The 72089-nt window shown below is 43.0% G+C and overlaps 2 protein-coding genes and 1 long non-coding RNA gene across 3 annotated transcripts; all 3 read right to left on the reverse strand.

The window, feature by feature from the left end:
• Positions 1–25185: 25185 nt before the first annotated feature.
• On the reverse strand, positions 25186–27729 carry LOC119357818. Its single transcript, XM_037624638.1, has 4 exons — positions 27609–27729; positions 26904–27503; positions 26743–26805; positions 25186–25730 (listed from the first exon to the last, which is right to left on the reverse strand). The coding sequence occupies exons 1-4, from the start codon at positions 27727–27729 to the stop codon at positions 25717–25719; spliced, it is 798 nt and encodes a 265-aa protein (XP_037480535.1). The 3' UTR covers positions 25186–25716.
• A 2716-nt stretch (positions 27730–30445) lies between these two features.
• LOC119354371 (rRNA-processing protein UTP23 homolog) lies at positions 30446–35288 on the reverse strand. The gene is made up of 7 exons (XM_037621103.1): positions 35159–35288; positions 34413–34548; positions 33695–33803; positions 33560–33621; positions 32051–32171; positions 31604–31831; positions 30446–30495 (listed from the first exon to the last, which is right to left on the reverse strand). The coding sequence occupies exons 2-6, from the start codon at positions 34442–34444 to the stop codon at positions 31694–31696; spliced, it is 462 nt and encodes a 153-aa protein (XP_037477000.1). The 5' UTR covers positions 34445–34548; positions 35159–35288; the 3' UTR covers positions 30446–30495; positions 31604–31693.
• A 3280-nt stretch (positions 35289–38568) lies between these two features.
• Positions 38569–43082, reverse strand: LOC119354372. Its single transcript, XR_005170823.1, has 3 exons — positions 40446–43082; positions 39351–39407; positions 38569–38990 (listed from the first exon to the last, which is right to left on the reverse strand). It is a non-coding gene; the product is annotated as an uncharacterized LOC119354372 (long non-coding RNA).
• Positions 43083–72089: the final 29007 nt, after the last annotated feature.

The raw sequence follows: 72089 nt of genomic DNA on the forward strand, positions 1-72089 counted from the left end.
AACATGGGCTCGAAACGGCCCAACGGAATAATGGGCTGTTAATGGGTATAAAGTGATACACTGTTCATTACGGGCCAGTTTCACCAAGGGCCGTTAATGGGTATAAAGTGATACACTGTTCATTACGAGCCAGTTTCACCACAGGCCGTTAATAGGCCAAGAGTTACATAGGGCCTCATATGGGCCGAAAGACGTCATGGGCCATACATGCGCCAGAAGTGAAAACGGGCTGGAATCATATTGGATGGCCCAGATGACGCTACTGGGCCTAATTTGGATAGGGCGTAACGGGCCTTGGGTTAGGGGGCTGTAAATGGGCTATATGCGAACAGGCCGATAACAGGCTTTCCATGGGCCGGCCCGCCACCTTTTGACCAAGTCAAACGGGCCGGCCTTTTCACAGGAATGGGCCTCTGTTGGACCGTGCCACGTGTCGATGTATCATAGGCGCCTTCCGTCCAATGAGTGGATGACATCCATCCCAACGATGAGCCGACACGTGTTTCCTCCAGCCAATGATGATTTTACACGTGGAAAATCCCCATTGGTCTGGGCTGTTAACGGGTTATCGGATCCAAAACCCGACCCGATAGCTTAACGGCGTTCCGTTACGGTGGATGCCACGTGTCGATCACCCTTGACGAAAGCACTTCTGTGACGCGCGATTTATCGTCATGGAAGTGGACACTTCCGTGATGATAATTTTGGTAATGTTATGGAACACTTCTACGACAGCACAGGTATGACTATCTTGATTCAGTCATAAAATCATCATGGATGTACATGCATGACAAAAAACGGGACCTACTGTGACAAACATGTATCATCATGGAAGTGTATTTTTTTGTAGTGTGAACTCACTCCTCTTTGAACCTTCACTTTCCACATATGAGACATGGATACTACCTCATGCATGGACCTTGTGTATACTCAGGCACATACGAGATGACCATGGAGAATCAAGGGACAAAGGCCACGCATGGAAGAGGAGAAGGAAGAAGAAGAACATACAAGACAAAGCTTTCCCGGATGATCCGGACCCCTAGCCGGACGATTCGGATCAAGCCCGGATGATCCTGACCCCCACCCGGACGATCCAGGTAATGTGCCCCAAGACACCCGAAGCTTGCGGAATCCACCCGGCGGAGCCGGATCATCCAGACGAGGACCCGGATCATCCGAATGATGCCCGGATCATCCGGACCCCCATCCGGATCAACCGGCCTTTGCCTGCGCGCATGATTTGGGCCGAGGCCCGTGTACCCCTCCGCCTCTCACTTACCCCTTCGTGGCTTAGCACTATATATAGACCCCCTCCTCCTCCTAGTTAGGGTTAGCATAGGTTTAGCTCATTTGAGATAGAGCTTTTCTCATCCATGCGGATCTAATCTACGAGAGAGACCGCGGCCTCTACGGAGAAGATCCATCTTGGATTCAAGACCCCTCACGGGAAGACCCATCGTGGACTTAAGACCTCCTCACGAAGAAGAACTGGTTACCTATGTATCGTCCTTTGTTGGATTTGCATCGTGTACCTCTTTGTGTTTCGAGGATCTATCACATGTGTGATTGTTTCTTGTTGACTTGAGGGATTCCTCTCTTTCCCCTCGTGTTGTTCGTGTTCTTCGTGGGATCCCCTCCATTTCATAAAAGATTGGGCCCTAGGGTTCTACCCTACATCATCTTGGTATCATGAGCCACGTTTATCATGAATTTGGACTCCCCCCCCACCGTTTTCTAGCCTCGTTTTGTGTGATTTCATCCTAAATTCGAAAATCCCCACCAAAAATAGCCCCAATTTTTTGTGATTTGTTGGTTTGATGATGTTTTGTTGATTTTGATCCATGGATTTGCTTGGTTTCGAGTGGATCTAGCATCTCCACAAGTTTCCCCACCTTCCATCCACAAAATCTCCTCAATTTTTGCCCCGAAATCATCCAATTTCTGCCCAAAAGTTTGTCCCCGAGAGGAAATCCCGAGCAGTTTAACCTGCCGGATCATCCGGACCAGCCCGGATCAGCTGGACCCTCTCTCAGACGTCCGGACACCCCACGCGCCAGAAATCCGGTTGACGAACCCGGATCATCCGGGCCTACTCCGGATGTCCGGGTAACCCTGAAACTGACTATGCTGAATTCTTGTTTCGGCCATAACTAATTCATCTGGAGTCCGTTTTTGACGTTCTTTAGCTCCTTTTGAAGATATTGATATCCCCCTTTCCATAAAAATACCACCCACATCATTTGACTCCATCAAAATTCTGTAACTTTGGCATCTTTGCCCAGGGCTTCCACCATAACTTCCGCCAAACCACCATAGCCTTTCACAACCTAACCCATTTTGTTCGCCATTGCATAGGTGGTTGTTTGAGTTGTGACTTGAGTCTCCTAAGGTGTTTCGACTACTTAGGGATGGTTCCTTATTCACCAACCACCACCACCATTTCCGCATAGGCTTGCCCACCATACACTTCCACCACCCCCAACATAACCCAATTTTGTTTGTGTTGTGAGTTGTGTCTCCTAAGGTGTTTCGACTACTTAGGGACCGTGATTTCAAATCTGACACCGTGTATAGCCCGTCATACCCTTCCGCTACATTAACCCATTTTGACTGGGTTCCCACTGATACTTCCGCAACCACCACTGCATTCCGCTACCACCATTTGACATTTGCCTTTGGAAATTTTGAGTTCGTGGTTTTTCCGTTTCCTAAGGTGTTTAGGCTAATTAGGGACGGTTCTACATCAAGAACACCGCCACTCATCATCTCCAAGGACGGTAACCTCGACAACACCATTGTATATTCCCCTTGCAATTGCATTGTTAACCCCTAGCCCATTTTGCGTCACATGCATATCGAGACTAGCCATTTGAGTATTGCCGGCAACGTTACTTGTGCACATTAGTGATCAATGACTCAACCATCCATTGCATACATACCATATCATATTGGTATCATATCATCCCTTGTGTCACAAGATTGTTCCCGTATATACCCAATTGCTATCTTGGTTTTTGCATTTCGCATTGTGGCCATATCAAAAAAAAGAATAAGATTTTAGGCAAAGAAAAAGAGAGAGAAAAGAAGCTCGTAAGCAAGTGCCATAGCATCGACACATTATATATCATACTACCATATTGATCATCTTGGATCATCGTGTGAGAAACACCGGGAACATCATATATACATAGCATACTTGGGATAGAAGTCAGCTGCATTTTTGTCTCCTATAGTTTGTGCACAAGTGTCGTATCCGCCTATTGAGCAATCATGCTAGCGTCTCTCTAGAGTTGTGCAACAAGAGCATTTTCTATGGATTCCACATTTTGTGTTCATCCTTGGTTGCACGACCCCATTTATCTATCCGTGTGCGAATTTTCGTGTGCCACCCATATTGCTATTGGTCTACTTGTTTTACTTGTGAATTTGTGAATCTCTTTCAACATTTTTGACTCTTGCTAACATTTTGCATTAAAAAATTTGTGCCAATATCCTCACCGAGCTCCACCATAATCCTTACATGTGTAGGTGTGAGAATTGATGAGATCAGTACCAATTGTGCTATTTCCTTGTTACCTTATTGAGTGATCATTGATCCATCTTCAACTTCGGTCAAGGTACATTTGGTATGAGTTCTTCTCTTTCTCCCACTCATATTTGCTTGAGTCTTGTGATGGATAGACAAGGCATTTCATCTCCGGTCTTGCACAACAAGGATGGCGCATACAACTACAACAACAAAACTCCCCGCTTCGGACTACAACAAGCAATGCAAGTCATCGACAACATCACCACCAACTTATGACATTCTGAAGCTAGGAGAAGGGACTACTTCGACAACAAGTTTTCCGCACAAAAAGAGGAGCAAGATGCAAAGATGGAGGAGATTCGGACCTTGTTGATCAACCGTTATTCCCCTTCGTCATCCTCAAGGCGGCGACATTCAAGTCACAAATCTTCGGAGCGCAAAAATGATGCAAGCGCAAGTCGTTCACGTCCACATCTCCATGGCGACCACCATCATGTTCGTGATCCACATCGTCATGAAGGGCGAGTCACCTCCAAGCATCATCTGCATGATGACGACGAACGACATCTACTACAAGCTCAAGCAGGACAACGACATCATCAACATGAAGATGCTCGCCAAGCGCAAATACACAAGTCCCAACAAGCCCTACTACACGCCAAGTCCAAGCTTCATGAGCAAAAGATAAGACCGCGAGACAAGCACCACCAAGAGGAAGCTACGGCTACTACCACCACCACTTCGGCATCTTCACCAAGTGCTATCAAGGCATCTTCGCCTTTGGACATACGGCATCTTCGCCTACTTCGCACGAGTTCGCCTACATCGACATCTTCAACAACGAGGCGACCACCTACAAGCGAGGGTGACACTTCCATCTTTGGAAGCCTGTCAAGGAAGATGGCCGACCATGGGACATTCCCTTCGGTCATGGAGATGAGCTATGAGGTGCCACATCATATGGGCCTCAAACAACAAGACGGTGACAAGAAGGTCGACCAAGGGCCATCCCCTTCGACCACGGCGACGAGCGCTAACCTCTTCAACAACATGAACACAGCGCCCCAACGGTACTCATACTCTGAGTCAATCTACGAGACCGCACATGAGACCTTATCTTTGGTCTTAGAGGAGAGTGATGATGTGCCATCTTCGGCCTTCATCCACGGCGACGACTACGACATGATTGAGCATGGAGACATGTGCACCTACATCTCTTCGACACCCACATATGACGAGATGCCCCAATTTCCATGTGAGGAGAGCCACTACCACATGAGTGGCATGAGTGATTCCACCATACATGACGTTGAGATCATTTCCTATGAGAGGATGAGTGTGACCACTACTATCCCCACACATGAGAGCATGCCACACATCCTATGTGAGGTTGAGAGCCATTTGAGTGACTCCACCAACCATATGAGTGAGAGCATCTTACTGGGAGTGAGTGAGCCACAACACTTAGTGAGTGAGTTAGTTGATAGTGCATGTGAGGCCACTATGCTTTCTAACGACTTAACCTCTACTCTGAGTATGTTTTCTTGTTTGGTGCTATGTCACCTACATGATGACATGCCTATCCTCGACGAGTTCATACCTCCAATGGAGACGATGATGGCCATGGTGGACGATGATGCACCCCCACATGGTTCCATCAAGATGAAGATGACCACGACTTGGTCTTCGACACCTCACCTACAACACATGAGCGATGCTCCAAAGGTAACATAGGTGATGGTGCTTCTCTTGTCCCACTAGTGGACTATATTACCAATGATTTCTTGCATGATGTTGACACACCTATGACCATGCTTCATGCTAGTGCGACTTCCTCATGTCATGACTTACCAATTTATGATGAATATGATGATGAGCATGTTGAATTTCCTGGTTGTGATGCTATGCTCCATAGGTTATCATGTGAAAATTCTATTGGTGATGTCATGTTTGACAATCCTTTAAACATATCATAGTCTATGAGTGAGATCTCCCATATTGCATCATTTCAGTCTCAACATAGTAACTATGCATGCCCCATTAAAATAAATCCCATTTGCACTTATGGCATAGATGACGAGATGCTGGTCATTGGATTTTGTTTTTCATGAGATGATATTGCCATGCTTCCTTTACATGATTTGCGCAATTCATCTACTATACCATGCCATGATCACATTATTCCAAATATGCATTGTTTTGGATGTTGTCAATATTATCTGTGTGATGTTTCCATTAATGCTCATGAGGAGACCCCCATAGTTTCCTCATACATATTAGGAGATTTTGATGCATTCCATACTTTGCATGATTCCCATAATTGCTTGCACCATATGCATTCCATGAATAACAATGTTCTACATATTTCCCATGATGCATTACACAATTTGGGTCTCCATTATGCTATACATAACAACAAACCTATCATGATGGATGACATGTTTCTCTATCATGCATCTCATTTATCTGAGCATTGTATATTTTGTGCTAACCAACACAAGCATGTGCGCATCATAACGGATGATGTGTACATATACCACACACACACACACACACACACAATTTTCCCTTTGTCTTTGTTTTGTGTAGGTACTTATGTATACTCGTCAACTTCTCAATCCCAAGAGTTGGCAAAACGAGCTCTTGCGAGCAAAGATGACTTGGGATCTCGTGGACTATCCTTACCACCATTCCCTTCACGCAAGGACTACACGCATCTCTTTTACTTGGCTCTCACATGGCTATGGGCTATATATCACTTTTTACCTTATGCCCATACTATCATGTTCACTTTGCATGCTATGCCTCTTTACATGATTTTGCCATGCAATTGTGACCCTTGCGTGCATACATCCACGATTCACCATTATGTTACTCCTATGTGTATTTGCATGCTTCGTAGAGATCCTTGTAGCTATTGCCATGATTTCTTTGTGCCCCATGCTATTGATACTTATTGTGTTGGGAGAGTCATGATGTCCCATTGCTATTTACATATGGCCTCTCACCAATACATTGATGATATTTTGCTCATATCTTGCCTTCATGCTTGTGATATGTCTTGTGCATTATTCATGCCCACTATTTGCACACACGACATGATTGCCATGATTCCTTCTAGTATGTTGCATCTTCGCACTACTAGCTTGCTTGACTTGATCACTATGATTGTTTGCCTTGTCGCATCACCCATGTTCCACTCTTACTCGCTTTCTTGGGTTGATGACATATATGTTCATGCCTCTCACGTGACATATCTTGATCATTGTCTCTTATCTCCATTAGTTGCCTCTCTCATATCTACTTGTAGTGAGTGCAACCATACTATTGATCTTGGAGACTTTGACACCTTACTTGTGATGCATGCTTGTTTGATTGAGCCTATTGTATTTGGTTGTTCTCGCATCATATGCCTCCATACTATGAAATGCTCCCTTGTCCTTTCTTATGATGAGCATGATGCATACACTTGTTGGGTATCTTACCACATGAATGATTGGTTCTGCACTTCCGCTAACCTCATTTATTTTTTCGAGTGTTTGTCATGTTGTTTCATTTTCAAGGAATCACAAGGCACCACTATCATGAGACATATTGGTTATGTGAAGGCCTACATGACGTGCAACTTCAACATCTTTGGGAACACTCATAAGGTGAACTCCTTCCATTTGACACATCCTCACATACGCATATTGGATGAGTCATTCTTTCATTATTGTTTCCTTCTTCTTGTCTACATGATACAGATATTGGACGGAGGACCGACATTGGAGATGGACCCTATGGACCTTCAAGTCGAGTAGTGCCACAACATCGAGCTTTGGTACAACACCACACATAACAAATTTGCGTCTTATGCATGGATTGACTCACATTATGATTGCCTTGTTGCATCTTGTATTACCATGTCATCCATGATATATGAGCTTGTGCACTTTCTTAGCAAATTTGTTGTGATCTTTCTTGATGACATATTCATACATCATGATCATATTGCATACCATCAATTGCATGATAACTTATTCATATTGAGCATCCATTGCCATATTCATGCTATTGATATACCATCTCACTATGACATCATTTTGCACTGTGGTTGCATTGATCATATTCACAACATATTTGTGTGGATAATGAATGTGTTTGCTCCCATGAACGCTTTGCATATCATTCTATATCATCTTGATAAGCTTCATGTGCTTTGTCATGAACAACCTTGCCGCACGGACTCACTCTTACATGATGGACACTTTGTGTGCGCTAACCATTGTATTTCCGAGTGTCGTTTGTGTTTGCTCTTTTTGCATGTATACCACTCCAGCGACACCTTGGAGTACTTGGATTGTGCAATTTCTTCAACTCTGTCTAACTACAAGTCCGTCCACAACAAATGTTTCCATGGTGATGAGGATCACGATCCGAGGTCGGATCTTTCCCAAGAGGGGGGGTGGGTGAGATGATGTGGAGCATCCTATGATCATCCCCATGTACACTTCGACTACTCCTGTGACGCCCCGAGACCGATGTGTCAGGTGTCCTCCAGTTATTCGTTGTGTTGCTTTGTCATTCGCTTGCGTGTTGCATCTTGTCATGTCATCATTACATCATCTCATAAATCTTTTGCAACTCAACTAAATAAATTGCATGGATCTTGGGTCCATTTAAATCGAGGGAATTCACGTGGTGATTCTCTTTATAACATATCCTCCCAATAGTAGGGAGCTATATTAAACATTTCATTAATTTGGAATTATCTTGACACACTTGCAAAATGTTTCCCCATGCCTTTGTCCCATGCATCATCTCCTTCTCCTTTCCTTCTAGTTCTTTCTTCTGTAAGTGCCACTTTCCCCTTATCTATTAATGTTCATTATTATCCAGATCCTTTGGAGTTGTTTTGGTTAGGTTCAAAAATGCCTCAAGTTTGAATCATATTTAAACTTGTTTTATTTTTCTACCTCTAAATATATCCAAGGCAATTCTATCAAATAGAGTATAGTTCCAGGAGATTGAGGATATTTTTATATCTGAAAAACTCCTCTTCTAGTCCCTGGCCTTTTCCTTTCATTGAAACTGTTTATTTATATAAACAGAGAGTGTAGAGAGGAGAGAACGCAGCCCACCAATTTGGCCTAAGGCCCAGCCGCCGGCCTCCCTAGGCGCGGCCTCCCTCTCCTCTAGGCCATTTTTTCCCGCTGCCCACCTGGGCCTCCCATCTCCAGCGTCGGCCCTTTTGACCCTTAGGCCCAGCCGGCCCTTGCCTACCTAACCCTAGCCGATAGGGAGCCCGATCCCCATCTCCTCACGATCTCCTCTCCCCTCGCGCCGCCAGAGAGAGACCCGCACGCCCGAACCACCATCTCCCTCGATCCCATCTTCCTCCCGCAGCCTCTCCTTCTCGATCCCTCTCCACCTCCTCGCCTCCCCGCCGCATGGCTCGGCGCCAGCACCGCTGCTGCTTCGTCGCCCGTGTCGCCATGGTCCTCCTTGTGCCTCTGCTTCTTCACCTGCGACTCCGCCGCCCCATGTCCACATCGCCGGCCACCAGCAGGACGCCGCCGCAGCGCTGACCAGCGCCGGCCTCGACCGCCTCCTCTGCTCCGCCTCCATCGCCGGCGACCATGACCAGCTCCCACCTCTGGGAGCTCGACGCCCCTGCCTCGTCCTCTTCTGTGGCTGCAGAAGCCTGCCGCGAGCGTGCCGCCGTGCTGCTTCGCCGTCCATGGCCCTGGCCACCTGCCACGGAGCTGCCGCTGCTGGTGTCCACCTCCTCGCCCATGCCTCCCCATCGCTCTTCCTTCACGTGAACTGTTGCAGGAGCGCCAACGCCACCAGGCCGCCGTCCCGCGCTCAAGCTCCTCCGCCCCTGGGCTCCGTTCGCGCCACCGTTTGCCCGGATCCGACGCCGGCCGACCAGGATCAACTCGTCTTCGCCGTTACCAGCACTGCAGGAACCATGCTTCAAGTCCCCGTCGCCAATCTGGTCTGGCACATCTTGTTTGACCCAAGGAGACCCACACCGCTGGCAAGACCAAGGATGCCCGAACGAGTGCTGAACGAAACACCTAAGTACCACTACTTCCACGATGACCGTTCTTCGCCAAGTACACCTTCGGACGCCAAGTTCCTCTTCAAAACGTACGACTACTCGGCGTTGTGTCAAGTACCCGATGGCTGGAGCCCTCGGATCCATCAAGTTCGTGTATGAACCGAGAACAACTACCGTCTCCGAAGAACCATGTAACGGAACCGTCAAGTTCGACTATGACTCGTGTATGACTACGCGGGATTCCTCGGACGCCAAGTTCAACGATGCATCAAGTTCCTCACCGTGACCCTGCACATCTATAGGAAAACATGTACCATTACCGCCGTCGAGATTGCGAGAACCTCTACCATCGATCCTAGAGCATGCGAGAACGACTATTTCCACTACAAACGTCCCGAGAGCGTCTACTTCCCCTACACCGCATCAAACTTGATCCGTTCCGAAAAGGCACGCTTCAAAGGTATAACCTCGAGACGACCACTCATGGACCGTATGCATGAGTTGTATGAGATGCATGTTGGTTGTTGTAATTCGCCCGTGAACGTTAGTTGTTCCCTCGTTTGACACTGTCATCAACTCTTGGGACACCCGGTATCCGGGAGCGCCCCACCATCTTTTGCACGCTCCCGCCACACTTTCTTTTGCACCGACGTCTCAATGAGTTGCCGGAACTGGAACATTGCGTGGCACCGTTTCATTATCGTTGTCGTGGCACCCCTTTTCCTTTCCACCACGGTGACAAATGCTTCATATTGCTCTTGTCAACTTTAATAAAAATTGCATAAACTTGTCCATGTCATCCGCATCATGATAACAACAATTAAAATGTTTAAATTGTTGTTGCATTAAACTGCTAAATGCACATGAGGATTTACCGGAATTGTTGTTTGATGTTTCCGGCCTCATTTAAAATGCCTAACTGTGTATTTTACTCATGTTTCACCTCTTGCCATGTTTAACAACATTTAATATTGTTGGGTACATAAACGAGAGAGAACTAAATAATTGATGTGGTGTTCCATCAATATGCAACTCGTTGCATATTGAGCTCCACTTAACTTGTAGTTTTGTTTGTGCCCTTTGCCATGCCATGCATTTTTAAACCGGGCATGCATCATATTTGTTTGCGCATCGTGCCATGCTTATGTGATAATTGTTTACTATGTTGTTTGCCTTCTTTCTGGTGTACTTCTCGGTAATCCGGTAACGTCATGTTTGTGAGGATCCGCTCGACTATGTCCGTTTGTCTTCTTCATGGACTCGTTCTTCTTCCTTGCGGGATCTCAGGCAAGATGACCATACCCTCGAATTCACTTCTATCTTTGCTTGCTAGTTGCTCGCTCTTTTGCTATGTCTATGCTGCGACACCTACCACTTGCTATATCATGCCTCCCATATTGTTAAGCCAAGCCTCTAACCACCTTGTCCTAGCAAACCGTTGTTTGGCTATGTTACCGCTTTGCTCAGCCCCTCTTATAGCGTTGTTAGTTGCAGGTGAAGATTGGAGTTTGTTCCATGTTGGAACATGGATATTTTGTTGGGATATCACAATATCTCTTATTTAATTAATGCATCTATATACTTGGTAAAGGGTGGAAGGCTCGGCCTTATGCCTTGTGTTTTGTTCCACTCTTGCCGCCCTAGTTTCCGTCATATCGGTGTTATGTTTCCGGATTTTGCGTTCCTTACGCGGTTGGGTTATAATGGGAACCCCTTGACAATTCGCTTTGAATAAAACTCCTCCAGCAAGGCCCAACCTTGGTTTTACCATTCGCCACCTAGCCTTTTCCCTTGGGAGTCGCGCATCCCGAGGGTCATCTTTATTTTTAAACCCCCGGGCCAGGGCTTGTCTAAGTGTTGGTCCAACCCAGAGCACCGTGCGGGGCCGTCCCTTGGCAACTTGGGTTACGTTGGCTCCCGTACGCTTAGCTTATCTGGTGTGCCCTGAGAACGAGATATGTGCAGATCCTATCGGGATGTCGGTGCATCGGGTGGTCTTGCTGGACTTGTTTTACCATTGTCGAGGATGTCTTGTAACCGGGATTCCGAGCCTGATCGGGTCTTCCCACTAGAAGGTTTATCCTTCGTTGACCGTGAGAGCTTGTGATGGGCTAAGTTGGGACACCCCTGCAGGGTTTTGAACTTTCGAAAGCCGTGCCCGCGGTTATGGGCAGATGGGAATTTGTTAATGTCCAGTTGTAGAAAACCTGAAGTTGATCTTAATTAAAATGCACCAACCACGTGTGTAACCGTGATGGTCTCTTCTCGGCGGAGTCCGGGAAGTGAACACGGTGTTGGAGTTATGCTTGACGTAGGTTGTTCTAGGATCGACCGTGCTTTTGCCTTCTCTTCTCGCTCTCTTTTGCGAATAAGTTAGCCACCATATATGCTAGTCGCTTGCTGCAGCTCCACCTCATACCTTTTACCCTTCCCATAAGCTTAAATGGTCTTGATCGCGAGGGTGTGAGATTACTGAGTCCCCGTGACTCACAGATACTTCCAAAACCAGCTTGTAGGTGTCGTTGAACCGTGCAGTTGACGCAACCAAGCTCAAGGAGGAGCTCGATGGAGATATTGCCCTTTGTGTTGTTTCGTTCTAGTTGATCAGTAGTGGAGCCCAGTTGGGGTCGATCGGGGATCTGTGTAGCATTTGGGGTAGTCTTCTTTTATTTTGGCTCCGTAGTCGGGCCCTGATTGTATTTGGATGATGTAATGCTTTATTCATGTATTTGTGTGAAGTGGCGATTGTAAGCCAACTATGTATCTTTTCCCTTATTGTATTACATGGGTTGTTTGCGAAGATTACCTCACTTGCAACATTGCTTTCAATGCAGTTATGCCTCTAAGTCGTGCTTCGACACGTGGGAGATATAGCCGCATTGAGGGTGTTACAAGTTGGTAATCAGAGCCTTCCCCGACCTTAGGAGCCCCCTGCTTGATCGAATAGCTGGCGTTGTTGAGTCTAGAAAAATGTTTTGAGTCATTTAGGAAATATATATATCGGAGAGTTGGGACTTCTTTTTACACCTCAGTCCCTTCATCGCTCTGGTGAGGCATCCTGACGTAGAGTTTTGACTCTTCTCTTCTTAAATTTCACTAAAAAAAATTTAGGATCACGCGGGTATCTTGGAATCGTTCCGATGGTTTTGTGACAAGAACATTGTTCTTGGTGCCTCCTATCATTTAGGGGTTGTGGCAGTGTCCCGGGGAGTTGAGCTCTGAGGTGTTGTCGTCACAATTTTATCGTTGCAGTTCTGGAATACCTGAGTTTAGTTTCGCCGACATCGAAAATCTCTTTTATGCAGTTGTTGGTGAGATAACCTCGACGCCACCCAGTACTGGGGCGGGAGTTCGGGAGTATTGCCATAACTCGTATAACGGATGCTTTTCGAAGGTTGAGGTAAACGATTTCTGAAGGTTTCTTGGTTATGTGTTGAAGGATGGATACAGCTGGATGTAGGATTTGTTAGTTTTGGGTGAGATATTATGCTTCCCCTGTATCCCCAACACCTGATTGCATAACCGGGAAAATTTCAGGAGTTTATAAGTGGGAATTCAAGTAGCTCTTAGGATATCTTTCCGACGGATATATGATATGAAATTGGGGTTCGACGTCTAGTGGTCCGCCTATTCACGGTTGGTTTTACAGTGGTCTCGTTGTGTCTTAAAGAGTCCTTGGCTATGCCGACTCGGGGACGCTTCGTATGTCATGTGCACTACCTTGTACATGATGGTGCTGTACGATCGAGCCCGTGTAGGCCCCACCACAAAAACTTCGGACGAAATCTCTATCATATGTTTGTTCCGGCTTATTCTGCAAGCCAATCCTTTGTTTTTGTTTGGAGTTGTGGTATTCGAGTTGCTTCAATGTCAAGTGTTGATTCCATACCTTCCCCAAATGGTGTTCTCATACTCCGATGTGAATAATAATCCTTCTCGATAATCGAGATTGTTATGCCAATCTTGTTCTACCGGTGTACCTCTCTTCAAGTGGATCCGATCACTTCAACATTCGCAAAATCAATTATCAGTTCTTCTCAATGTTGTTTGTTTCATCCATCTCCAAGTTGCCTTTGTTTTCCCGCCCTCCCTCCCTTGTTTTTCTTCAAGGACTCAGATTTCTTAATCGAGTATCCATCTTATTGATGTGAAGCCTCTCCATTCTTTTCCTTCAATGTTCTTATCTGGTGATTCTCATGAAGATACTAACGGAGCTTCTAGTTCATCATTCTTCATTTCTTTTATCTTCTCCGGTGGTTTCAAGTCAAGCTTTGTTGATCTTACCCTTTCCTCATTTCAATGCCTTCTCATACCGGTGCACCTCATAATAATTCACTTCTCACTATTCATTTGTTCCGGCGTGCTCAAGCTTTCTCAAAAGGCTCGTCTTGTCATTCAAGATCCGTTCAACCTATTTCGAGGTTGTTATCTCATTCTAGCAATTTAATTCAACTGGTGCATTCTCTCTTTTAAATTGTTCTACGGTGTATTTTTTGAGTGGGCCCTAACCCATAGGTCTTTTCCCCAGGATCTTACCTGACTCTTCTAATTTCCGGAGTTATTCTCATATTCATCTCAAAGTTTGATGTAAGAATGATTTATCATCAGTCAAATGCCTTTATCCAAGATCGGTTAAATTCTTTTCATCGTTGGCTCAACCTTTTCCATTCTTCATTCCGTAGTGCCTGAACAAGTCTTGGTAGTGTTTCTCGTCGTCATTCTCGGATTTTGAAGACCGAATAAGAGTTTTTCCTCCATATCTTATCTGTTCTCTCAGAGATTCGTGATTCTAGTTTGAGGCCATCCTCTCGTAATTGTTTTTGATTGTGGAAATTCTTTTCATCCTTCCGGAGCAATTCAAGAGTCTTTTCTGTTTGATTCTCCGAAGCCCATCATTTCAGAAGATTTATTCATTCTCAGCTTTCAGCTATCATTCTCCAAATCTTACTGGTGCATCATTCAATTATTCTCTTATCAGCTTGTGATCGCTTCGTTCTCATGTATCTAAATTCTCTCAAGCTTCTTCGTTCATTTGCTAATTCTTCCCGGTGTTGTCCTTATCTTTTCCTCGGTCATTTTAATTCTTACGGTGGTTCATCCAATATTCCTTTTCTCTTGGTATCATATTGATTTATTCGTTGTTTCAATCCTACCAGTGGATTTGTCGAAGACCTTCCCAAGTTTATGTTATATCTTCTTAATCCCTTCTACGAGAATGAGTAGTATGCCAAATCCATTGTTTGTCATCAATTTAATTGGTGAAGGATGAGCATAAGGTAATTCTTATTCTTGTTTTATCCAAGTGATTAATTCCTTACTCCGGAGTTTAGTGATAATGGAATCTTATCTTCGTATGCTAAGGGTGTTTACAATTACTATGATGTTCAACAAATTGAAGAATTTGTTGCTTTTGAGGGTGCTTATGAAATTGCTTCTTTGATTGAAAAGTATGATGCTACTTTTCACAAATCTGAAAATTTTGCTATACTTAAATATTGCTATGGTAATTATGCTTCTAATACCTATGTTAAACAATATATTAAGGAATACTCTGCTGTCCAAGAAGAGACTAATATTTTGCAGGAGTCCATGGAAGAAGAAATTGATGAAACTGTGAGCTCATTGGATGAAAAAGATGATGAGGAGAGCGAAGAACAAAAGGAGGAAGAGCGGATTGATCACCCGTGCCCACCTTCTAATGAGAGTAACTCTTCAACTCATACATTGTTTAATTCCCCTTCGTGCTTACCGAAGGATGAATGCTATGATAATTGCTATGATCCCGTCGATTCTTTTGAAATATCCCTTTTTGATGATGCTTGCTATGCTTGTGGCCAAGATGCCAATATGAATTATGCTTATGGAGATGAACTTGCTATAGTTCCTTATGTTAAACATGAAATTGTTGCTATTGCACCCATGCATGATAGTCCTATTATCTTTTTGAATTCTCCCAACTACAGTATATCGGAGAAGTTTGCACTTATTAAGGATTATATTGATGGGTTGCCTTTTACCGTTGCACATGATGATTTTGATAGATATAATATGCATGTGCTTGCTGTTCCTACTTGCAATTATTATGAGAGAGGAACTATATCTCCACCTCTCTATGTTTCCAACATGATAAAATTGCAAGAAACTGTTTATACTATGCATTGGCCTTTACTAGGTGTGCATGAATTGTTCTTTTATGACATGCCGATGCATAGGAAGAGAGTTATACTTCGTCATTGCTTGATATATGTTGCTTTGTGCTCACTACTAAATTACAAATCATTGTTAATTAAAATTGGCTTTGATATACCTTGGGATCCGGGTGGATTCACTACTTGAGCACTATATGCCTAGCTTAATGGCTTTAAAGAAAGCGCTGCCAGGGAGACAACCCGGAAGTTTTAGAGAGTTATTTATTTCTGTTGAGTGCTTTCATATAGTTTAAAAACAACAAAAATAAAGAGGGGAACCCAAAACTTTTCAAAAAGGAAAGTGAAAGTGAGAAAGACAAGCACTGTTGAAGTGGGAGAGCTCCTTGAACTTTGTTCATGCTCACGGCAACTTTGTGAATCTTGATTACATAAACTTTTCAATAAAAATAATTATCCCCTTGTACAATTCCATTGTATTATAAAAATAATGTGCCAAGGTTTGCCTTTAGGATGTTTACATTTGCTTGATGGTTTGTGCGGTGCAGGACAGAAACTTTGGCTGTAGTGCGCGATTTTACATTTTTAGCTGGAACGTCAAATAGTTATGATTCTTTTTGCACTGTCTTGATGTACAAATTTTTTATTGTTCCTAATTTTGGCAGAATTTTTCAAGTATCAGAAGTATGGTGAATGTTCAGATTGCTACAGACTGTTCTGTTTTAGACAGATTCTGTTTTTGATGCATAGTTTGCTTGTTTTGATGAAACTATCAATTTATATCAGTGGATTAAGCCATGAAAAAGTTATACTACAGTAGATACAATGCAAAAACAAAATATGAATTGGTTTGCAACAGTACTTAGAGTAGTGATTTGCTTTATTATACTAACGGATCTTACCGAGTTTTCTATTGAAGTTTTGTGTGGATGAAGTGTTCGATGATCGAGAAGGTCTCGATGTGAGAAGAAGGAAGAGAGGCAAGAGCTCAAGCTTGGGGATTACCGAGGCACCCCAAGTAAATATTCAAGGAGACTCAAGCGTCTAAGCTTGGGGATGCTGGGGAGGCATCCCCTCTTTCTTCAACAAGTATCGGTATGTTTTCGGATTCGTTTCGTTCATGCGATATGTGCAAGTCTTGGAGCGTATTTTGCATTTAGGTTTTTCTTTTTCTTTTTTGCACCATGCTGGTATGAGTTAGTCCTTGGTTGATTTATATAATGCTATTTGCACTTCACTTATATTCTTTGAGTATGGCTTTATAGAAAGCTTCATGTGCTTCACTTATATCATTTGAAGCTAGGATTGCCTGTTTCTCTTTACATATACAACTGCCATTTGTATAATGCTCTTTTGCTTCACTTATATTTGTTACAGAGTGGGCATATCTTTTGTAGAAAGAACTAAACTCTCTTGCTTCACTTATACCTATTTAGAGAGATGACAGGAATTGGCCATTCACATGGTTAGTCATAAAATCCTACATAGAACTTGTAGATCACTGAATATGATATGTTTGATTCCTTGCAATAGTTTTGCGATATAAAGATGGTGATATTAGAGTCATGCTAGTGGGTAGTTGTGGATTGTAGAAATACTTGTGTTGAGGTTTGTGATTCCCGTAGCATGCACGTATGGTGAACCGTTATGTAACGAAGTCGGAGCATGATTTATTTATTGATTGTCTTCCTTATGAGTGGCGGTCAGGGACGAGCGATGGTCTTTTCCTACCAATCTATCCCCCTAGGAGCATGCGCATAGTACTTTGTTTCGATGACTAATAGATTTTTGCAATAAGTATGTGAGTTCTTTATGACTAATGTTGAGTCCATGGATTATACGCACTCTCACCCTTCCACCGTTGCTAGCCTCTCTAGTACCGCGCAACTTTCGCCGGTACCATAAACCCACCATATACCTTCCTAAAAACAGCCACCATACCTACCTATCATGGCATTTCCATAGCCATTCCAAGATATATTGCCATGCAACTTCCATCATCATCATATACATGACTTGAGCATTTATCGTCATATTGCTTTGCATGATCGTAAGATAGCTAGCATGATGTTTTCATGGCTTGCCCGTTTTTTGATGTCATTGCTACGCTACATCATTGCACATCCGATACACCACCGGAGGCATTCATATAGAGTCATATCTTTGTTCTAGATATCGAGTTGTAATATTGAGTTGTAAGTAAATAAAAGTGTGATGATCATCATTATTAGAGCATTGCCCCAATGAGGAAAGGATGATGGAGACTATGATTCCCCCACAAGTCGGGATGAGACTCCGGACGAAAAAAAATAAAAAAATAAAAGAAAGGCCCAAAAAAGAGAAAAAAATAAGAGAAAAAGAGAGAAGGGGCAATGTTACTATCCTTTTACCACACTTGTGCTTCAAAGTAGCACCATGTTCTTCATATAGAGAGTCTCTTGAGTTATCACTTTCATATACTCGTGGGAATTTTCATTATAGAACTTGGCTTGTATATTCCAACGATGGGCTTCCTCAAATGCCCTAGGTCTTCATGAGCAAGCAAGTTGGATGCACACCCACTTAGTTTCAGTTTGAGCTTTCATATACTTATAGCTCTAGTGCATCTGTTGCATGGCAATCCCTACTCACTCACATTGATATCTATTGATGGGCATCTCCATAGCCCGTTGATACGCCGAGTTGATGTGAGACTATCTTCTCCTTTTTGTCTTCTCCATCATCATATTCTATTCCACCTATAGTGCTATGACCATGGCTCACGCTCATGTATTGCGTGAAAGTTGAAAAGGTTTGAGAACGTCAAAAGTATGAAACAATTGCTTGGCTTGTCATCGGGGTTGTGCATGATGTGAATATTTTGTGTGGTGAAGATGGAGCATAGCGAGACTATATGATTTTGTAGGGATAACTTTCTTTGGCCATATTATTTTGAAAAGACACGATTGCTTTATTAGTGGGCTTGAAGTATTATTGTTTTTATGTCAAATGATAGACTATTGCCTTGAATCACTGGTGTCTTAATATTCATGCCATGATTAGACATATGATCAAGATAATGCTAGGTAGCATTCCACATCAAAAATTATCTTTCTGTCATTTACCTACTCGAGGACGAGCAGGAATTAAGCTTGGGGATGCTGATACGTCTCCATCGTATCTATAATTTTTGGTCGTTTGATGCCAATATTATTCAACTTTCATATATTTTTTGGCAACTTTTTATATTATTTTGGGACTAACATATTGATCCAGTGCCTAGTGCCAGTTCATGTCTGTTGCATGTTTTTGGTTTCGCAGAATATCCATATCAAACGGAGTCCAAATGGGATAAAAACGGACGGAGCTTATTTTTGGAAAATATGGAAAATTCGGAAGGAAAATCAACACGAACCAGTGCCCGAGGTGGTCACGAGGTAGGGGGCGCGCCCCCTACCCTCGTGAGCCCACCGTAAGGCGGTTGACGCTCTTCTTTTGCCACAAGAAAGCTAATATTCGGAAAAAAAATCACGGCGAAGGTTTCAGGCCAATCGGAGTTGCGGATCTCCATATATATACGAAACGGTGAAACAGAGCCAGAAGAGAACGCAGAACCAGAGAGAGAGAGATAGATCCAATCTCAGAGGGGCTCTCGCCCCTCCCATGCCATGGGAGCCAAGGACCAGAGGGGAAACCCTTCTCCCATCTAGGGAGGAGGTCAAGGAAGAAGAAGAAGAAGGGGGGCCCTCTCCCCCTCGCTTCCGGTGGCACCGGAGTGCCACCGGGGGCCATCATCATCACCGCGATCTACACCAACACCTCCGCCATCTTCACCAACATCTCCATCACCTCCCCCCTCCATCTACAGCGGTCCACTCTCCCACAACCCGTTGTACCCTCTACTTGAACATGGTGCTTTATGCTTCATATTATTATCCAATGATGTGTTGCCATCCTATGATGTCTGAGTAGATTTTCATTGTCCTATCGGTGGTTGATGAATTGCTATGATTGATTTAATTTGCTTGTGGTTATGTTGCTGTCCTTTGGTGCCCATCATATGATTGCACGCGTGGATCACACCCTAGGGTTTAGTTGTATGTTGATAGGACTATGTATTGGAGGGCAAGAGTGACAGAAGCTTCAACCTAGCATAGAAATTGATGCATACGGGATTGAAGGGGGGCCAATATATCTTAATGCTATGGTTGGGTTTTACCTTAATGAACATTAGTAGTTGCGGATGCTTGCTAATAGTTCCAATCATAAGTGCATAGAATTCCAAGTAAGGGATGACATGCTAGCAGTGGCCTCTCCCACATAATACTTGCTATCGGTCTAGTAAAGTAGTCAATTGCTTAAGGGACAATTTCGCAACTCCCCCACCACTTTTCCACACTCGCTATATTTACTTTAGTTGCTTCTTTACCTTAACAGCCCCTAGTTTTATTTTCGTGCTCTTTACTTTCTTGCAAACCTATCCAACAACACCTACAAAGTACTTCTAGTTTCATACTTGTTCTAGGTAAAGCGAACGTCAAGCGTGCGTAGAGTTGTATCGGTGGTCGATAGAACTTGAGGGAATATTTGTTCTACATTTAGCTCCTCGTTGGGTTCGACACTCTTACTTATCGAAAACTGTTGCGATCCCCTATACTTGTGGGTTACCAGTCTCCAAGCTGCAGCGGTGGCACCTACCAGCAGTTGAAGCAGAGGAAGTACATCGCCATACATGAGTAAGTACCTCATCTGCGTAACTTTCTGAGTGATGTATCCCCTCCTAACCACAACTCCTTTAGGGTCCCTTCGGCTAGGGCGGCGAAATCTCCTGAGAAGCGACCTCCACCAACTCTAGGCTCTCTACTGGCCTTGAACATCCCCTGCCGGATTGTTGTGCGTGGCACGAGGCCTGTTGAGGAGGTGTACGCGCCAACCAGGTGCCTTGACCCTGCGCTCTTGTCGTCCCTCCTTCGTGATCCTGCCTGGGGTGCTGAAGGCATGCCGAGGGCCCCTCCATTGGTCATCGCCCGCAGCTAGGTGACCTCAGCCTTGACCTCGTCCTCAAGCTACGAGGCCCCGCCCCATAGGTCCTGCGCCGAGGCCCAAAAAGCAGCGTGGAAGGCACCGGCCTCCTGCCTCCTGCCAGGAGCAGAAGAGCCACCTCGAGCTTCCTCAACGATTCCTGGTGCAAAGGACGGACCCGGCCGTGCGTTTGAGCTTGCGTGCGGGCACGGTGCTGTCTTCAATGATCTCTTCCGGGGGGCGATGGGTGCGTTGAGCCGGCTTGGGGAAGAGCTTGTTGACGTTGATGCCCTCCTTGAGACTGAGGTCCTTCGGTTGGTGGACGAATGTCATCAATTGATGGTGGCCATCAACCTCAGGCGTATTCAACGCGAGCGCGCCAATGTGAAAGACGAGACATCCCTTGCGACCTCGCGCGAGACCAACGCCCGGGCCTTGTAAGAGGCCAGGGAAGCTGATCGCCGCCGCGAGATCACCGAGGAGCACGCACGGGAGCTCCAGGCCTTGAACGCTACCTTGGAGCAGCAGGTCGAGGCGCGCAGGGTTGTCTTGGCGTCGATGAGGGGGTGCCTTCCAAAGAGAAGGAGATCTTGAAGCGCGAGGAGGCGCTGCTGCTAGAGGCCTCGGAGCGAGATACGTCTCCAACGTATCTATAATTTTTTATTGTTCCATGATATTATATTATCTGATTTGGATGTTTAATGGGCTTTAATATGCCCTTTTATATTATTTTTGGGACTAACCTATTAACCGGAGGCCCAGTGCCAGTTTCTGGTTTTTTGCCTGTTTCAGTGTTCTGCAGAAAAAAAATATCAAACGGAATCCAAGCGGAAAGAATCCTTCGCGAGGACCTTTCTTAGAACAAACGCAAACCAGGAGACTTGGTGTGGAAGTCTAGAACTCCGCAAGGATTCCACGAGATAGGAGGGCGCGCCCCCATCCTCGTGGGCCCGACGGAGCTCCACCGACGTACTTCTTCGCCTATATATACTTTTATACCCTAAAAACATCAGGGGGAGCCACGAAACCACTTTTCCACTGCCGCAACCTTCTGTACCCGTGAGATCCCATCTGGGACCTTTTCCGGTGATCTGTCGGAGGGGGATTCGATCACGGAGGGCTTCTACATCAACACCATAGCCTCTCTGATGATGTGTGAGTAGTTTACCACAGACCTTCGGGTCCATAGTTATTAGCTATATGGCTTCTTCTCTCTCTTTGGTTCTCAATACAAAGTTCTCATTGATGTTCTTGGAGATCTATTCGATGTAATACTTTTTGTGGTGTGTTTGTCGAGATCCGATGAATTGCGGATTTATGATCAAGTTATCTATGAATAATATTTGGTTCTTCTCTGAATTCTTATGTGTATCTTTGCAAGTCTCTTCGAATTATCAGTTTAGTTTGGCCTACTAGATTGATCATTTGCAATGGAAGAAGTGCTTAGCTTTGGGTTCAATCTTGCGGTGTGGTTTCCCAGTGACAATAGGGGCAGCAAGGCACGTATTGTATTGTTGCCATCAAGGATAAAAAGATGGGGTTTATATCATATTGCTTGAGTTTATCCCTCTACATCATGTCATCTTGCCTAAAGCATTACTCTGTTCTTATGAACTTAATACTCTAGATGCATGCTGGATAGTGGTCGATGTGTGGAGTAATAGTAGTATATGCAGAATTATTTCGGTCTACTTAACACGGACGTGATGCCTATGTTCAGAATCATTGCCTAGATATTATCATAATTATGCGATCTTCTATCAATTGCTCGGCAGTAATTTGTTCACCCACCGTAATACATGCTATCATGAGAGAAGCCACTAGTGAAACCTATGGCCCCCGGGTCTCTTTCTTATTATATTGCATCTCTTTTTATTTACATCGCATCTCGTTTACTATTTTACAATCTTTACTTTCCAATCTATACAACAAAAATACCAAAAATATTATCTTACTATCTTTATCACATCTCACTTTCGCAAGTGACCGTGAAGGGATTGACAACCCCTTTATGGCGTTGGTTGCGAGGTTCTTAATTGTTTGTACAGGTACTAGCTGGCTTGCGTGTTATCTCCTACTGGATTGATACCTTGGTTCTCAAAAACTGAGGGAAATACTTACGCTACTTTGCTGCATCACCCTTTCCTCTTCAAGGGAAAACCAACGCATGCTCAAGAGGTAGCAGAGCACAGCCTCGAGCTTGAACGGGTGGATACAAGGGAGCGCCAAGTGACCCTGGCTGAAGAAGCCGTCAACGCGCACGAAGCTGGGATCCGGGAGGAGGTTGACCGTAGGGTTCCGAAGGCTCGCGCGGATCTTTCCAATGGGTACGACCTGAAGTTGCTGCTCCTGAAGGCCCAAGCTGGGGGCAGGACCACCGCCCTTAGGTCAAGGCTAGACGAGGCGGAGCAGCGTGAGAGGACTGCCGTGGTGGCCCTAACCTCTGCCCAGGCCGACCTGGCCTCTGCTCGTGATGAACTGCTCTTGCTCCAGCAGCAGGTTGATGACGCCGCGTCCCTCGCGCAGCAGAACAAAGAGGAGGCATGTCGTCGGCAGACGTTGCAGTGTGAACATGCTCCCATGCTCGAGGCCCTCAGGGTGAGGGCCAACCGGGCACTGGGCGTCATCTGCGAAGAGCGCGCCCCTCATCCCCACGAGGAAGACTATGCCAGCCATCTCCGCTCTTTTACCGAAGTCGTGGCGCGCCTGAAGGACCAGTCCACGAGGGCTCGTGAGATTGTTGAGGAAAGGAGTTGAGGCCTCCTCGGGCATGTGTTCTCCTACGTCTTCAGTCATCTCCAGAACCTTGACCCCAACTTCGACTTTGTCGCCGCTATCGCCCCAGTGCCCTGGGCTATCCCAGAAAACCTGGCGTGTTGGGTGGACGATAATGTGGACGCTCTGGTCAGGGCGTTCGCCACCGAGGATGACGCAGTGGTGGTCGTGGCGGACGAAGACGGCGTGGTTGATGACGGTGAAGACGACGCCAGCGGCAGAGCCAGCAACGCGTACAAGAGCGACCAGGACGACGCTGCAAGCGACATCTCCAATTGAGCCCGCGTTCTTTCGCTTCACCTGCGTGCCATGACTTGGGCATGACCCCACAAGGCGTAAGAGCATTTTGGAGGGGGCCCCTCGTGTATGTAAATTAATGTTCTACTAGTACAAATACCCGTGCGTTGCACCGGGCGATAAAAAGGCACAAGTGCCATTGTGCATCATTTTTATATTCAATTTTAATAAATGTCTATAATAAGGTCAAACATGCAAAATTCCTTATTTTAATTGCTTTCACAAAAATTGGAAGTCTTTTTAAGAATATTTATAACATATTTGTGAAAATAATATTTCTCTAAAAAGGAACATTTTTTACGAAAAAAGTACATTTTTAATACATGTCTTTTATGAAAAGAATGTTTTTTGTGTTTTACATTTCTAAATGTACTTTGTTAATGTTTTTTTGTTTAACGTTTCTAAATGGACTTTGTTTTAGTAAAAATGGAACATTTTTTGGAATTTTCTATTTTTTTAAATGCGAACATACTTGTGTGAAACAAAAATAGTATGAACATTTTGAAGCTATTTTTACTGTGTTAAATTTTTTTCATATATTTTTAGAGCATTTTTGACAGGTTTTTAGAGCATTTTTGTTATGGACTTTTGCAGGTGGTTGTTTGGTTGGGAAGAGTTTATTCTTTTCTTTTTAGCTATTTGGGCTTGGTCCAAACAAATCACTTGACGTTTACTTTTATTGAAAATAACGACCAATTGTTTCGCCAAGCAGTATACTCCCTTAGTCCCAAAATTCTTGTCTTAGATTTGTCTAGGTATGGAGTATATGACCACACATGTGAATGAAAACATTTAAAGGCGACAATAATACTTTTTGCCGAATAATACACCACCGCAATCATGGGAGTCTAGTTAACGATTTACATTGAAACTTTAGCCATTACTAAATATATGCACACGGCACCAATAAGACAATTTTTGGACAACAATGAGATCGAGCCATCCATGTATAGAATTAAACTGCAGCAGACTGTTTGATTAGGGTCGTGCAGTGATCGGCAGCATAAAATATCGTCCACAGAGTAGTTTCGGAGCAAATAAACTGTAACTTTCTGAATTCTATTGACCCGTATGTTTGTCATGGTGGTTCTTCTCATAGAGTCCATATAGCTCAACATTAGCAGTTATAGCACCTCATCATATATAGGGTCTTCAACAGAATCAAACACATGGTCAGAGTGTTCCTGAGATTGATGGTTTCTAAACACAATATCTGCTACTCCCTCCGTTCCAAAATAGATGACTCAACTTTGTACTAACTTTAGTATAAAGTTAATACAAAGTTGGGTTATCTATTTTGAAACGGAAGGAGTATAATATAAGTTAGCCATGAACAAGCTTTGCTTTCTGTGAAGGAATATAACAGTAATAAGAGCACCACGCCAGCAACTGAAGGGTTTAATTTCAGTCAACAAATATAGCATTACATCAATAGCAAAACATGATGATATTTGTGGAAATAAAATAGTAAGAACACTGCAATTGCTAGTAAAAGCAATATTATCCAACATGATAATTTGAACCAGCAGATAGGACCACCATCAACCACATCATACTGTTAAATCTAAATTTTATGAAAGCTAGAAACTGAAAGTCATTTACAGCCAACAATTTGTAATTGACCCTACTGGTCTACATCCAAAGAATTATGACATGCCATTTCTTTTTCTACATAATTCCTGTGTAGCATCAGGGATGCCAGCCAACAGGGAAGCTTCTTTTTTTAGAAATAGCACACATGCCCTGCTTCGAGAAAATGGAGGTGTGATGCCTTGGCACTGTCTCCCCGATCTGCCGGGGAGCCTCCTGCATGTGGACGCCTCGCCCTCCTTCGGCTCAGCCCGTCGTCCTCCTCCTGTCACTCGCCAGCGAGATCACCACGACGCCGCTCGCTCTAGTAAATTACTCGTGCGTTGCTATGGAACAAAGTCTACATAAACAAATAATTAAAGGGTCATCCTATTAGAGGGCGAGAAGCAATGGAGTAAAATAAGGTACACATCTTCAAGATTATGAATCATACAACAATGAAATCAGATATGGTTTTTGGTAAGTCAGAAATAAACCTATGGACCTCCAATTAAAGTAGCTTCCAGTTCATGTGTTACATAGTTTTATCTAAATGAAGAATCTGTAAGTAATTAGACAATTTTACTACAACAGAAATTAGTGAAACATATCAAGTAGGTTTCTCAAACAGAAATGCTTATTATTTTTATTCCAGATCGCCGTCAGTAAGTTGCTAAAGTTTTAGATCATAACAGTTATTCTTTTCAGAAAAAATGAATAGATACGGAGCTAATAAGTTATGGGGTATTTAAATAGAAATAGCAAGCATAATGCCAGTAATATAGAACCAAGCAATAGGCTATCAGAGAACTTCCTTTGTGTAACAAGTGTGTCGTCCAATTAACAAAGTTTCCCGCAGATGCTTAGAGCTACTTTTCTTAATGTCGACACATGGCAGTTCAATTAGTAGCAATAAGAGGTGTCCAGTGCATTAACAAACACTCTGAGATTGCTACTTTTGTTCCATTTGATATGTGTTTATATTGTGTTTGCTTGGACAATAAGATATGGCAAATTGGATTAGGATTACATGGAAATGCAGTAAGACAACTACAAGAACCTGCTTACAGTTAGTTCAACATTTTTATCTCCTTATCATGTGGCCATAACGAAATTCAGCACAGGAGTGCCACATCTTGTATCTCCTCGTATGGATATAACAAACTTCAACACAGTATTGTCACATTTTCCATCTACAGCGCAGAGCACCAATGACTCGCAGCTTTAACAAGCGCACTCTTCCTCCCAATGACAGAGCAGAAGCTCCCCTGAACTTCCCCCAAACAGTGGAATTCTTTGCAGCACCACTACCACGCAATGTCTCCCACAAAAATGCAGGATAAAAAATTTCAGCGAAATTAGAAACCACTTACGATGATCCTGCCCTCGATCTGCTTGTCCTTCTGCTCGAAGAGCCAGATCTGGATGCACGCCTTCTGCTCCGGCAGAGGAAACGAGGTCAGCGAAACCGCAAGCATGAGGAAACGGGGGAAGGAGAAGAAAGGAATGTGTGGGTAGGGAGGGAGAGGCTTACGCTCTGGAGGAAGCGGAAGATGGGGTTGACGGGCTGGGTCATGATCCGCTGCACCTTGGTGGACGCCATGACGGGCTAGGCTGCTGTCTGCGCTCCCCCTCGCCGACAAGCTTGGACCTGCAGGGTCCCCGGCAGCGTACATGGATGGAGATACCGAGAGGCAGGGCTCGGCGAGCAGGGGCAGGGCATATAGCGCGACGGCGGCGGACAGAGCCTCCACATCCGTGTCGTCGTAGGCCTCGGCCGGATCAGACGGGCTGATTCTGACGCTGTCGCGCCTCCCGCGCGTCCTCCTCCTCACGGCCGTTGCCCGTAGCGACGAGGAGAGTGTTGAGCAGCTAGTCGCGGTGGGCGGCGCGCACTCGAGCCGGCCGGCGCGGGCCCGGAGCGCGGCGGCCTGGGCCTCTTCGTCGGCGAACCGCGTGTGGACTCGAACGGCGCGGAGAGGAGGGCGCGGCGGAGAGGAGAAAGGCCGGGTGCGGTGATGATGGCGGCACGGCTCGGCGGAGGATGCGGGATGGCGGCGGATCCAGACGGGGGTGGGAGACGCGGTCGCTCGAGGTGCGGGGAGGACGGCGCGGCGGACGAAAAACACAAGGGCTTTAATGTAAAACTACCGTGACGGTGAATCCGGAGACTCAATCCGTGCTTTATTATTACTAGCACAAATGCCCGTGCGTTGCAACGGGAGGCTACAAAACTTACCTCCAAGCATGCGAGCTGCAAGCCCAAGAGCCTCCAGCACCCTGATCGCAGTGGACCGGCATTGAAAATTCGCGCGATAGGTGAGGAAGAAAGGATGTGGCATCCACGTGTAGTGGGTCATCGACGGCTAAATCTCTACTATGAAATTTAAAAAGAAAACTAATATGTGATTGTGTTATTTCTAGTTCAGTCCATAAACTAATTTGGGTTTAATCTATCAAACTAAACCAATGATTAATTTTATGAAACAAATTCAGATAGAAGACGTTACATGTCAGCAATTTGGGGTTTAATATATCAACAGAATAAATGTCAGCAATTTGGGGTTTAATATATCAACAGAATAAATGCTTTGTCCTCCAAATTTATATGTAGTAAGAGAATACCTATTGGATAACAGAATAGAAGGAGAAATAATCAACAGTGATGGTGAACAGTAACATAAGGAGCCTAGGGATGTGCATGTGAAGAACGGTGCAAACATGGTGATAACTGCATTGCCATTATCGCCAAGCAAAAGCAACTGGGGCAACAACCCATATTATAAACCCAAATATACCTGCGTGTTCCAATGGGAGAAGGGAAAAAAAATCCTCATACGCACCATCCCCACAATCATGCTCACTATCTGAAGTATATCAAATATAATCAAGAAGTAGACATTAATTAATGCTAACAGACAGAACAAAGTAGATCGCTATGCATGATACACATGATATCCGGTTGTATATATACAACCCCCAAATTTGAAATGTTAAAATGATTTTGAAACTCAAACAGTTTGACCATTGATCATATCAACTAATCCGCACAAAGAGTTTTACAGAAAGGCAATTAGCTATCACAAGAAAATTTGAAGGGCAAATCTCTGAAAAGAAAATACGTTAAACAGTACATCAAGAATATGATTATGAAATAAAAAAAACTTCCGTACTATATACCTTATCAAATCAGGTGACAAAGGAACCCCTCCATATTAATATATTTTATTATACACCAAGATCTCCTAGCTCTGTAGCAACTAACTGCAGTTTTGCTTCAATGCATGAATAGAAAAATTATGTTGAAATACTACTAACCATAAAACAGCATGATATATGTTGGCATATAGAAACTACAAAAGTAAGTTAACACATCACACAATAGTACGAGTAAGCTCACCAGGTCTCAACTCTCAGCATGCAAGCCGTAGCATCGGTGTTGTTACCGAGTGAATTTCTCCTTCCCGCACATTGTTACATACCTCTTTGAATAGATACTTAATATGAGAATCTTGTGAAATTATTTTCCTCGCGTGTTAGGATGGTGCAATGTTACGGTAACAGAGCTAACGACCCGTGTGGTAGATTTAGCCTGCTGATCATAATATTTTTTGATATATAAGCAAGAATAGTGCTAAACTGCTCATATCTATCCGTTGTAACCAAAAGTCTACAAATGATGAATCAACATGTAAGTCTAGCATTGTTTCGATCATTATTAGTTTAACACTGAATAATATTAAATATATACAGAAAATTTAGCAACACAAAATTAGTTTCCTACATATACATGGGATGACATTTAGGTGGATAGTGAAATAACTATACAGAAAGGAGGAAACTTTATAGCAGCTCCGCATACTTATTGAGTAATCCCCTATCATCTGCCCTTTACATCGTCGTCCTTTTTCTCAACACTTTATCTCCCTGCCATGCGCTACGTCTACACCAAACATGAGCAGCCACATTATAAGATGGATTCAGAATAGCTTACCATTGCAGCAAGAAAACATTTTCTTGCATCAGGAAAAGACCTTGATTTTATTGAAGTCGTACAGTGAGCAGTCAAGTAACATGCACTATAGCAGATCCTGTTCTGCCCCAACCAGGCAAGTCTCTTCAAGTACTAATGATGAATGTTCTTCTTTATTCCCCATGCAAATACCAAAATGGCAAATTGTTTAGGAGAATAACACTGTCAGTTGGAGAAGGTTGTTCTTTGCTTATTGGTCATCGGGACCCAACTTTTACACAGAAAACACATGAAACAGAAGATATACTGTACTAAGGTGAATGCATCAATCATGAGACAAACTAAAAAATTCATACACACACACACAAATTATGGTGCTGATACTGAGACGTTAGTGTGCGCCTACCTTAAATTGCATGTATCTTCCTATTCATTTCTTCAGTTCAAGGGATCCTACTGCTCGAGTGTCAGTGTGTCCAGCCCGCTTGAATGCCTCATCTCAATTTGTGGTGATTCTATCAGTCCCGAAGTAACTTGCCGTCAAGGGTTTCCTAGTTAATTTGGTCAACTGCTCAATTTCAAAAGGGGATTTGGCTTTACAAGGAGTAGCTGGGTGACTTTCAGGTGTGCAGCACAGTACCTTGTTCGTGCTTGGGGCTCAGGGAGGAGGCCGGCAGGAGCTTCGGGAGGGCGCCGGCAGCAGGAACTTGGGGAGGCCGGCAGCCCGAGGTGAGGTCGAATTAAATTTCCGCCTCCACAGACATCCGCGTGCACCAGAGGCCACCGTTGCTGCAGATCTTCCCGGGACAGGCGGCCGTGTGACCGTGTCCAGCAGCTCTGCCTCGTCGTCATCCTCCTCCTCCCTGAAGTAATCGAGCCGGGATGCACGGAATTGTTGGAAGAGAGTAGGTGTGTGGCGGGCCTGCGAGACTCGGGGGTCGGGCGTTGAGGCGACGCAAGGCCGGCGGCGGCGACCAGGGCGGCGCGCGAGGCGGTGGTGGCGGCACGCAGCGGAGCGGCAGGTGGTGGCGGCGTGCTGGAAGTTGAGATAAGTACCTGCTCGCTGGCCCGCAACGACTCCGTCTTCTGCTCATCCTCCGGCGCGCTGGCAGTTGAGATAAGTTGAGGAAGCGGCGAGGGATGTGGAGCTCGACTGGGTCACAGTCAAAACACCGTAGTATGAAGGAAAAACCAATCGTTTCCGAATTTGAGTCTCTGATAGTTTTATTTTTTGATAGTCCAGCCGCTGATTCGTTGCAAGTAGAAAAACGGGTCCAGGCAAGCCCAGCAGGGAAGGGAGCCGGTGCGATCGTTCGACGCATACGACTTGATTTCATTAGTACCACCTCGTGTATATTACAATTTTTTCCATACAAATTGTAAAAGCGTATTATGATATGAGAAGAAAGCGTATTGTGACGGTGAACCCGGAGACCCAATCCGTGCTTTATTATTAGGGAGAGACTAGCAAAAGGGCCCCTGCGTTGCAACGGGAGACCGTACTTCCCCATGGAGAAAACTCATATCCTCACCCAATATTCTCCTTGAAAACATAATCATAATATACCATATACCTCCACAATTTTTGAGTTCTCTTAGATGTAAATTGATGTTCTTTAGTGCCGATGCAACTTCTTAATTAGGCTAAAAAACAACAACCTCCGAATGTAAACATCACATTTTAATTAACAACATTCGAAGGTAAAATAAAGTATCATTCAATGTCCAGGAGATCCTGCTCCTCCCAAGATCCCCTTCGGCCCATTTTCGGTTGTATATTATGTGCACATTCAACCCACCTAGTTTGTCTTTCTTCTGAAGCTAAAGATTCAGTTGTCACATCATTTCTGGTCCACCTTACCCTTCGTTATAAACCTCAAGATGTTATGCAATTCCAAGCTTGCTTTTACAACATTGAAAGAGATCCTACAGTGAAAGTGTTCCAAGCATTTACACTTATTATGTTGTGTAGCCATGATTGATTAACTGATTTTGAGCTGGTGGTGGTCGGGCTTGGCTTTATTTTTCTTGCGAGAGAGATGCATGATCTCAAAATATTGACTACACCCACTACTCTAGATCATAACCATGGAGTATCTTGGAAAACAGTAGTTGTATACTCCCTCCGTTCCTAAATATAAGACCTTTTAGAGATTGCACTATGGACTATATACAGATATATATATCATTTTGCTATGTATGTAGTTCAATATTGAAATTTCTAAAAGGTCTTCTATTTAGGAATGGAGGGAGATACTAACCTTTGCTCTGTTCCTTCTAAACTTGTTTTTCTATGCCACATCATGTCTGTTTCCATCAACAGATGTCTTTCCTTCGGGTGACGTCCTGAGTCATGGGTAGCTTCTTAAATTCGGATTTTTCAATAAGTTGCACTTCTCATCCAACTGAGCAAACTGACTTTGCTGAACGAATGGTTGCTCAATGAACAAGGAGTTCTTCAGACCATATATCACAGGAACACCAGGAACCTGCGAGGAAGCAAAACATACATGAGCTCATTCTGCTATGTCATTTATGTTAAGTAGATAATATGGTGCTACATGCACCGGGCTGCCCTTTTTTAGATAATATGGTGCTTGCTAATTGTATTAATATGTTAATTGTATTAATATCCCTGAGAAAATTCTTTCACAAATCAAATTCAGGTGACAAAATGGTAAAAGCAGAATGCTAACAAATCTTCATACCTCCCATAGCTTTTCACGGAGCTCCGAATCCTGGGTGGCAAAAGAATAATGTTCCCAATTCTTATCACATACCAGTGACATAATACAATCCACCGCAGTGACCACTTTGGCATTCTCAAAACTGAACACAGAAACAAAAGTGCATTGAACAGACAATCAGTGCCCCTGCCTCGAGCTCACCAAGTCATGAAACAGCGAAACTATCCTGACCGAATCTATTAGCAGTATTGTATACACAACCAAACTGAAAAAATAAAACTAACGTGATCTGAATTCAGTATGCAATTTCAAAAATCTCGGCAAGGTTTTCCTACTGTACTTTGGTTTAATAGAACCAAACTAACCAGTGTGATGCCAAAGGTCTAACAGTAGGGGTGTGAAGTTATCTCTACATAATTCGGATTGCATGAATGAACGTATCAATGACAGAGAGACCCAAACCAAATGGGTGTGTCTAGGATACATCTAGATGTGACATAGTTATGTCACATCTAACCTGATGTCCACTATGTTTGTGGTCTATTTTTTTTGTCCCAGCTTTTTTTTTGTTCCTTGTTGCTGCGCTATTTGTGGGAGGTTAAATGTGACATCCTTAAAAAACATCTACTCCCTCCGTTCCTTGTTCTCCTCCAAAAGAAAGAAAAGTAACACAAGAAAATACTAAATGTTAAATCCAAAATCTCAATCATGAAATAATTGTAAGCAATGGGATTCACAGGAGGGGCCTGCTGCAATTCATGAATCAACGATTGTTAGAGAATCAAGTGCTATTATACCTCGAGACAATGTATTCTGTAGTTGCCAAGCTTTACTACAATTCAGAAAATTCTAGTCCAAACAGATTAACCAGCCAAGGGATACTGCAGAAATCCTACCCCTGCAGTAGTTTTGAGTGTTCAGGTTCACATATTTATGGACTACTTGAGAGAAAAAATTAGCATTGAAGCTGATATAGTATGATGAGTTGATGACAACCTGAATAACAACATTTGGATGTGGAATTGCAATTAAAACTTGCTGCGTTTATCAATAGTTTTGGAAGAAAAATAATCTGTGGGGGTACAGGAGAGCCTAGAGGATGGTTCTCCAGCTCTTTGCTTTCAGAAGATTTGGAGGCTGTTGGATATTCCAGAACTAAATGTGCCACTTCAGTTATGCATAAACACTCCATATGAGCTTCAACAACACAACCACCACATTAAAGCAGACATCATTTACATCTAGAACCTATTGTGTCAGTTTCAGTCTTGCACGAACATGACGCATAATCAGGGGTCCGATGATTTGAGGCATTCCCTTCACCAGGCAAAATGCGTGTGTGTGTGTATCTAGAGGAACGACACTGGCAGCAGGCTAATATCATCTATAATGCGGGTTGCCTGTGTAGATGCTCAGAGATAGAGAAAATAAATACCGTAGAATCAAAAATCATCTAAGCATCCCCTCTATCAAAGCTTGATGCTAAGTATGGGTGCTAATTACATATTGAAAACACCTTTGGTACTTTACCTCGTGCGGAAGAAAATACCCAAGCGTGTGATGCACCTTCTGTCACCGATACCACATATCGACTGTGAAACAAATCATATCACCTCATGCTATCATTCAGCGCTGAAGATGGTCTAATAGGAAGAGCATGCTCACCACGGTGACCTCGATGACGCCGTCCTGCTCGAAGAGCTGCACGAGGCGCTCGCTGCTAACGTCGTAGGGAAGGTTGCGCACGTACACCTTGGCCTCGTCCCACAGATCCCTGTACTCCCATATATATATATCATGAGAAATGTGCATAAAATCTGGCAATCAAGAAAAAGATAAGTGTTTACACTAAAGATTATCAACAAAAAGATAACTCATGTGTATTTAATTCAGCGCTGAAGAAGTGCTTCCCTTTCTTGTTTCTGTTAAGGGGGTCACTATAGAGAACCACGCAGCTAATGGTTGAACTTTTCATGGCAAATTTTGGATAAATACCTTAAATTTATTATATATATGTCTTTAATTAATCATCATTAATTTATTTATAAAAACAGTAGATTGAACTTGGGATTTCCAAACATTTTGGCCTAAAATGTATATTGACTAACTTAGCATTGAACTATACAAATATTGGGTATAGGACATACTGTACTCAGGCATGTAAATATGAGAACTTTGTCATGCATCAGTCGTATGAAGCTCATTTGTTTTCCTTCTTTATTTGTATTAGAATTTTTGGATTTAGTGATGTTGTTAGTTCTGATCAATTAGTTGTTCCATGCACACACACATATTTATCAACCAACACCATGAGCCATCGTGCGAAAAAACTAATTAAATAGGCCCATGCACTACCCGCAAACTACATGATGGCAATGATTACCTTGTTGCCTGCTTGACTGCATACTGAAACATGGGTGCCAAAAGAGTAGCTCTAATCGTGGTAGTCCTTGTCAGTTGCTGTCGATCTACCACCAATACAAATCTTGTTTTCTGAAGAGAATCTCACCAAACAAAACCTGAAGAGTTATATTGAAAGTCAGCCAGATGCCCTTCCCCAAAATAGTACTATTTTCTATTAAGATCAGCATAAGTGACATATACAATGATTTGCATTTGCTAACTGCTCTCATGAGCTGTTTGCAGCGCTGTGTCATGTCCTAAACAATGCAATCCAGTATGTATAGACGGCAAAAGTGTAAAGATAAAAACTACCAATACAATGTTTCAAAGTGAGTTACTATAAGATGAGATCATCGATGGACGTTCAATCAAAGAAATTCATAGGATCCCCACTTCGAAAGATTTCAGTAAACGTTCTCACTGTCTTTGATTGATTACAACAGATTTATGCCTATTGCTCAAAGCACATGCCTATAATCCGATGGAAACTATTAGAAAGAATGTGAACAGAACAAAAAACATATACTGGTCTCCATCCATCATGCCATGTATGTTGGTTCCCTTGCAGTTCAGGTAAGACACAACCAAATTAAGCAATCGAACAGAGAAAGCCATCATGCAGGAGCAGAGGAGCGGGATTGATCAAGCAGTTGGGAATCAGTTAAAACAACAAAGAGGAAAGGGGGAGAGGCTAGGGTGGAAGTGAGCTCATGGGAAGGTAGTGACCGGAGGGAGCGCGGCGGCCGCGGCCAGACCCTCCGCGTCCGTGTCGCCGTAAGCCTCGGCCGGATCCGAAGCACGTTGATTCTGACGCTGCCCCGCCTCCCGCGCATCCTCCTCCTCCCGGCCGTTTCCCGCAGCGGCGAGGAGCGTGTTGAGCAGCTGGTTGCGTTCGGTGGCGCGCGCTCGAGCCGGCCTGCGCATGCCCGGAGAACGGCGGCCTAGTCCTCGGCGTCGGCGAACCGCGCCCGGAGGACTCGGAGTCTCGGACGGCGCGGGGAGGAGGGCGCAGCGGAGAGGAGGCAGGCCAGGGTGCGGGGAGGACGGCGTGGCGGAGGATGGCATGCCGGCGGCGGGGAGGCCGCGGATCCATTGGTGGGAGGCGCGGGCGCTCGAATTGGGGATGGTTTTTTTTCTATCGATCGCGTGCACGGGTAGGCGAGAAATACGAAACGTTTTTTTCATTATTATTTATACTGGACTGCGGGTTAATTACTTAATTTTATAGGGATTTTTCTGCAAATACGCCGCGAGGTGAACCCGGAGACCCAATCCGTGCTTTATTATTATTAGGGAGAGATTATTATTATTATTATTATTACTAGGTAATTGCCCGTGCGTTGCATCAGGAGAACAATAGTCATGTATGCACGGTGATATATTTAGGTCATGCTCCCAAAGATGAATCAACCAAGAGCTCTTTACCCACTATTGTTACAATATAAAAAATGTGCAATACATGTATTAGTTGAAATAGACATTTGTATATAGTTAAATGCACATGCATTGCTATGGAGGAAAAATATATCATCACCAAAATGCAACCACGGTAATTATTGAACTCCTTGCGCATATTTGAGTCAAAAGATTGAACCACGGTAAATTATTCAATTCAAGGCGAAGTAGATACATAATTTTGTTCACCGCATAATTGCATGACAAGAATAGTCATGGTCAAACTGCACAAAACATTGCAATGATGCTTCTGCAGGGGTGCCCACTATGATATTTTCTCTAACAAAAGAAAAATTGAATAGCGACTTTTCAGGAAAGTCTATGTAGGAGCAACATGCACTTTCCAAGGTCACCGCCGAACACAGTATATTCCCTTGGCTTCCTTTCATCTTCACGTACACAGCTCATCAACTTCATGTTTTTCTCTGCACAGCTTACACAAAGAATTAGTTTAGCAATATTCTGACTTTGATCAATAGCACCACTTTTCCCTCTTTGCTGAAAATTTGAGAATGACAAAAGAACATTGAGAATAAGTTATTTTCAATTACCAAAAAAAGGAGATGTGGTGTGTGACTTGATTTGTGACTAAGAGGCATTCAAAAGCATTTTTGCATGCTCAAGGCGGGCATTGGAATGTTCAGCAAACCTATGGAAAGAACAAGAACTTGCTAAATAATAATAGTACTGATAAAATATGCTTCTAATTAACAGATACGAGCATACCATGATTACTGACATAAGTGCAGCACATCTCTCTCCTCGCAATCACTACAAACAGACGGCGCAAATTAGAATTGGGCTATGGGTACTGTACAAGATAAATGTTTTATGGAGCAAGTGCAAAAGATGACCAATACTACAATGACAAGGTACGACATGTTCAGCTTTTCGACCAAGATAACAAACAGCCACAGTTCATGGCAAGAACAATTCTCGCGAGGAAGGAACAGAGCCAAAGCCCTTCAATGGCCTTGGATCCGAGTTAACCCTAAATCCCTGCGTACTGTAAATGCTCTTGTTCTTTTGTCTGTATACTGTAAATGCTTACTCTTGTTCTTTTGTCTGCGTACTGTAAATGCAAAACGGTGCCCTGAAAACTTATGGTAGAAAATAAACACAGAAACCACGAACATAGTTTATCACGTGTGAACTTGCTCTTTCGCGGCCAAGATAGTATGTTACCTACGCGTATGCGCACAGGTATGTGATGCTCACCCTTCGACCAGTCACAAATCAGCCGTCCGTGTTGTCGCCAACAGCCGAGCTCTGCTTCCACACAGACGCAGACGCCCGAGCTCTCCACTAAGAAGTATTGTGATTAGAAAAAGGAGCAGCATGTTCATGTTATTTCCAATATAACAAGAATTAGCATGATCAATGACAGATTGAATTAGCTAAACAGACAGCCCCCGTCTTTCCGAATCAACAAAGGTTGCACGGCGGGGAACGAAGTGCTCATGGAACCAGCCGAAATTCGCACCATCGGACAAAGAATCTCACCTTGGCCTATGGAAAATAACCTCTACCGACAGCGGCTGGGATGAGGCCAGGCGGATTTGTCCCGACGAGATTCCGCGGCAACTACGGCTGGATCGTAGGAGGTCGTCCTCTCGTTGGTGTTGGATCACGTGAGGCGAGGGTAGGGGGAGGGAGGAGAAGGTGGGCATCTCCATCTCGACGTATGTAGAATAGCTCTTCTGGCGGCGGCTGGGACGAGGCGTATCGGAGTCACCCAGCGAGATTTCAGGCGACTGTGGCTGGATCGCACGGCGGTATGGGAGGAGGTGAGCGATGTCTAGGTGGTGGCGGCGGGCGAGGGTAGCGCTAGCCGCTAGCGCATTCTCAGGTCGCAAGGGGTAGGGGAAAGATTGGGCCAGGACGGGAGAGTAAAGTGGGCTGATATGCGCTCGTTGTTTCGGATTTTTTTAGCGAGAAAATTCAGGAAACCAGCGCTCGCGTCGGGAGGGGATCGACGAAAGGTGGGACGACGTAAAAGGGGAAACGGAACCGTTCTTTTAGGTAGTAGAGACTAGCAAAAATGCCCGTGCGTTGCAACGGGAGAAAAAATATACTAAAAGAAAACAACAGGCAAGGCACGAAAATCAGGCTTGAAGGCATATATATTCTTATGTCAAACGTCTACCAAATCCTCATGCATATCAGACAACATTGTTGACTTACTTTTTTTACCGTTAAATCATATTTTCATGGTCCCAGCTCACGAAAAACACAGTTTACTTGGTCAGCGGCAAAATCTCATTGAAATCAATATTTTTACTGGCCCTTGATCGGTAATATGGTCAATTGCAGGAAGCAATGTCTCTGTGGCTAACAGATCATCTGCCCCTTTCTCTTGTTCTGATGCAGATGGTGGGACATAGCTATCTAGAAAGGGTATTCGCAAAAAAAACCTATCCGAAAAGGGTGGAGGGGAGGGGCAGAAGGAAGCTGCGAAGAAATATTTCCGATGTTTGAGGATGTCAAAAAAATATCTGATGTTTGAGAGTTAATAGCAAATGATTGGCAAGGCAGTTAGATGAATAGACTTTGAGTACAATACAGCAGCAGAACTTGAGAAACATTGTTACTCCCATTCTTGGGACTAAGGAGTGGTCAGTACATCTCATGTGCCCCCAACTTCCTTTTCTGTGACGGCTGCCATTATGTACCGAGCTAAGTAACAGGAAATAAGTTCTTCTATCTAAAGCAGGAATGTTTTGATCACATTAGTTGGCAAACCATCCTGTTGGGTAGCAGGATTTCTGACATCAGTAGGTTTTGGAGAATATCATTGCCATTTAATCAAGGCTAGAATCTGAAGCTTAACTGACATAACATAGCAGAAATGAACTTGACTAAGTAAATAGATCAACAACTCGTTTGCTGGCAAGTACCCAAATTTTGATATTGACAAAATCTAAACCCCAAGACCAGTGGTACTGATAGCAGAGTAAAAAATCTTTAGGGAGAAAGGTAAATTGGCTATGTGAAATTCCTTGGCGGAGGTGATGTTTCCCGTTCCCCTGCACTAGCATCACCAGATCCACGCATCCCCGAACAGAATGCCGCTGCCGGCCGGCCCGCCTTCTGGCCTCCCCTCCTGAACAGCATAAAGTCAAATAAAGAAACTCGATGAGTGAAATTTCTTTCTCATACATGAGTATCAAAGGTGTCATGAATGAAGTTGTTGAGAATGATAATGATGTACTACTCAACCGTAATTGCTTCAGCAAAAGGAAAATAACATAATCTCTTGGTGTACAGAATGGAATATAGATGCACTACTACCCAAAAAGTGTGTATGAGGAAGGGAGATGCGTTGTCAGCTCTGATTGCCATGGTTCAATCACTCCAACACACACAAAATGGTGTGGATGTCATCTCCAGCAGCAAGGTTTTTTCTAATTCTCCCTTCTGACCATTTCACTCCCTCTATAATGACTCAGGGGAGAAAACTCACCAGGAGCTGGTGGCGTCAAAAATTAAGGAGAAGCCACACGTCCGAGACCTCATCAGACTGCAACATCAACCATCTAACCATCAGTCAATCACAGTGTAGCAAAGGCAGAAACACACCACATTAGCGCGCACACTGATTCCAAATTTGATTTGATTCACATAAAACGATAGTGCTACAGCGCCGTCCTGCACGGTATACACTCTGAAGTACAATTGAGTGTAGTTCTTTTTTTAACAAGACTAACCCCTTTTCCTATCGTCTGCATTGTTCAAGTAAAAGTATATACGTTTGGATTTCAATGTTGCAATTATTATCTATTTTTGCGAGCAGGTACTTGTTTTTTACAAGCAATGTGCTGATTTCATAAGAGGAAAAAGCAAAAATATAGAGTTGACAAGTTTCTATGAAAAACCATGCCGAAAACCAACAAAAATAGTGTAAATAACCATTCAATCCAACCCAAATAGAGCACCACTACCTAACGTCACCGACATCGAATCCCGTCAATCAAAAATGTTTTTGCCCAGACCCATGCATGATCGCTCTACTGAATTTGGGATAGGTCTAGCCTAGCCAACAGCCTCCAACGTCGTTTCCGCTCCAACCGTCCATGGCCCAATGAGAAGTACTCTTCGACAATGTCTTCATAAAGCATTACCAGCAACTATCCCCGTCGAGGAACAAAGCTAGAAAGCACTTGACAAAAGATAAAATCAACTAACGGATATCTAGAGCAAGGGGCGAACAACTTGTTGTGCATTAGATCATCCAGTGTGTTTGTTAGTAAAAACAATATCTAGGAAAAAGGGAGATGTACTTATTTGGTGTCATTGACAACGGTATGTAATCATAGGCGAGGAGGTGTCTAAACACACACCGGTAGTTGTGCCTGGGGTAGGTCAAACGTGAAGGAAAGCTTCTGATCTAAACTTGCACAAACAAAATCTGGAAAATTTGCACAAAGGGCCGCCAGATAAAGAAAATAATTAACTACACTCTCATGGGTACATGTATGCTTGTAGGTGTGATGCTATTGCACGAGCAAAATTCACTATTGTACTTTAAAAGTATTATCGTGTACATCAGACTACATACCTCAACATGATGTATAAATATCCTGATTTGATTGCCTATTGAACTGTAGGAAGCAGCTGGTTGTGCCCTCACCACCGTCGTCAGACTCTGTGGGGCATGTATTAGATCACTGATAGTACTAAAATCGTACAATTTCTTACATACAAGTAGCAGTTTCAATTTCTGTCATACAAGTAAGAAAATTAGTTCCAATAACTATAGTAAAAATATATTCAACATCTAAAGCAGTGGGTATTAAATACTGCATGCACGGTCCAGTAGACACAAACTCCCTAGTAGCTTCATATATATTCACATAAAATCCCAATCACACATATGCAGATCTTCAATTGTAATCAGCATTTACGATCCCGGGGTAAGTGGGGAAGCATCCCTGTCACATACTTCCTCAGTAGTCATTAGACTAAATCAGTAAATATTTTTGATTGAAATGCATACATACCTTTTAAGAAACTCTGAACAAAGAAAAAAGAATTGCTTCCTGTCATGCGTGGGATGGTTAAAAGTAGAAGCTTAATTGAACCATTGGAGTCATAGGCTCCTAGTCACGCTGAGGCTGCCATCTAGCGAACAATGCAGTCGGCACCTTCTCTGCGGATGGACGAAGGTTATGCATGAAGTTTGATGTGGGAGGACGGAAGTCCAGCAACTCTAGGCTTGTGGAGATCGGCATCTAGCCTGCCTAGCGGATCCATACGTGTGTCCGTGAAAGGCAACGGGACAACACTTAATAGCAAGCTTTGTACGTTGCAACTTTCAAGCTAACATCCTTATCAAAATCCATCAACCTGCTTGCTCCAGTTGTGCGTGGACCGATTGATCCAGGCCGGGAACATATCGCCAATGGGGTTGACCGTGCCGGTCTCCCAGCGAGAGAGCTGCGTCTCCTGTTCGTCGGGGCGGTAGACTGGGAGATCGCCCGTGAGCTCCCGCTAGCACCAGCAAGACCGTAGCATGCAGATCCTGATTCACCTGCAAGCTTGACAATGAAAATCAATTCACAACAGGCGGTTTGACTGCTGAAAATATATTCGCAAAAGAAAAGCGCACTAATGTAATGCCAAAATCAAATCCGCTTCAACTCCCAAGACCAAAATTCAGAAGGCACTGGAATTAACAGTTCCAGAAATCCGTAAAAGGCTGCATCACTCTACCATGCCACGGCTCATGAACACAAAGTTGTTTGGATTGGAGGTGGGCTTGCCAAGCTGAAATGCAGTCTGGTAGATGAGAGCAATGCATCTCAGAGAAACAAGTACAAGAGCATCATGTATGCAAGAGTGGTCTCCTTACATTGGGCAAAGAGAATGCATGTGTCATCAAAACTCAAGCAATGGCTAATGATTCCACCAAAAAACATATTTAGTTTGCCACAAACTGTAGGTGTGTGTAGATATCATGCCGGTGGTTGCTGGGCCGATCGTTGTCCAGCTTTGCTCTTGTTCCTAGTTGTTGTGTCAGGCAACGTACGGCATGGCCTTCTCTGCATATTCCTCAAGCTCCTACTCCTTGAATAACCAACAATTAGCATTGTTTTATGTACTGATTAAAGAAAATTGTTGTTTCTGAAGATTTATCTACAACTTTAAGCTACTTAATAATGACACTGGTCTGCACAATATCTAGATTTAGAGAGCAATGTTGAACCTTGTTACAAAATTCAGATTGGTTTCGGACTGAACCAACCCTAAAAATAGTTGTTTCTGAAGATTTACCTTCAACTTTAAGGTAAGTAAGGGCATTGACCTGCAAAATGTACATATATATATATATAGATCCAGACAGCAAAGCCTCATATACAAAATTCTGCTGGGGCCTGTCATGGCGCACCACTGCCAGTTTCATCCCTTGCACACGGCTTCCTACCTCGCTGCACCGTGCTGTTGACAACGGCGTCATTGCCTCCTGCTCTCTCTTTTGCAAAGCACCACCAATGAATAGATAACAACGCAGATTGACCTCTCAAAATGAAGAAGGATGGTAAATTCTATCAATCAATGGATGGATCTGATTTTCATTGCACAAATCAAATAGACTTTGGCTATAAATTCTGAAAAAATCACACAAAATTGTCCGTTAAATACAGCTAAAAAATCCCTTCATTCTGAGATCCTCTCCTTTTACGCTAGAAAATTTTCTCTTCTATTTTCTGTCAAATCTGTCGCTCCTTATCCATGGACAACAAAACAACAGCGAGATGCAGGCGAGGGCGACGGCATCTTCATGGAAGCAGGGAGGTGCGGCTAGGGGGAGGAGGTGCACGGGGTAGGGAGAGTGGCGGCTGGGCAACCCCCATCGTGCAGCGGGAAGGAGAGGAATCCGAAAATCAAACCTGGAGCCATCGCCGGACCAGCAGCAGGAAGCCGCGCCGTCCCTACTCTGCCTTCTCTTCTCTCCATCTCACCTCCTCTCTCCCTCCTCTCTTCTTCCCAGGAGACCGAGCAGCCATGGCCATGGAGCGTTGCCGCTGCCGGCCTCCGCGCCGCCGCATTGGATCCCGACCTGGGCCACCTCGCCTCGACGTCCGCCACTTCCCCACTGTTCCCCGAGCCCTGCCGCCGTCGTCCTGCATCTCGATCGGATCGAGAGCGCCGCCGCTTAATCTGAAGCGTGCACGGGGGGGTTGACAAAAAAATATCGAACCGTTTTTGTTCACTTACCGAAGACTACGGGTTAAATTAGCCAAAATATAGGACTTTTAGTACCACCTCGGATATGTTTTAAATTTAAACTGAAAGCGTAAAATCACAGGAAGAAGCGTATTGTGACGGTGAACCCACAGAGTCAACCCGTGCTTTATTATTAGGGAAAAGATAGGGAGAGACTTTTTAGGCCGGACTTGAGACGTGCTTCTGCAAGCTCACGAGCCCCTCAGCAGGCTTGCTACTGTAACTTACCTCAATCCAAGCAGGCCTCGAGTTAGCTTTGTGGTTGTCGGTGTGCTTTTCTCCTGAGGGGAGCCCTCCGAGGGCTCACGAGGTTTTAGATTTCTCGAGGAGCTTGCTGGTCCACCCGAGAGGGCCTCACGAGGAGCAAATGCCACACTATGGCAGGGTGTGCGCGCGGCGGCCCTGTGGCAATTGCACTCTTGGTCCTGGGGGGCTTGCCGCCGCCCGGGCTCGCATGAGCACGGTCGACACGCGCATACCACGCCCAGCCCCCATCTCGTGAGGCGCTTGCAAGGGGTGGCGTAGCAGGCGCGGGCCTCGAAATAAAGCACGCAACCAAAACGCAAGAAATCCATACGAACAAAGAAGATTCCCCCCACACTTGACAACGAAAGCGGGACTCCAAGTTCAGCTTCAAAAAGGCGGCGAATTGAGCTTCATAAAAAGGGATGAAAGCAAATGGCCGCGTCCGGCACTTAGCTAGTCTTCTTGTCTTCCCACCAGAGCATTGCTAAGTGCTTTCACTTGCTGTGAGCATAGTCATTGGGGGACAATGTTGAAGGCTAGCGCGGAGCATGGTGCTTCCACTAGGACGTTGGCGGGAGCCCCCGAGGCTCGAGGATGGCACTCTGGAGACTCCGGGGCGTGTACAGCCCCATTCATTATTACGTGAGAGTGTCACGAGCGGAGACCTTCACAGGCGTGAGCCTTACTTCATATCTCCAAATGAGGGCCCCGCCCTGTGCCACCCTTGACCACCGTTGGGGCGTCCGGAAACCAGGACGAGACCAAGGGGCAAGGAGGACGCTAGCGGCGCCCTCGGCGACCTTGGGCCCTCCGCCGGGGGGAATGGCTCGCCGGCGCTTCCCCCGGCAAAGGACCTACCTCCATGTAGTGCCTTGCTCCGCGCGGCGCGGGGGAGGGCCTGGCTCCGTGCCTCTCCCGCGCAGCCCCCAAAGCACCACTCCCGCCGAAGGCGGAGCCACCGCCCTGGGGTCTCCAACTACTACCACGGCCTGGTTCTCCTGTAGCTCATGTTTATCGTAAGCTTGCTCTTGAGATATTTGTCGTACCCCGCCGCCATCTTCGCTGAAGGGGTCAGTGAAGCCTCCGGGCAGCTCATGGAAGGCCCACGCATTGGGTGTTCTATCCACCCATCCTGGTTCGGGGAACGGGTAGGGGCCTTCCCCCGGCAAGTACTCCAGGTTCACCATGCGGGGCATGTAGGAGTCTATGGTCGCCCCACCGGAATCGTCACCCAAGTGCCCCGCGCCCTGAGCCGCCAGTCGTGGTATTTGACCCAGGTGGCTGCTGGGTGGCATCCCAGCGCATCCTCGTGGTGGACAGCTAGCGCTTGTCCCTCCTGGTGGTGGTGCTGTCGAGGCAGGATGGCCTGCTGCTACCTCTTGAGCATGCGTTGGTTTTCCCTTGAAGAGCAAAGGGTGATGCAGCAAAGTAGCGTAAGTATTTCCCTCAGTTTTTAAGAACCAAGGTATCAATCCAGTAGGAGGTAACATGCAAGTCCCTAGTACCTGCACAAACAAACAAGAACCTCGCAACCAATGCGATAAAGGGGTTGTCAATCCCTTCACAGTTACTTACGAAAGTGAGATCTGATAGAGATAATAAGATAAATATTTTTGATATTTTTATTATATAGATTGGAAAATAAAGATTGCAAAATAAAAAATGATAGAAATTGCAAGTTGATAGGAAAATAATATGATGGAAGATAGACCCGCGGGCCATAGGTTTCACTAGTGGCTTCTCTCAAGATAGCAAATTCTACGGTGGGTGAACAAATTACTATCGAGCAATTGACAAAAAGCGCGTAGTTATGAGAATATATAGGCATGATCATGTATATAGGCATCACGTCCGAGACAAGTAGACCGAAATGATTCTGCATCTACTACTATTACTCCACACATCGACCGCTATCCAGCATGCATCTAGAGTATTAAGTTCATAAGAATAGAGTAACGCTTTAGGCAAGATGACATGATGTAGAGGGATAAACTCAAGCAATATGGTATAAACCCCATCTTTTCATCCTCGATGGCAACAATACAATATGTGCCTGCCCCTGCTCTCACTAGGAAAGGACACCGCAAGATTGAACCCAAAGCTAAGCACTTCTCCCATTGCAAGAAAGATCAATCTAGTAGGCCAAACTAAACTGATAATTCGAAGAGACTTGCAAAGATATCAAATCATGCACATAAGAATTCAGAGAAGAACCAAATATTATTCGTAGATAAACTTGATCATAAATCCACAATTCATCGGATCTCGGCAAACACACCACAAAAAGTATTACATCGAATAGATCTCCAAGAACATCAAGGAGAACTTTGTATTGAGAACCAAAGAGAGAGAACAATCTAGCTAATAACTATGGACCCGAAGGTCTGTGGTAAACTACTCACACATCATCGGAGAGGCTATGGTGTTGATCTACGAGCCCTCCATGATCGATTCCCCCTCCGGTGGAGCACCAGAAAAGGCCCTAAGATGGGACCTCACGGGTACAGAAGGTTGCGGTGGTGGAAATAGGGTTTGGTGGTGCTCTCAGATGTTTTTGGGGTATATGAGTATATATATAGGAGAAAGAAGTAGGTCGGCGGAGCCACGAGGGGCCCACGAGGGTGGGCGGCACGCCTACCCCCTGGGCGCGCCCTCCTACCTTGTGGCCTCCTTGTTGCTTCCTTGACATCCACTCCAAGTCTCCTGTATTTTGTTTGTTCGAAAAATAACTCTCCCGAAGGTTTCATTCCATTTGGATTCCGTTTGATATTCCTTTTCTGCGAAACACGGAAATAGGCAAAAAACAACAATTTGCACTGGGCCTATGGTTAGTAGGTTAGTCCCGAAAATAATATAAAAGTGCATAACAAAGCCCATTAAACATCCAAAACAGATAATATAATAGCATGGAGCAATAAAAAAATATAGATACGTTGGAGACGTATCAAGCATCCCCAAACTTAATTCCTGCTCGTCCTCGAGTAGGTAAATGATAAAAACATAATTTTTGATGTGGAATGCTACCTAGCATAATTCTCAATGTAATTTTCTTTATTGTGGTATGAATGTTCAGATCCGAAAGATTCAAGACAAAAGTTTAATATTGACATAAAAATAATAATACTTCAAGCATACTAACAAAGCAATCATGTCTTCTCAAAATAACATGGCCAAAGAAAGTTATCCCTACAAAATCATATAGTCTGGCTATGCTCTATCTTCATCACACAAAGTATTTAATCATGCACAACCCGGGTGACAATCCAAGCAATTATTTCATACTTTTGATGTTCTCAAACTTTTCCAATCTTCACTCAATATATGAGCGTGAGCCATGGACATAGCACTATATGTGGAATAGAGTGGTGGTTGTGGAGAATACAAAAAAGGAGAAGATAGTCTCACATCAACTAGGCGTATCAACGGGCTATGGAGATGCCCATCAATAGATATCAATGTGAGTGAGTAGGGATTGCCGTGCAACGGATACACTAGAGCTATAAGTGTATGAAAGCTCAACAAAAGAAACTAAGTGGGTGTGCATCCAAGTCGCTTGCTCACGAAGACCTAGGGAATTTTGAGGAAGCCCATCATCGGAATATACAAGCCAAGTTCTATAATGTAAAATTCCCACTAGCATATGAAAGTGATAACATAGGAGACTCTCTATCATGAAGATCATGGTGCTACTTTGAAGCACAAGTGCGGTAAAAGGATAGTAGCATTGTCCCGTCTCTCTTTTTCTCTCATTTCTCTTTTTTTAGATTTTTATATGGGCCTTTTCTCTTTTTTTTATGGCATCTTTTTTTCTATTTTTTTATTTTTCGTCCGGAGTCTCATCCCGACTTGTAGGGGAATCATAGTCTCCATCATCCTTTACTCACATGGGACAATGCTCTAATAATGAAGATCATCACACTTTTATTTACTTACAACTCAAGAATTACAACTCGATACTTAGAACAAAATATGACTATATGTGAATGCCTGCGGCGATGTACCAGGATGTGCAATGAATCAAGAGTGACATGTATAAAAAATAATGAGTGGTGGCCATGCCACAAATACGATGTTAACTACATGATCATGCAAAGCAATATGACTATGATGAAGCGTGTCATAACAAACGTAACGGTGGTAAGTTGCATGGCAATATATCTCGGAATGGCTATGGAAATGCCATAATAGGTAGGTATGGTGGTTGTTTTGAGGAAGGTATATGGTGGGTGTATGGTACCAGCGAAAGGTGCGCGGTATTAGAGATGCTAGGAATGGTGGAAGGGTGAGAGTGCGTATAATCCATGGACTCAACATTAGTCATAAAGAACTCACATACTTATTGCAAAAATCTATTAGTTATCGAAACAATGTACTACGCGCATGCTCCTAGGGGGGTAGATTGGTAGGAAAAGACCATCGCTCGTCCCCGACCGCCACTCATAAGGAAGACAATCAATAAATAAATTATGCTCTGACTTCATCACATAACGGTTCACCATACGTGCATGCTACGGGAATCACAAATTTTTAGAACAAGTATTTCTCAAATTTACAACTACTCAACTAGCATGATTCTAATATCACCATCTTCATATCTCAAAACAATCATCAAGTATCAAACTTCTCATAGTATTCAACGCATTTTTTATGAAAGTTTTATTATACCCATCTTGGATGCCTATCATATTAGGACTAATTTTATAGCCAAAGAAAATTACCATGATGTTCTAAAAGACTCTCAAAATAATATAAGTGAAGCATGACAGATCAATAATTTCTATAAAATAAAACGACCACCGTGCTCTTAAAGATATAAGTGAAGCACTAGAGCAAAATTATCTAGCTCAAAAGATATAAGTGAAGCACATAGAGTATTCTAATAAATTCCGATTTATGTGTGTCTCTCCAAAAGGTTTGTACAGCAAGGATGATTGTGTTAGACTAAAAAGAAAAGACTCAAATCATATAAGACGCTCCAAGCAAAACACATATCATGTGGTGAATAAAAATATAGCATCAAGTAAAGTTACCGATGGACAAAGACGAAAGAGGGGATGCCTCCTGGGGCATCCCCAAGCTTAGGCTTTTGGTTGTCCTTGAATTTTACCTTGGGGTTCCTTGGGCATCCCCAAGCTTAGGCTTTTGCCACTCCTTATTCCAAAATCCATCAAATCTCTACCCAAAACTTGAAAACTTCACAACACAAAACTCAACAGAAAATCTCATGAGCCCCGTTAGTATAAGAAAACAACACCACTTCAAGGTACTGTAATGAACTCATTATTTATTTATATTGGTGTTAAACCTACTGTATTACAACTTCTCTATGGTTCATACCCCCGGATACTAGCCATAGATTCATCAAAATAAGCAAACAACACACGAAAAACAGAATCTGTCAAAAACAGAACAATCTGTAGTAATCTGTAGGTTTAGAATACATATGTAACCACAAAAATTCTGAAATAAATTGGTGGACATGAGGAATTTGTATATTAATCATCTGCAAAAATAATCAACCTAATCGCGCTCTCAAGAAAATAATGACAGTAAATCTCGTGAGCGCTAAAGTTTTTTTACAACAAGATCGCAAAGACTTCACCCAAGTCTTGCCAAAGGTTCTACTTGGCAAAAATACTAAATAAAACATAAAACCACATCTAAACAGAATCTAGATGAATTATTTATTACTAAACAGGAACAAAAAGCAAGAAACAAAAATAAAATTGGGTTGCCTCCCAACAAGCGCTATCGTTTAACGCCCCTAGCTAGGCATTGATAATTTCAATGATGCTCACATGAAGGACAAGAATTGAAGCACAAAGAAAGCATCATATAGCATATGAAAAACACATCTAAGTCTAACATACTTCCTATGCATAGGCATCTTATAGGCAAAAAATTTATCAAGACAAGCAAAAACTAGTATATGCAAGAAAGAAGTGAGAAACAATAACAATCTCAACATAAGGAGAGGTAAATTAGTAACATGAAAATTTCTACTACCATATTTTCCTCTCTCATAATAATTACATGTGGGATCATAATCAAATTCAACAATATAGCTCTCACATAAAATTTTCTCTACATGATCCACATGCATGCAAAGTTGACACCCTTCCAAAATAGTGGGAATATCATTAACTAAAGTCATGACCTCTCCAAACCCACCTTTATCAAAAACTTCATAAGATTGAACATTCTCCAAATATGTGGGATAGAAAGTTGACACTCTTCCAAACCCACTTTCAATATTATTGAAAACATTATTATCAATCTCATATTCATCATGGGGCTTAAATAAATTTTCAAGATCGTAAGAAGAATCACCCCAATCACGATCATTCCAACAAATAGTAGTCATAGAAAAACTAGCATCCCCAAGCTTGAGGTTTTGCATATCATTAACACAATTGACATTAATAGAATTTATAATAACATCATTGCAATCATGCTTTTCATCGAAGGAACTATCAAGTATGGGTGCAATATCAACGATCTCATGTTTAACATAAGGAACTATAGCAAATTCATCTTCATAAATATTGACATCATGGCCACAAGAATAGCAAGCATCATGTTCATCAAGGGATATTTCAATCAAATCATCGGAATCATAATTATCTATAGATTCATGCATATAATTATTTTCTTCCGAAGCAACGGTCATTCTTCCAATAAATTCTTTGACATAGACATTATGAGCATAGTTTTCATGGCAATATTTAAGTATGTCAAAAAAAATTAGATTTGTAGAGAGTAATATAATACTTTTCAATCAAAGAAGCAACTTCATAAGCACCCTTAAGAGCAATAAATTCTTCTATTTGTTCGATATCGTAGTAAATATAAACACCCTTTGCATAAGAAGATAAGATTTCATTATCATTAAACTCACATAGGTGGGGAGGTGTTTTTTAGGGTTCTTAGAGCAACAAGTAAAATCATAAACTTCACAAAGATTCCAAGCATAACACAACAATATGTTTATTTGATCCCATAAGAGTCTCCCTTTTTTCAGACAAACGGTGACGCACAAAATGAGCATGCTCATCTAAAGATTTCCCATCAACTAGGCTAGTTGGGGTTTCAACACGAGCGCATAAGGATCAAAGATGGTCCAAGTAGAACACATTAAGTGGATCCATATCAATATATTTTTAGCAAGAAAAGATGCAAGAAAATGGAAGGCACATGGAAACACAAACAAAGATACATACGGCAAGAAGGCGAAGAAAATGCAAAGGTTTTCGAAAATTGTTTTAGAAGTGGGGGAGAGGAAAACGAGAGGCAAATGACAAATAATGTAATGCGAGGGATAAGAGTATGTGATGGGTACTTGGTATGTCTTGACTTGTGCGTAGATCTCCCCAGCAACGATGCTAGAAATGGCTTGTTGACGGGATATCAAATCTTAACTTGACTTGGTGCAACCTCCCCGGCAACGTCGCCAGAAATCCTTCTTGCTACCTCTTGAGCATGCATTGGTTTTCCCGTGAAGGGGAAAGGGTGATGTAGCAAAGTAGCGGAAGTATTTCCCTCGGTTTTTGAGAACCAAGGTATCAATCCAGTAGGAGGTAACACGCAAGTCCCTAGTACCTGCACAAACAAACCAGAACCTCGCAACCAACACGATAAATGGGTTGTCAATCCCTTCACGGTCACTTACGAAAGTGAGATCTGATAGAGATAATAAGATAAATATTTTTGGTATTTTTATTGTATAGATAGGAAAATAAAGATTGCAAAATAAACAATGATAGAAATAGCAAGTTGATAGGAAAATAATATGATGGAAGATAGACCCGGGGGCCATAGGTTTCACTAGTGGCTTCTCTCAAGATAGCAAATTCTACGGTGGGTGAACAAATTACTGTCGAGAAATTGATAGAAAAGCACGTAGTTATGAGAATATCTAGGCATGATCATGTATATAGGCATCACGTCCGCGACAAGTAGACCGAAATGATTCTGCATCTACTACTATTACTCCACACATCGACCGCTATCCAGTATGCATCTAGAGTATTAAGTTCATAAGAACAGAGTAACACATTAGGCTAGATGACATGATGTAGAGGGATAAACTCAAGCAACATAATATAAACCCCATCTTTTACTCCTAGATGGCGACAATACAATACGTGTCTTGCTGCCCCTGCTGTCACTGGGAAAGGACCCCGCAAGATTGAACCCAAAGCTAAGCACTTCTCCCATTGCACGAAAGATCAATCTAGTAGGCCAAACCAAACTGATAATTCGAAAGAGAGTACCAAAGATATTAAATCATGAATAAAAGAATTCAGAGAAGAATCAAATATTGTTCATAGATAATCTTGATCATAAACCCACAATTCATCAGATCTCGACAAACACACCGCAAAAAGAATTACATCAAATATATCTCTAAGATAATCGAGGAGAACTTTGTATTGAGATCCAAAGAGAGAGAAGAATCCATCTAGCTAACAACTATGGACCCGAAGGTCTATGGTAAACTACTCACACATCATCGGAGAGGCTATGGTGTTGATGTAGGAGCCCTCCGTGATAGATTCCCCCTCCTGCGGAGCGCCGGAAAAGGCCCCAAGATGGGATCTCACGGGTACAGAAGGTTGCGGCGGTGGAAATAGGGTTTCATGGTGCTCTTGGATGTTTTCAGGGTATATGAGTATATATAGGCGAAAGAAGTAGGTCGGCGGAGCCATGACGGGCCCACGAGGGTGGGGGTGTGCCTACCCCACATGGGCGTGCCCTCCTACCTCGTGGCCGCCTCTTTGCCTCCTTGACGTCCACTCCAAGTCTCTTGGATTGCGTCTGTTCCAAAAATAACTCTCCCAAAGGTTTCATTCCATTTGATATTCCTTTTCTGCGAAACACTAAAATAGGCAAAAAAACAGCAATTTGCATTGGGCCTTTGCTTAGTAGGTTTGTCCCAAAAATAACATAAAACTGCATAACAAATCCCATTAAACATCCAAAACAAATAATATAATAGCATGGAACAATCAAAAATTATAGATACGTTGGAGACATATCACCTACGCCAAGGCTTGCGTTGGTGTTGTCGGCTCACCCTGAGGCCCCAGGGGGCGCGCGAGCTCGCCGGGGCCTCTCGCACGCTTCCTCCATGACATGAGGCATGGTCAGGGAGCAGAAAGGCGGCGTAGCTTTGCAGGCGGCGTCCAGTAGTTCGGCGACACACTCCAGCAGTGCATCGCGGCGTTCTCCGCCAACCTGCATTACAGCAGCTCCCGCGCCATGATGAGCGCGGCTCGCATGTTCGCCTGCTCCCGCCAGGTGTGTGGTGCCGTTGCTGCAGCGTATCCTGAAGATCATGTGGCGTGATACGTTTCCGTCATATCTATAATTTTTTATTGTTCCATGCCAATATTCTACAACTCTCATAGACTTTTGGCAACTTTTTATACTATTTTTAGGACTAACATATTGATCCAGTGCCCAGTGCCAGTTCCTGTTTGTTGCATGTTTTTTGTTTCGCAGTAAATCCATATCAAACGGAGTCCAAATAGGATAAAAATTTACGGAGATTTTTTTGGAATATACATGATTTTTGGGAAGAAAAATCAACGAGACACGATGCCCGAGGGGGCCACGAGGTAGGCGGACGCGCCCTAGGCCCTCGTGGCCACCCCGTAAGGCGGTTGATGCCCTTCTTTCGCCGCAAGAAAGCTAATATCTGGATAGAGATTGTGTTAAAATTTCAGCCCAATCGGAGTTACGGATCTCCGGGAATATAAGAAATGGTGAAAGGGCAGAATCTGAGAACGCAGAAGCAGAGAGAGACAGAGAGACAAATCCAATCTCGGAGGGGCTCTCGCCCCTCCCATGCCATGGAGGCCATGGACCAGAGGGTAAACCCTTCTCCCATCTAGGGAGAAGGTCAAGGAAGAATAAGAAGGAGGGGGCTCTCCCCCCCTCGCTTCCGGTGGCGCCGGAACACTGCCGGGTGCCATCATCATCACCGCGATCTTCACCAACACCTCCACCATCTTCACCAACATCTCCATCACCTTCCCCCATCTATCTACAACGGTCCACTCTCCCGCAACCTGCTGTACACTCTACTTGAACATGGTGCTTTATGCTTCATATTATTATCCAATGATGTGTTGCCATCCTATGATGCCTGAGTAGATTTTCGTTGTCCTATCGGTGGTTGATGAATTGCTATGATTGATTTAATTTTCTTGTGGTTATGTTGCTGTCCTTTGCTGCCCATCATATGAGCGCGCACGTGGATCACACCATAGGGTTAGTTGTATGTTGATAGGACTATGTATTGGAGGGCAAGAGTGACAGAAACTTCAGCCTAGCATAGAAATTGATGCATACGGGATTGAAGGGGACCAATATATCTTAATGCTATGGTTGGATTTTACCTTAATGAACGTTAGTAGTTGCGGATGCTTGCTAATAGTTCCAATCATAAGTGCATAGAATTCCAAGTCAGGGATGACATGCTAGCAGTGGCCTCTCCCACATAAAACTTGCTATCAGTCTAGTAACGTAGTCAGTTGCTTAGGGACAATTTCGCAACTCCTACCACCACTTTTCCACACTCGCTATACTAACTTTATTGTTTATTTATCTAAACAGCCCCTAATTTTTATTTACGCTCTCTTTATTATCTTGCAAGCCTATCCAAAAACACCTACAAAGTACTTCTAGTTTCATACTTGTTCTAGGTAAAGCGAACGTTAAGCGTGCATAGAGTTGTATCGGTGGTCGATAGAACTTGAGGGAATATTTGTTCTACCTTTAGCTCCTCGTTGGGTTCGACACTCTTACTTATCGAAAGAGGCTACAATTGATCCCCTATACTTGTGGGTTATCAAGACCTTTTTCTGGCATCGTTGCCGGGGAGCCATAGCGTGGGGTGAATATTCTCGGGTGCGCTTGTTTGCTTTATCACTAAGTAATTTGTTTGCTGTTCTAAGTTGTTCTCTATATTTAGTTATGGATCTAGAACACGAAATACCAAAAAATGAGGTGTACCTGCTACTCATGGAGATGGGGAACCTCCTAAAACCCTCGATGCTGGTTATGTGAAAGAGATTATATACTACTTTGATAATCCTGAGAAAACCACATTCAATTATGTTATGGGAGACATGTTGGTTCAACATGAATACATTAGGGATTATCACTTGACTCAAAAAGGGAAACTATTATGGGATCAAATTCATATGTTGCGTTGGTATGCTCGGGAACTATGCTTGAGATATGACTATACTTGTTGCTCTAGGATGAAGGCTCCACACCTTCCCTTTTCATGCAAATTTAATGATGATAAAACCTTGGCTTCTTATGCTAATGGTATGCATGATTACTATGATGTGGAACAAATAGAAGAATTTGTTGCTTTTATGGGTTCTTATGAAATTAAATCTTTGTTTAAAGAGTGTGAAAATTTTAATGATTCAGTTTATAGACCTGAAAATTTAGCTATCCTTAAATATTGCTACGAGAATTATGAATACAATGTCGATATTGATGCGTTTATTAAGAAAGTCTCCGCTGTCCAAGAAGAGACTAATATTTTGCAGGAGTCTATGGAAGAAGAAATTAATGACATTGTGAGCTCATTGGATGAAAAAGATGAGGAGGAGAGCGAAGAACAAAAGGAGGAAGAGAGGATTGATCACCCGTGCCCACCTTCTAACAAGAGTAACTCTTCAACTCATACATTGTTTAATTTCCTTTCGTGCTTACTGATGGATGGTTGCTATGATGACTGTTATGATCCCGTTGATTCTATTGAAATACCCCTTTTTGATGATGTTTTCTATGTTTGTGGCCAAGATGCCAATATGAATTATGCTTATGGAGATGAACTTGCTATAGTTCCTTATGTTAAACATGAAATTGTTGCTATTGCACCCACACATCATAGTCCTATTATCTTTTTGAATTCTCCCAAATACACTATATCGGAGAAGTTTACCCTTATTAAGGATTATATTGATGGGTTGCGTTTTACTATTACACATGATGATTTTGATAGATATAATATGCATGTGCTTTCTGCTCCTACTTGCAATTATTATGAGAGAGGAACTACATCTCCGCCTCTTTATGTTTCCAACAAGAAAAAATTGCAAGAAACTGTTTATACTATGCATTGGCCTTTACTTTGTGTGCATGAATTGTTCTTTTATGACAAGCCGATGCATAGGAAGAGAGTTATACTTCGTCATTACATGATATATGTTACCTTGTGCTCACTACTAAATTGCAAATCATTGTTAATTAAAATTGGCTTTGATATACCTTGGGGTCCGGGTGGATCCATTACTTGAGAACTGTATGCCTAGCTTAATGGCTTTAAAGAAAGCGCTGCTAGGGAGACAACCCGGAAGTTTTAGAGAGTCATTTATTTCAGTTGTGTGCTTTTATAAAGTTTAAAAACAAAAAAATAAATAGGGGAACCCAAAACTTTTTCAAAAAGGAAAGTGAAATTGAGAGAGACAATCATGGTTGAAGTGGGGGAGCTCCTTGAACTTTGTTCATGCTCAGGAAACTTTGTGAATCTTGATTACAGAAAATTTTCAACAAAAATAATTATCCCCTTGTACAATTCCATTGTATTATAAAAATAATGTGCAGAGGTTTGCCTTTTGGATGTTTTAGATGCTTGTTGGTTTGTACGGTGCAGGACAGAAACTTTGGCTGTAGCGCACGATTTTACATTTTTTGCTGGAATGTCAAATGGTTCTGAAAAGTTTTGCACTATCTTTCTATACAAATTGTTTATTTTTCCTAATTTTGGTAGAATGTGTGGAGTAACAGAGGTATGGTGAATGTTCATATTATTACAGACTGTTCTGTTTTAGACAGATTCTGTTTTTGATGCATAGTTTGCTGGTTTTGATGAAACTATCGATTTATATCAGTGGATTAAGCCATGGAAAAGTTATAATATAGTAGGTACAGTGCAAAAACAAAATATGAATTGGTTTGCAACAGTACTCTGAGTAGTGATTTGCTTTATTATACTAATGGATCTTACCGAGCTTTCTGTTGAGTTTTGTGTGGATGAAGTGTTCGAAGATCGAGGAGGTCTCGATGTGAGAAGAAGGAAGAGAGGCAAGAGATCAAGCTTGGGGATGCCCAAGACACCCCAAGTAAATATTCAAGGAGACTCAAGCGTCTAAGCTTGGGGATGCCCCGGAAGGCATCCCATCTTTCTTCAACAAGTATCAGTATGTTTTCGGATTCGTTTCGTTCATGCGATATGTGCAATCTTGGAGCGTCTTTTGCATTTAGTTTTAACTATTCTTTTATGCACCATGCTGGTATGATATAGTCCTTGGTATATTTATAGAATGCTCATTGCACTTCACTTAAATCTTTTCAGTATGGCTTTATAGAATGCTTCATGTGCTTCGCTTATAACATTTGAAGTTTGGATTGCCTGTTTCTCTTCACATAGAAAACCGCCATTTGTAGAATGCTCTTTCACTTCACTTATATTTGTTAGAGCGTGGGCATATCTTTTGTAGAAAGAATTAAACTCTCTAGCTTCACTTATATCTATTTAGAGAGATGACGGGAATTGGTCATTCACATGGTTAGTCATAAAATCCTACATAAAACTTGTAGATCACTGAATATGATATGCTTGATTCCTTGCAATAGTTTTGCGATATAAAGATGATGATATTAGAGTCATGCTAGTGGGTAGTTGTGGATTGTAGAAATACTTGTGTTGAATTTTTGATTCCCGTAGCATGCACATATGGTGAACCTTTATGTGATGAAGTCGGAGCATGATTTATTTATTGATTGTCTTCCTTATGAGTGGAGGTGAGGGACGAGCGGTGGTCTTTTCCTACCAATCTACCCCCCTAGGAGCATGCGCGTAGTACTTTGTTTCGATGCCTAATAGATTTTTGCAATAAGTATGTGAGTTCTTTATGACTAATGTTGAGTCCATGGATTATACGCACTCTCACCCTTCCATCATTGCTAGCCTCTTCGGTACCATGCATTTCCCTTTCTCACCTCGAGAGTTGGTGCAAACTTTGCCGGTGCATCCAAACCCCGTGATACGATACGCTCTATCACACATAAGCCTCCTTATATCTTCCTCAAAACAGCCACCATACCTACCTATCATGGCATTTCCATAGCCATTCCGAGATATATTTCCATGCAACTTCCATCATAATCATATAAATGACTTGAGCATTCATTGTCATGTTGCTTTGCATGATCGTAAGATAGCTAGCATGATGTTTTCATGGCTTGTCCGTTTTTTGATGTCATTGCTACGCTAGATCATTGCACATCCCGGTACACCGCCGGAGGCGTTCATATAGAGTCATATCTTTGTTCTAGTATCGAGTTGTAATATTGAGTTGTAAGTAAATAAAAGTGTGATGATCATCATTATTAGAGCATTGTCCCATGTGAGGAAAGGATGATGGAAGCTATGATTCCCTCACAATTTGGGACTCTGGACTTTACAAAAAAATAAAAGAGGCCAAAGATGCCCACAAAAAATAAATAAATAAAGTGAGAAAAGAGAGAAGGGACAATGTTACTATCCTTTTACCACACTTCTGCTTCAAAATAGCACCATGTTCTTCATATAGAGAGTCTCTTGAGTTATCACTTTCATATACTAGTGGGAATTTTCATTATAGAACTTGGCTTGTATATTCCGATGATGGGCTTCCTCAAATTCCCGAGGTCTTCATGAGGAAGCAAGTTGGATGCACACCCACTTAGTTTCCAGTTTGAGCTTTCATACACTTATAGCTCTTAGTGCATCTGTTGCATGGCAATCCCTACTCCTCACAATGACATCAATTGACGGGCATCTCCATAGCCCGTTGATTAGCCGCGTCGATGTGAGACTTTCTCCCTTTTTGTCTTCTCCACACAACCTCCACCATCATATTCTATTCCACCTATAGTGCTTTATCCAGGGCTCACGCTCATGTATTGCGTGAAAGTTGAAAAGGTTTAAGAAAATCAAAAGTACGAAACAATTGATTGGCTTGTTATCGGGTTGTGCATGATTTGAATATTTTGTGTGGTGAAGATGGAGCATAGCCAGACTATATGATTTTGTAGGGATAACTTTCTTTGGCCATGTTATTTTGAAAATACATGATTGCTTTATTAGTATGCTTGAAGTATTATTATCTTAATGTCAAATGATAGACTGTTTCTTTGAATAACTCGTGTCTTAATATTCATGCCATGATTAGATTACATGATCAAGATTATGCTAGGTAGCATTACAGATCAAAAATTATCTTTTTTATCATTTAGCTACTCGAGGACGAGCAGGAATTAAGCTTAGGATTGCTAATACGTCTCCGTCATATCTATAATATTTGATTGTTCCATGCCAATATTCTACAACTTTCATAGACTTTTGGCAACTTTTTATACTATTTTTGGGACTAACATATTGATCCAGTGCCCAGTACCAGTTCCTGTTTGTTGCATGTTTTTTGTTTCGAAGTAAATCCATATCAAAAGGAGTCCAAATAGGATAAAAATTGACGGACATTTTTTGGAATATATGTGATTTTTGGGAAGAAAAATCAATGCGAGACGATAACCGAGAGGGCCACAAGGCAGGGGGAGCGCCCTGGGCCCTCGTGGCCACCCCGTAAGGCGGTTGGTGCCCTTATTTCTCTGCAAGAAAGCTAATATCCGAATAGAGATCGTGTTAAAATTTCAGCCCAATCTGAGTTACGGATCTCCGGGAATATAAGAAACGGTGAAAGGGCAGAATCTGAGAACGCAGAAACAGAGAGAGATAGAGAGACAGATCCAATCTCGGAGGGGCTCTCGCCCCTCCCATTCCATGGAGGCCATGGACCAGAGGGGAAACCCTTCTCCCATCTAGGGAGAAGGTCAAGGAATAATAAGAAGGAGGGGGCTCTCCCCCCTCGCTTCGGGTGGCGCTGAAACGCCGCCGGGTGCCATCATCATCACCGCGATCTTCACCAACACCTCCGCCATCTTCACCAACATCTCCATCACCTTCCCCCATCTATCTACAGCGGTCCACTTTCCCGCAACCCGCTGTACCTTCTACTTGAACATGGTGCTTTATGCTTCATATTATTATCCAATGATGTGTTGCCATCCTATGATGCCGGAGTAGATTTTCGTTGTCCTATAGGTGGTTGATGAATTGCTATGATTGATTTAATTTGCTTGTAGTTATATTGATGTCCTTTGGTTCCCATCATATGAGCGCACGCGTGGATCACACCATAGGGTTAGTTGTATGTTGATAGCACTATGTATTGGAGGGCAAGAGTGACATAAACTTCAGCCTAGCATAGAAATTGATGAATATGGGATTGAAGGGGGACCAATATATCTTAATGCCATGGTTGGGTTTTACCTTAATGAACGTTAGTAGTTGCGGATGCCTGCTAATCGTTCCAATCATAAGTGCATAGAATTCCAAGTCAGGGTCGACATGCTAGCAGTGGCTCTCCCACATAAAACTTGCTATCGGTCTAGTAACGTAGTCAATTGCTTAGGGACAATTTTGCAACTCCTACCACCACTTTTCCACACTTGTTATACTAACTTTATTATTTCTTTATCTAAACAGCCCCTACTTTTTATTTACGTGCTCTTTATTATCTTGCAAACCTATCCAAAAACACCTACAAAGTACTTCTAGTTTCATACTTGTTCTAGGTAAAGCGAACGTTAAGCGTGCGTAGAGTTGTATCGGTGGTCAATAGAACTTGAGGGAATATTTGTTCTACCTTTAGCTCCGCGTTGGGTTTGACACTCTTACTTATCGAAAGAGGCTACAATTGATCCCCTATACTTGTGGGTTATCATGGCGACGCGAGGGCGGGGGGAATATTTCTTGAAGTTCCCTTTCTTTCCCTTGCCATTTTACTTGAAACTAGTGGTCTTGTCAACCATCAACACTTGATGCTTTTCTTGATTTCTATCTTTGCCAATTTTAGTATCGCGAAGAGCTCGAGGAATCGTTTTCATCATCCCTTGCATATTATAGTTCATCACGAAGTTCTAGTAACTTGGTGATAGTGACTAGAGAACTCTATCAATCACTATCTTATCTGGAAGATTAACTCCCACTTGATTCAAACGATTGTAGTACCCAGACATTCTGAGCACATGCTCACTGGTTGAGCTATTCTCCTCCATCATGTAGGCAAAATACTTGTCAGAGGTCTCATACCTCTTGACTCGGGCATGAGTCTGAAATACCAATTTCAGATCTTGGAACATCTTATATGCTCCTTGGCATTCAAAACGTTTTTGAAGTCCTAGTTCTAAGCCGTAAAGCATGGCGCACTAAACTATCAAGTAGTCATCATACCGAGCTTGCCAAATGATACGTCTCCGTCGTAACTATAATTTTTGATTGTTCCATGCTAATATTCTACAACTTTCATATACTTTTGGCAACTTTTTATACTATTTTTGGGACTAACATATTGATCCAGTGCCCAGTGCCAGTTCTTGTCTGTTGCATGTTTTATGTTTTGCAGAATATCCATATCAAATGGAATCCAAATGGGATAAAAACGGATGGAGCTTATTTTTGGAATATTTGGAAAATTCCGGAAGAAAAATCCACGCGAGACGGTGCTCGAGGTGGCCACGAGGCAGGGGGTGCACCTGTCCCCCTGGGCGTTCCACTGACCCTCGTGATCCACCCATAAGGCGGTTGACGCCCTTCTTTGGTAGCAAGAAAGCTAATTTTCGGGGAAAAAATCATGGCGAAGGTTTCGATCCAATCGGAGTTACGGATCTCCATATATACCCGAAATGGTGAAAAGGCAGGAGAACAGAACGCAGAAACAAAGAGAGACAGAGAGACAGATCCAATCTTGGAGGGCCTCTCGTCCCTCCCACACCATGGAGACCATGGACCAGAGGGGAAACCCTTCTCCCATCTAGGGAGAAGGTCAAGGAAGAACAAGAAGGAGGGGGGCTCTCTCCCCCTCGCTTCCGGTGGCGCCGGAACACCGCCGGGGGCCATCATCATCACCGCGATCTACACCAACACCTCCACCATCTTCACCAACATCTCCATCACCTCCCCTCCTCTACCTACAATGGTCCACTCTCCTGCAACCAGTTGTATCCTCTACTTAAACATGGTGCTTTATGCTTCATATTATTATCCAATGATGTGTTGCCATCCTATGATGTCTGAGTAGATTTTCGTTGTCCTATTGGTGGTTGATGAATTTCGATGATTGATTTAATTTGCTTGTGGTTATGTTGCTGTCCTTTGATTCCCATCATATGAGCACGCGTGTATATCACACCATAGGGTTAGTTGTATGTTGATAGGACTATGTATTGGAGGGCAAGGGTGACAGAAGCTTCAGCCTAGCATAGAAATTGATGCATACGAGATTGAAGGGGGACCAATATATCTTAATGCTATGGTTGGGTTTTACCTTAATGAACGTTAGTAGTTGCGGACGCTTGCTAATAGTTCCAATCATAAGTGCATAGAATTCCAAGTCAGGGATGACATGCTAGCAGTGGCCTCTCCCACATAATACTTGCTATCGGTCTAGTAAAGTAGTCAATTGCTTAGGGGCAATTTCACAACTCCTACCACCACTTTTCCACACTCGCTATATTTACTTTATTGCTTCTTTACTTACAACAGCCCCTACCTTTCATTTACTCGCTCTTTATTATCTTGCAAACCTATCCAACAACACCTACAAAGTACTTCTAGTTTCATACTTGTTCTAGGTAAAGCGAACGTCATGCGTGCGTAGAGTTGTATCGGTGGTCGATAGAACTTGAGGGAATATTTGTTCTACCTTTAGCTCCTCGTTGGGTTCGACACTCTTACTTATCGAAAAATGTTGCGATCCCCTATACTTGTGGGTTATCAAGACCTTTTTCTGGCGCCGTTGCCGGGGAGCAATAGCGTGGGGTGAATATTCTCGTGTGTGCTTGTTTGCTTTATCACTAAGTAATTTTTATTGTCTGTTCTTAGTTTTTTCTATCTTTAGTTATGGGTAGGAAACGCAAAATACCAAAGAAATTAGTTCTACCTACTAAACCAATGGTTGAAGAACCACTCAAAATCTATCACACTGTTGAAGCTTATTAGTTGGATCATCTTCGATCCCTTTGTGCTCGTGCTGAAACCCCAACTAGCTTAGTTGAGGGCAAATCTTTAGATGAGCATGCTTGTTATGTGCGACACCGAATATCTGAAAAAGGGAAACTTTTACTGGGTCAAATTCATCGTTTGCAATGATATGCTTGGAATTTATGTGAAATATATGATGTTACTTGTTGTTCTAAAAACCCTAAGAAACACCTTCCCTACCAGTGTGAGTTTATTGATAATGGAATCGTATCTTCGTATGCTAAGGGTGTTTATAATTAGTATGATGTTCAACAAATTGAAGAATTTGTTGCTTTTAAGGGTGCTTATGAAATTGCTTCTTTGATTGAAAAGTATGATGCTACTCTTTACAAATCTGAAAATTTTGCCATACTTAAATATTGCTATGATAATTATGCTTCTAATGCCTATGTTAAACCATATATTGAGGACTACTCCGCTGTCCAAGAAGAGACTAATATTTTGCAATAGTCTATGGAAGAAGAAATTGATGAAACTGTGAGCTAATTGGATGAAAAAGATGAGGAGGAGAGCGAAGAACAAAAGGAGGAAGAGCGGATTAGCTACCCGTGCCCACCTTCTAATGAGAGTAACTCTTCAACTCATACATTATTTAATTTCCCTTCGTGCTTACCGAAGGATGATTGCTATGATGATTGTTATGATCCCGTTGATTCTCTTGAAATATCCCTTTTTGATGATGCTTGCTATGCTTGTGGCCAAGATGCCAATATGAATTATGCTTATGGAGATGAACTTGCTATAGTTACTTATGTTAAACATGAAATCGTTGCTATTGCACCCACACATGATAGTCCTATTATCTTTTTGAATTCTCCCGACTACACTATATCGGAGAAATTTGCCCTTATTAAGGATTATATTGATGTGTTGCCTTTTACCATTGCACATGATGATTTTGATGAATATAATATGCATGTGCTTGCTGCTCCTACTTGCAATTATTATGAGAGAGGAACTATATCTCCACCTCTCTATGTTTCCAATATGATAGAATTGCAAGGAACTGTTTATACTATGCATTGGCCTTTACCATGTGTGCATGAATTGTTCTTCTATGACATGTCGATGCATAGGAAGAGAGTTAGAATTTGTTGTTGCATGATATATGTTACTTTGTGCTCACTACTAAATTACAAATCATTGTTAATTAAAATTGGCTTTGATATACCTTGGGATCCGGGTGGATTCATTACTTGAGCACTATATCCCTAGCTTAATGGCTTTAAAGAAAGCGCTGCCAGGGATACAACCCGGAAGTTTTAGAGAGTCATTTATTTCTGTTGTGTGCTTTTATAAGGTTTAAAAATAAAAATAATGTGCCAAGGTTTGCCTTTAGGATGTTTACATTTGCTTGATGGTATGTATGGTGCAGGACAGAAACTTTGGCTGTAGTGCGCGATTTTACATTTTTAGTTGGAACGCCAAACGGTTCTGATTATTTTTGCACTGTCTTCCTATACAAATTTTTTATTTTTACTAATTTTGGTAGAATTTTTCAAGTATCAGAAGTATGGTGAATGTTCAAATTATTACAGACTGTTCTGTTCTAGACAGATTCTATTTTTGATGCATAGTTTGCTTGTTTTGATGAAACTATCGATTTATATCAGTAGATTAAGACATGGAAAAGTTATATTACAGTAGACACAATGCAAAAACAAAATGTGAATTGGTTTGCACCAGTACTTAGAGTAGTGATTTGCTTTATTATACTAACGGATCTTACCGAGTTTTCTGTTGAAGTTTTGTGTGGATGAAGTGTTCGATGATCGAGAAGGTCTCAATGTGAGAAGAAGGAATAGAGGCAAGAGCTCAAGCTTGGGGATGCCTGAGGAACCCCAAGTAAATATTCAAGTAGACTCAAGCTTCTAAGCTTGGGGATGCCCCGGAAGGCATCCCCTCTTTCTTCAACAAGTATCGGTATGTTTTCGGATTCGTTTCGTTCATGCGATATGTGCAATCTTGGAGCGTATTTTACATTTAGTTTTCATTTTTTTATTTTATGCGCCACTCTGGTATGGGATAGTCCTTGGTTGATTTATAGAATGCTCTATAAACTTCACTTATATTTTTTGAGTATGGCTTTATAAAATGCTTCATGTGCTTCACTTTTATCATTTGAAGTTTGGATTGCCTGTTTTTCTTCACTTAGACAACCACCATTTGTAGAATGCTCTTTTGCTTCACTTAGATTTGTTAGAGCGTGGGCATATCTTTTGTAGAAAGAATTAAACTCTCTTGCTTCACTTATATCTATTTGGAGAGATGACAGGAATTGGTCATTCACATGGTTAGTCATAAAATCCTACATAAAACTTGTAGATCACTGAATATGATGTGTTTGATTCCTTGCAATAGTTTTGCGATATAAAGATGGTGATAATAGAGTCATGCTAGTGGGTAGTTGTGGATTAGTAGAAATACTTGTGTTGAGGTTTGTGATTCCCGTACCATGCACGTATGGTGAACCGTTATGTAACGAAGTTGGAGCATGAGGTATTTATTGATTGTCTTCCTTATGAGTGGCGGTCGGGGACGAGCGCTGGTCTTTTCCTACCAATCTATCCCCCTAGGGGCATGCGTAGTAGTACTTTGGTTCGAGGGCTAATAAACTTTTGCAGTAAGTATGTGAGTTCTTTATGACTAATGTTGAGTCCATGGATTATACGCACTCTCACCCTTCCATCATTACTAGCCTCTCTAGTATCGCGCAACTTTCGCCGGTACCATAAACCCACCATATACCTTCCTCAAAACAGCCACCATACCTACCTATCATGGCATTTCCATAGCCATTCCGAGATATATTTCCATGCAACTTCCATCATCATCATATACATGACTTGATCATTCATTGTCATATTGCTTTGCATGATCGTAAGATAGCTAGCATGATATTTTCATGGCTTGTCCATTTTTTGGTGTCATTGCTACGCTAGATCATTGCACATCCCGGTACACCGCCGGAGGCATTCCTATAGAGTCATATCTTTGTTCTAGTATCGAGTTGTAATATTGAGTTGTAAGTAAATAAAAGTGTGATGATCATCATTATTAGAGCATTACCCCAATGAGGAAAGGATGATGGAGACTATGATTCCCCCACAAGTCGGGATGAGACTCCGGATTTTAAAAATAAATAAAAGAGGATAAAGAAGCCCAAATAAAAAAGGAGGCCAAAGAAGCCCACCAAAAAAACAAAAAAAACAAAAAACAAAAAAATGAGAGAAAAAGAGAGAAGGGGCAATGTTACTATCCTTTTACCACACTTGTGCTTCAGAGTAGCACCATGTTCTTCATATAGAGAGTCTCTTGAGTTATCACTTTCATATACTAGTGGGAATTTTCATTATAGAACTTGGCTTGTATATTCCGATGATGGGCTTCCTCAAACGCCCGAGGTCTTCATGAGCAAGCAAGTTGGATGCATACCCACTTAGTTTTCAGTCTGAGCTTTCATACACTTATAGCTCTTAGTGCATCCATTGCATGGCAATCCCTAGTCACTCACATTGATATATATTGATGGCCATCTCCATAGCCCGTTGATACACCTAGTTGATGTGAGACTATCTTCTCCTTTTTGTCTTCTCCACAACCACCATTCTATTCCACCTATAGTGCTATATCCATGGCTCACGCTCATGTAATGCGTGAGGGTTGAAAATGTTAAAGCGCGTTAAAAAGTATGAACCAATTGCTCGGCTTGTCATTGGGGTTGTGCATGATGTGAGTATTTTGTGTGGTGAAGATGGAGCATAGCCAAACTATATGATTTTGTAGGGACAACTTTCTTTGGCCTTGTTATTTTGAAAAGACATGATTGCTTTATTAGTGGGCTTGAAGTATTATTGTTTTTATGTCAAATGATAGACTATTGCTTTGAATCACTCATATCTTAATATTCATGCCATGATTAGATATGTGATCAAGATTATGCTAGGTAGCATTCCACATCAAAAATTATCTTTTTTATCATTTACCTACTCGAGGACGAGCAAGAATTAAGCTTGGGGATGCTGATACGTCTCCGTCGTATCTATAATTTTTTATTATTCCATGCCAATATTCTACAACTTTAATATACTTTTGGCAACTTTTTATACTATTTTTGGGACTAACATATTGATCCAGTGCCCAGTGCCAGTTCCTGTCTGTTGCATGTTTTATGTTTCACAGAATGTCCATATCAAACGGAATCCAAACGGGATAAAAACGGACGGAGCTTATTTTTGAAATATTTGGAAAATTCTGGAAGAAAAATCCATGCGAGACGGTGCCTGAGGTGGCCACGAGGTAGGGGGCGTGCCTGCCCCCCCTGGGCGCGCCCCTGACCCTCGTGGGCCACCCGTAAAGCGGTTGATGCCCTTCTTCGGCAGCAAGAAAGCTAATTTTCGGGGGGGAAATCACGATGAAGGTTTCGATCCAATCGGAGTTACGGATCTCCATATATACCCGAAACGGTGAAAAGGCAGGAGAACAGAACGCAGAAACAGAGAGAGACAGAGAGACAGATCCAATCTCGAAGGGGCTCTCGCCCATCCCACGCCATAGAGACCATGGACCAGAGGGGAAACCCTTCTCCCATCTAGGGAGAAGGTCAAGGAAGAACAAGAAGGAGGGGGGCTCTCTCCCCCTCGCTTCCGGTGGCGCCGGAACGCCGCCGGGGGCCATCATCATCACCGCGATCTACACCAACACCTCCGCCATCTTCACCAACATCTCCATCACCTTCCCTCCTCTATCTACAGCGGTCCACTCTCCTGCAACCCGCTGTATCCTCTACTTGAACATGGTGCTTTATGCTTCATATTATTATCCAATGATGTATTGCCATCCTATGATGTCTGAGTAGATTTTCGTTGTCCTATTGGTGGTTGATGAATTGCTATGATTGATTTAATTTGCTTGTGGTTATGTTTCTGTCCTTTGGTGCCCATCATATGAGCGCGCGCGTGGATCACACCATAGGGTTACTTGTATGTTGATAGGACTATGTATTGGAGGGCAAGGGTGACAAAAGCTTCAGCCTAGCATAGAAATTGATGCATGCGGGATTGAAGGGGGACCAATATATCTTAATGCTATGGTTGGGTTTTACCTTAATGAACATTAGTAGTTGCGGACGCGTGCTAATAGTTCCAATCAAAAGTGCATAGAATTCCAAGTCAGGGATGACATGCTAGCAGTGGCCTCTCCCACATAATACTTGCTATCGGTCTAGTAAAGTAGTCAATTGCTTAGGGGAAATTTCACAACTCCTACCACCACTTTTCCACACTCGCTATATTTACTTTATTGCTTTTTACTTAGAACAGCCCCTACCTTTTATTTACATGCTCTTTATTATCTTGCAAACCTATCCAAGAACACCTACAAAGTACTTCTAGTTTCATACTTGTTCTAGGTAAAGCGAACGTCAAGCGTGCGTAGAGTTGTATCGGTGGTCGATAGAACTTGAGGGAATATTTGTTCTACCTTTAGCTCCTCGTTGGGTTCTACACTCTTACTTATCGAAAACTATTGCGATCCCCTATACTTGTGGGTTATCACCAAACATTCATAACGTTTGCATCTGCTCCTGCAATAAGTCCGTCACCTACTGGTGCATCAAGGACATAATTCTTCTGTGCAGCAATGAGGATAATCCTCAGATCACGGACCCAGTCTGTATCATTGCTACTATCATCTTTCAACTTATTTTTATCTAGGAACATATCAAAAATAAAACAGGGGAGCTATACGCGAGCTATTGATCTACAACATAGATATGCAAAAACTATCAGGACTAAGTTCATGATAAATTAAAGTTCAATTAATCATATTACTTAAGAACTCCCACTTAGATAGACATCCCTCTAGTCATATAAATGATCACATGGTCCATATCAACTAAACCATGTCCGATCATCATGTGAGATGGAGTTTTTCAATGGTGAACATCACTATGTTGATCATATCTAATATATGATTCACGTTTGACCTTTCGGTCTCAGTGTTCCGAGGCCATATCTGCTTATGCTAGGCTCGTCAAGTTTAACCCGAGTATTCTACACGTGCAAAACTGGCTTGCACCCGTTGTATGTGAACGTAGGGATTATCACACCCGATCATGATGTGGTGTCTCGGCACGACGAATTGTAGCAACGGTGCATACTCAGGGAGAACACTTGTACCTTGAAATTTAGTGAGGGATCATCTTATAATGCTACTGCCGTACTAAGCAAAATAAGATGCATAAAGGATAAACATCACATGCAATCAAAATATGTGACATGATATGTCCATCATCATCTTGTGCCTTTGATCTCCATCTCCAAAGCACCATCATGATCTCCATCGTCACCGGCTTGACCCTTGATCTCCACCGTAGCATCGTTGTCGTCTCGCCAACTGTTGCTTCCATGACTGTCGTTGCCGCTTTGTGATAAAGTAAAGCAATTACATGGCGATTGCATTTCATACAATAAAGAGACAACCATAAGGCGCCTGCCAGTTGCCGATATATTTTATAAAACATGATCATCTCATACAACAATTTATATCTCATCACGTCTTGACCATATCACATCACAACATGCCCTGCAAAAACAAGTTAGACATCCTCTACTTTGTTGTTGCAAGTTTTACGTGGCTGCTACGGGCTTCTAGCAAGAACCGTTCTTACCTACGCATCAAAACCACAATGATTTTTCATCAAGTGTGTTGTTTTAACCTTCAACAAGGACAGGTCGTAGTCAAACTCGATTCAACTAAAGTTGGAGAAACGGACACCCGCCATCCACCTGTGTGAGAAGCACGTCGGTAGAACCAGTCTCATGAACGCGGTCATATAATGTCGGTCCGGGATGCTTCATCCAACAATACCACCGAATCAAAGTAAGATGTTGGTGGTAAGCAGTACAACTATTATCGCCCACAACTCTTTGTGGTCTACTCGTGCATATAACATCTACGCATAGACCTGACTCGGACGCCACTGTTGGGAACGTATTAATTCAAAAAAAATCCTACGAACATGCAAGATCTAACTAGGATATGCATAGCAACGAGAGGGGAGAGTGTGTCCACGTACCCTCGTGGATCGAAAGCGGAAGCGTTTAGTAACGCGATTGATGTAGTCAAACGTCTTCACGATCCAACCGATCCAAGCACCGGACGTACGGCACCTCCGTGTTCAGAACATGTTCAGAACAATGAAGTCCCTCGAGCTCTTGATCTAGTTGAGGACGAGGGAGAGTTCCGTCAGCACGACAGCGTGGCGACGGTGATGATGATGTTACCGGTGCAGGGCTTCACATAAGCACTACGACGATATGACCAAGGTGTTGAACTGTGGAGGGGGCACCGCACATGGCAAAGAAACAACTGTTGTGCTATTGGGGTGCCCCCTGACCATGTATATAAAGGAGGGAGGGAGAGAGGAGGCAGGCGAGGAGGGGCGCGCCAGAGGCGGAGTCCTACTTGGACTCCTAGTCCAAGTAGGATTCGCCCCCCCCCTTTCCCTTTCTTCCACTGGAGGGAAAGGAAGGAGGGGAGAAGGAGAAGGAAGGAGAGGGTCGCGCCCTGACCCCTTGTCCAATTCGGTTTGGGAAGGGGGAGGCGTGCGCCACCTCGTGGCCCTTCTTCTCTCTCTCCACTAAAGCTCACTAAGGCCCATTAACTTCCCCAGGGGTTTCCGGTAACCTCCCGGTACTCTGGAAAAATGCCCGAACCACTCGGAACCATTCCGATGTCCAAATGCAACCTTCCAATATATGAATCTTTACCTCTCGACCATTTCGAGACTCCTCATCACGTCAGTGATCTCATTCGGGACTCCGAACAAACTTCGGTCATCAAATCACAGAACTCATAATACAAATCGTCATTGAACGTTAAGCGTGCGGACCCTACAGGTTCGAGAACTATGTAGACATGACCGAGACACATATACGGTCAATAACCAATAGCGGAACATAGATGCTCATGTTGGCTCCTACATATTCTATGAAGATCTTTATCGGTCAAACCGCATAACAACATATGTCATCCCCTTTGTCATCGGTATTTTACTTGCCTGAGATTCGATCGTCGGTATCATCATACCTAGTTCAATCTCATTACCGGCAAGTCTCTTTTCTCATTCCATAATGCATCAACCCGTAACTAACTCATTAGTCACATTGCTTGCAAGGCTTATAGTGATGTGCATTACCGAGAGGGCCCAGAGATACCAATCCGATATACAGACTGACAAATCTTAATCTTGATCCATGCCAACCCAACAAACACCTTAGAAGACACCTGTAAAGCATCTTTATAATCACCCAGTTACGTTGTGACATATGATAGCACACAAAGTGTTCCTCCGGTATTCGGGAGTTGCATAATCTCATAGTCAGAGGAATATGTATAAGTCATGAAGAAAGCAATAGCAATAAAACTTAATGATCATTATGCTAAGCTAACGGATGGGTCTTGTCTATCACATCATTCTCTAATGATGTGATCCCGTTCATCAAATGACAACACATGTCTATGGTTTGGAAACATAACCATCTTTGATTAACGAGCTAGTCAAGTAGAGGCATACTAGGGACACTCTATTTTGTCTGTATTCACACATGTACTAAGTTTTCTACCATGAATAATAGACATTTATCATGATATAAGGAAATATAAATAACAACTTTATTATTGCCTCTACGGCATATTTCCTTCAGAAGTTGTTTGGATCCTGCGAGTAGAAACCTTGCTCAATAATTCTCCAAAGGTTAGTTGAGCAATGATTCAAATGAGACTTAATGCGAAAGATCCAATTAGAAAAATCACCCTTAACAAGCTTGCGAGGAGGTCCATGAATATTAATGCGAGCGATGGGGACCAGTCCACCATAGACCGGGGGAGGGGAACCGAGGCAAAGGTTCCTGTCCCATTCTTGTCATGAGGGGAAGGAACTTGAGTACCTTTAGCCGTTTCCTTGGTGGAATTGGCCTCCGACTCCGATGTCGTGGGATTAACCACAAGCAAGGGATCGAGGGTGGATTTCATCCCCTCAAGTAATTCTTTAAGCATGGACTTGACTTCGGCCGTCATAGACGTCTTAAGTGAGGCCATAGCTTCATTTAAGTCGTCTCGAGTGATCGAAGTTAACTCCACGGCCTCGGGCACTTCCTCCTCGGTGTCAACCATACTCTTCGAGCGGTGATACCCTTAATAAAGAGATGATGCTCTGACACCAATTGAAAGGATCGATATGGTTGAGTAGAGGGGGTGAATAGGCAACTACCAATTTTTAGCTTTTCTTCACAAATTAGGTTTAGCAACAAATAAGTTATCTAGATGTGCAACTAGGTGAACAACCTATATGATGCAAACAGCCACAACAACAAGTGCAAGCAAATGATACAACACAATAAAAGCTTGCACAAAGTAAAGGGATGAGATAACCACAAGTGGAGCCGATGGAGACGAGGATGTGCTACTGAAGTTCCTTCCCTTTGCGGGAAGTACGTCTCCGTTGGAGTGGTGTGGAGGCACAATGCTCCCCAAGAATCCACTAGGGACACCGTA

Source organism: Triticum dicoccoides, chromosome 2A (assembly GCF_002162155.2).
Source record: "Triticum dicoccoides isolate Atlit2015 ecotype Zavitan chromosome 2A, WEW_v2.0, whole genome shotgun sequence".
In the NCBI taxonomy this organism is placed as follows: domain Eukaryota; kingdom Viridiplantae; phylum Streptophyta; class Magnoliopsida; order Poales; family Poaceae; genus Triticum; species Triticum dicoccoides.

Bases quoted from the DNA above. Each gene is read 5' to 3' on its own strand.
- LOC119357818 (XM_037624638.1), bottom strand. From the start codon at position 27,729: ATGACCCACTACACGTGGATGCCACATCCTTTCTTCCTCACCTATCGC. The intron at 27,504-27,608 runs GTAAGTTTTGTA...TTTACATTAAAG, and splicing joins TGCAGCTCGCATGCTTGGAG to CCCTTGTGTTTTTCGTCCGC. The intron at 26,806-26,903 runs GTAAGCCTCTCC...CTGCCGGAGCAG, and splicing joins TCTTCCGCTTCCTCCAGAGC to AAGGCGTGCATCCAGATCTG.
- LOC119354371 (XM_037621103.1), bottom strand. From the start codon at position 34,444: ATGTTTCAGTATGCAGTCAAGCAGGCAACAAG. The intron at 33,622-33,694 runs GTGAGCATGCTC...TTTGTTTCACAG, and splicing joins GCGTCATCGAGGTCACCGTG to TCGATATGTGGTATCGGTGA. The intron at 31,832-32,050 runs GTATGAAGATTT...GCTTCCTCGCAG, and splicing joins TCCGTGAAAAGCTATGGGAG to GTTCCTGGTGTTCCTGTGAT.